Raw genomic sequence first — 72089 nt, 5'->3', positions numbered from 1 at the left:
TTTGGTAGGAAGGAATGAAGATCAGCAACTGTCCTTGATTCTGCTTCTCAGGAAGGCATTGTGATGTGGTGCCCAGGACTTTGGAGACACACACATGCTTGGTGCCCTCCGGCTCTGCCACTAAAGCAACACCTTCCAGAGGGCAGCTGCAGGCACTGGGTGGCGTCACACAGGGTCAGACCCGGGAGGCACTCAGCCATGTACCCCTTCCACCATCCTGCTGGGGTTAAAAAAATTACCTATATATATAAAAAAAAAAAGGACCAGAATAGTGGGAATGAATGAAAGATAAAAGTTTCCTATGTAGTAGTGGTAGTTCTCTTGTAGTACTTTTTCTCTCTCTCTCTCTCTCTCTCTTTTTTTTTTTTTTTCTTTCTTGGTTTGTTTTCTGGGGAAGGGGCCTGCCATGTGGGTTTTCAGTCAATGATGTTCCCTGACTTAAGACCTACCGCCCCCCTCAAGGGGCTGGGCTCTGAGGAAACTTTTTTTTTTTTCAGGCTTTTGTTCTCTGGCGGTTTTTTGTTTGTTCACGTTTTTTTTCTCACTTTGACTGCTTTTGATGGTTTTTGTAGTTTTAGAGGAAAACAAACTGCACCCTGAACTCCCTCTCAGAGAGAAGCCTCAGTCTGGCTGCAGAGCCCAAATAAGTTCCCCCTTGGCCGCTGGCAGAGCAGGTTCCAAGTCGCTGTCCCTGGGGATGGAGGATCTTTTGCTTGTACCCAAAAGCACGGCAGCAGCAGCTTTGGGCACCTCTAGACCGCTAGAGAGGTTCCAAGCAGCAATCGCACACTGAGATTTTCCCGCTGGCCCGGGCTGGGAGTGCCCGGTCTTTCTGGGTCTAAGAGCGCCCACCTTACATGCACCAATTTCAGGGAAGGCAGAGGTTCGCGCGCGGGTCTCAGGCTCTGAGAATGAGGCACAGGTCCGAGAGCACCAGGCTGGGCCTTCGCGCACCTCTCTGGGGCGAGAGTTTCATGCAGGCTCTGAAACAAGGGCGTTTATCAAAGGGCACCGGCTGGGCCTTTATACCTCTTTCAGGGGAGTATCTCAGGCTCTATAGCAGGACTCTTGCATTCTGCCGCCTGGTGTGGCTCCCATTCCCTCACAGGAAGCGGACCCCATGCATTCTCCTTGCACTGGCAGCTTAGGGACCAAGAGCTGGTTTCTCTGCCGCACTCTCTCTGACTCAGTGCCAAGGGAGGCTGTCCTGGGACCAGGGACTTAAGCCCTTGTCCCTAGCCGCCCCGATTCCCACAATTTCCCCAGAGATGCTTTGCTCTTTTGGAGTGCTTTCAACCAGTCTCCGAGTTAATGCTGGTCCCCAGACGCAGGGCACTCTCGCTTGTATTGGGGTATTACTTTCCAACTGTTTGCCTCTGGTAGCTCCCTCCCCCTTTTGTTTATCTTCTGATATCAGTTCACAGTTCCCACTCCGCTTTACCTGCCCACTGGCTTCTTCTCCCCCTGTAGAGATCCACACATGTATAATTTTGATCTCAGGCTGATTTCATGGGTGATTGGAGTTCATGGGTGATTGGTAGGTAATCAGCTCATTTTGTGGTACAAGTTGAAAAGACGCCTTCTAATTCCACGCCATTTTGTCCCCCCTCTTAACTTTTTTTTTTTTTTTTTTTGACAGCACAAGTAGAGGGAGAGGATGAAAGAGAAGCAGGATCTGCACTGAGCAGGGAGCCAGATGCAGGGCTGGATCCCAGGACCCTGGACAGATGCTGCACTGAGGGAGCCACCCAGACACCCTTTTAGACCTAGGATGCAGGTAGGAGAAGCAAGCCAGGGGTTTCTTGGCCCAACACTAATGACCATGGCTCAGACAAATCCATCTTCCACTTCAGGCTTCCAGATACTCTGCGAAGGAGACATTCCCCTTCCTGTCCCTGAATGCTCTGCCAGTTCAAGGCAGATCCATGTTTCTGAGGGTTCCTCTTTGGTCATTCTGTCAGGGACAGCCAAGAGGGCTCCAAGCCTGTGTGGACCCCAGGCCTGGGGATCCCAGCCCTGAACTCTTTGCTCTGCCCTTGATGACCCCAGAATAGATCAATTCAGCAACTGTCAATCCATGCCAGGCCAGGGAACAAACACAGCAGTACACAAGATCAACTCGCCTTGGTCCCAGGAGCCTGGATTCCCCAAGGAGGGCTTCACCTGGTCTCTGAAGGGGATTCCAGGGGTTCCAAGATGGCCATGGGTGGATCCCACCAGGTAGAGAGGCCCCTGGAGAGTGTCCACTGGCACTGAGCAGACGGAAGATCCCCTCAGGCCTTCCCTCGTGGCTCCACTGTGCCCTGGGGAGAGAAAAGGGCCAGCCACACCGCACCGGGGCCGCAGCTCGGCCACCCAGGAGCAGCAGCGGGCCTAGCCTGGAGCTCAAGCAGCGGCAGGGAGCGGCAGGGAAGCCAGGACTGGGCAGGGCCTGGGGTCCTGGAGTCAGCAGAAGAGCAGCGGGAAACAGCAGGGGGCGCAGCCAGCCCCCTCACCGGACAGGACAGAACAGGAGGCTGGGCGAGGGCGCGCGGGCCTGCAGAGAGGCCTGCACTGCTGTTTGCCGCCCCCCACCCGCCACAGCTCGCCCGCACCTGCCTGCCCCGCCCACCGCCTTCTGTGGGCCCAGCAAACTCACTGCGCAAGTAGCGCCTCCCGGGAAGGCAGGGGTTCTGGGCTGGCTGGGCAAGGCGCAGGGGAGTGCATCGGTGCCCCGCTGACTCAGGTACTGAGGGGCTGGGGAGGGGTAGGGGCGCTAGGCAGAGAGGGAGACTGGGGCCCTGCTGCCCGCTGCCACCTGCTGCTTCGTCCAAGGGAGCGGGAGGGGGGCCTGGCGGACAGGCTCCTGGCGGCCTGGTGCTCCTACGCCCCATAGCCCTTGCCCCACAGCCCTCGCTCCACTTCTCGGTATCCAGGGAACCCGTGGGGCCCTACTGACATCAAGGGGCCCAGCACCACTGGGCTCGTCTGGACCCCGGAGAGACGCCTGTGCTGACAGGCTTCTTTTCCAGAACTTGATGGAAAATTTTGTCCCTCAGAATCGCCGGGCTCCCCAGCCTGAGAGGCGCTGGCTCAGCCCGCGCAGCCTGGGCCCCACTGGGCCCCCTCCACCTCAAGTGCCTTTTACCCAGGAGCCCAGGATACCAGTTTTTTCTAGCCCATGGACCCCTTTCCCCCACCCCCACCCCCACACCTCTACTTTGGGCCTGCAACCACCCTGGGATCACTTCCATCTCCGGCCCCCTACCCCTTGTTGGTGGTCCTTGTCCACCTCCAGGCATGACCCCTGGCCCCTCTCACCTCTGGAGTTACTGAAACCCTTCCACTTGGGGGCCACTGGCATCTGTGATCCCAGACTCCCGGGACTCCCCTCCACCTTGGAGCTCCCTACCCTGTTTCTTCTAGGAACTGCTGTGCCTAGAGCACCGAAACCCCACATTCTCAAGCCAGCTGTCTTTGGGCCAAGGACTCAGGTATCCTCAGGGACCCTCCTTTCCAGGGCACATACTCCTCTCTGTGCAGGAGAGACCAGAGAGAGCAGGCTTGGGGATCCTTCACTCCAGCTGGATGGAGGGGCAGAAGCTGGGGTGTGTGTGAGGGGGTGCTCACAGGTGGCCTCCCTGGGTAAGGAGCTTCCAGGAGGAAACTTCAGAGTGAGGCTATGATGTGGAAGCCTCAGGAAGCACTGGCTGCACAGACTCCAGGCTCCTGGCTTGGGCAGTGGGCATTTAGTGGCCAGAGCCCTACAGGACCAACCCTGTCCAATCCCACCCCACCATGGCCGGCTTTTTTGTCTTTAATTTGCACAGCAACCTTTTCTCCAGTATGAAATTGAAAGCTTTGCTTTGGAAAGTTTTGTGTCCAGGAGGCTCCTGGGCATCCACTTACTTTATTTCCGGAGGCTAGTTGAGGAGGGTGGAGTCTTTGGGACCTTAACAGCAGGTCTCCTGATCCTTCCTGACTTCCTTTTTTTTTTTTTTTTTTTTTGATTTATTTATTTGAGAGAGAGAGATAAAGAGCACACCACAGAACACATGCAGGCACAGGTGAATGGGCCAGGTGAATGGACCTGTGCCAAAACAAAGAGTCAGATGCTCAACCAGCTGCAACCACCACCCCCCATCCACCTTTTACAGATGGGTTACATCTACACACTGTTAGGCGCTTTGCCTGGACCCGGCTAGTCTTACAGCAGTCCTAGGACACTGTCTCTTGCCCAGTGTCTCTGGTCAGTACCAACCCATGCCTCAAGTGTGGGAATGACTTCTTCCTGACTCCTTTTTTTTTTTTTAAGATTTTTTATTTTATTTTATTTATTTGACAGAGAGAGATCACAAGTAGGCAGAGAGGCAGGCGGAGAGAGAGAGAGGAGGAAGCAGGCTCGCTGCTGAGCAGAGAGCCTGATGCGGGACTCGATCCCAGGACCCTGAGATCATGACCTGAGCCGAAGGCAGCGGCTTAACCCACTGAGCCACCCAGGCGCCCTTCCTGACTCCTTCTTAACTCCCTGTCCAGCCTGGGTTGCCCACCCCCCTCCAGGCTGTCCTAGTTGTATATATTGGATCTCTGTAGATAGTGGGCACCATCAGATCCTCACCTGTCGTGGCCGGCGCAACAAATCAACCAGGAACATGAGGGTAAGAGGATGAAGAAAAGAACTCGAGAAGCAGAGAGATGGGGGACAGGAGGAGCACTGAGGAGGATGTCCAACAGTGCTAAGTTTATTCAAAGCCTTAAGGCCATATATATAGTGACATTACATCTGTGTTTAGTTAAGCAACTATTGTTCCTCATGACGCCAAATGGCTGATGCCAGTACAAATACAGCAAACCTGAAAGTAAATTATGGGTTGTACTAAGGCAGCAAGGACCAGCAACGAACTTTTTAGCCCAACCGAATTGTTCTCATTTGTTTAGTAAGCGTGTGGAAAGTCACGTAGGCGAGCGCACAACACATAGCACAGACTCTTGCCCAGTGCTACTGAACTTTTCCCGTCCTAAACCTTTTGTTAGGTTATTTGGACTTTAAAGGAGGCACAAGTCAGGGTCTGGTTTGGTTCTCGTCTCAAGCCTTATTGCGGCCTCCCACACTCACCGAAATGAGAACATGGCTCAGGGTTATGGAGTGAATATACCCTTTAGGAAACATTAAAGGACATAGCATAACTGGTCCGGGGTCACCCAGCCTGTGAGAGGCATGGGTGAGATTCAGACTGCACTGGGTGCCACAGCCATTTTCAGCTCACCTTAGTGTCCAACCTGGTCCCAGAAGGTTCCTGCTCAGGACTTTGCTTTGTGCTGAGCTGGGCTTGCTTCCTGCCTTTGAAGCCATTTTCACAGTGTATCCCCAGCCCACCTTCTCACATTGAGCATCAGTGCTGTCTTGGCTGGCCTCTGTTAATCGTGCCATTCCTCTCAATCCCTCTGTCACTCCTCCGGCCCACTGTCCTACTGCCCTCTGTCCGGTGGGCCAAGTTCTGAGTTTCTTACCTGCACTTCCTCTTAACTGTGCTCTGTTGAAATCCTCTCTAACAGGGAAGACCTGCTTATCAGAGCAGCTTGATTTGGAATCCATCTCCCCTGGAGGTCAGAGCTTCTGACCATCATGTCCCCAGCCTCAGCACTGGGGATGCCTGCCCAGCCTATTCTGGGTGCTCGTGGAGCTCTGGGATCTTGGAGAAGATTTGCCATGAAAATAAGCATTTATACATAACACGGAAGAGAAGATTTGAGGAAATTGAGTGAGTGTCATCTGGTAATGTTTGTGTTAGGATGGTTCTGAAATTTCTGGGCCCTGAGTTACCAAGAACCCTAGGTTGCCCAGCTGGAAGGACCTCAGATAGATCAGCTGGGCTCCTCACCTCATTTGACAGATGGGAAGTTGAGGCCCAGAGCTTAGTGCCACAGAGCAGGAGTGAGGAGAGATGTTAGTGACAGGAAGAAATCATAGGGTAAGCACAAAGTGGCTGAGCCTGGGCTTTGTTTATGCAAATGAGTTGCTAAAACAGTGGGCCTGAGGCTGCTGACTCTATCTAGTGGCCAGCAAGAAGTAACACTAGCCCACACCTTCTGAGGTTTAACTCATGCCAGGAATGATTCTCAATGTTTTATTTGTGGGCACCTGGGTGGCTCAGTTGTTCAGCTGAGGTTATGCTCCCAGGGTGCAGGGATCTAATCCTCACCAGGCTTCCTGCTCAGTGGGAAGCCTGCTTCTCCCTTTCACACTCCCCCTGTGTGTGTTCCCTCTCACCCTGTCTCTCTCTCTCTGTCAAATAAATAATAAAATCTTAAAACAAGAACAACAACACCAAAATGCTTTATTTGCCTTAGGAGATAGGGTCTGTTATGGCTACCATTTTAATGCATGGAAATATGGGCACAGGGGAGCTAAAGGAGTCCAAGGTCACACAGCTTGCAAGTGGAGGAGCCAAGATTTGAACCCTGGGCAGCCTGCCTCCAGAAACTGTATTATTTTTTCCCCTTGTGTATGTCATTTTTATAAACCTTTCCCTGAATTGTAACAGAGATGTGTAAACATTGTTAAGCATGCAGTTTATTGATTATCACAAAGCTTAGGTTCTGAAGCATTGCAGCAAGCTGGGGTGGGCTATGATGTCAGAACTGGTTGGAATCCAGTTTCTGGTGCTGCATGATCTTAGGTGACTTACTCAGCCTCAGTTTCTGCACTGAGTTTGGCAGCCTTGTGATGAGTAGAGCGTGTGACAGTGCCTAGCGGGTTTGGTGCCTGGCGAGTGTTTAATAAATGGTTTTCTCTTCTTAATCATGAAAATTCTAAGTTGTGTTGGTTTTGTTAAGCAGTCCGAATACCTTCCTCATCGGTCAGTTGCCGGTCAGTCACCTTGTAGGTACTTGTGATGAGTCACTTTGGTAAGTCACTATGTATAGCTGAAACATTTGGGGGTAGTTGGGGGACACCCCCCCCCCGCCCCCACTGCCCCTGCATTGAAAGTCTGTAATTTAAAATGTTCCACCTGTGCCTTTTTTTTTTTTTTTAACATAACCACTTTGGGACAGTGAAAGTTATATGTCTTCTCCTTAGGGTTGTGACGGAGCCTTTGGGGATCTGCAACAGCTTACTTCCAGTTTCTGTCTGGCATACTGATGGGCCAGAACTTATTTTAACAACATTCCATCACATTCCAGGCACCTGGTAGGAGGAATATGTTGAACTTCTCGGAAATTATTTTTTGGAACTGTTTTTATCCTGAGGAATAACCCATTTAAAAATTGAATGACCTTTATGGTTGACTTTTCCACTCTACATAATGCAAACTGAAAAACTCGTTGTTTTCAGCTGCTTCTGCAGCAGTGGGAAGAGCAAGCCTGTGGGAGTCCTCCCCCGGTTGGCCCCAGCACAGAGCTGCATCATTCTACACACCCCTCATGCCTTGTCTCCTTGTCTGTGAGGTGGTAATGATGGTGCAGGGAGCTCCAGGGGTTGTCGTGAAGGTTACAGAGATGGGGGGTGTAAACTTTGAAGAGTGTGCCCCACATAAAATGCAGATCTGGTGAGCAGAGACAGCTGCTCACATTAATTGTTGATGCCAAGGCACTGCAGTTCCACAACAGCCTATGCCTTTCTTTCCTGGGTCCTTTTTGTCTCAGCCACCACCTTAGAGAAAGTGACTCAGCAAGGCTGGTGCTTGTGGAGCCCTCTACAAATCCAGCTAATTCACACGGGCGATGCCCTGGAGATAAGGGGCTTTTCCTGGGTGGTAGGACCCCATTTCAGAGGCTTAACTAGCCGCTTTCTCCTAACTGGTCCTGTCCTCCAGGGTCAAGTTGAAGGCCTGCCAGGAGACTGGTGGTCTCACCAGAGTTTTCCACTGGAAGCATGAAGGACCCCATGGGGCCTCGTGCAGAATGACATGGGTGTTGGGGGGAGAACAGAGGAGACATCGCCTGTACCATCATGGGCAGGTCACTATATCTGGCTCACGCCGGCTTTCTTCCCATCTGGGAAATGGCAGAAGACCATGCTTTTTCACAGGAGGGATGAGGGTTTAGGGAGGTATTTGATGACTGTGTTGGGGCTGCATGAGTAACAGAGTTGACGGAGGGGCCTTGGAGTCACAGACTTGGGTTCAGGCCCCTGCTGCTGCCACATAAAAGTAGATCGCTTGGGTAAGCCATGGACCACAGTGTCCTCCTCTGCACTGTGGATAATACCTAGCATGTAGGTCTGTGAGGGGTACAAAATAGAAGGCCATATTAGGAGCTTAGAGCAGAGCCTGGTACTCACTAGATTGTAGTTTTATGGAGATACTCTGGCATCACTGGTGTTGCAGACCTGGTCCTACCCTCTGGAAACTTTGGCTGTGTGACAGATGGCTTATGAGGCCGTGGCTGACAGAAAGAAGTGGTGTCTGTCTTTTCTTAAGATTAAGGGTACAGAGGGGTGCCTGGTGGCTCCGTCGTTGAGGCATCCAACTCTTGGTTTCAGCTAAGGTCATGATCTCAGGGTGGTGGGATTGAGCCCTGAGGTGTGCTCTGCTCTCAGTGTAGAATCTGCTGGAGGTTCTATCTCCCTGTATTTGTGTGTGTGTGCTCTCTCTGTATCTCTCTCTCTCTGTCTATCTCTCCCTAAAATAAATGAAGCTGTAAAAATAAATAAATACATACATGCATAAGTTAATTAATTATGGGTACAGAAATCAGTGATGGAGCTGGGCTGATGGGACGCTTGGCAGCAAAGACAGGTGCACCCTGCTTGAAGGCTCGGGGGTAGCTGCGGTGTCAGCAGTGGTGATGGGGGTGTGAGGAAGTTGCCTCGTGCAGCGTCCAGAGAGGAACTTAGATGGGGGGGGGGGTTCCAGGGAGTAAATGCCCATGGGTAGGAAGCATCTTCAGATGAATGTCAGAGGGTGTCCTCATGGATGGGGAGGCACCCTTTCTCCCTGAAGCTGCCCACGAGTGGAGGTGTGCCTGCTGGGGACATAACTAAATCATTGGGGTTTAGCCTCCTAAGCTGTTAATTTATGAAGATGTGGCCAAGACCTTGTCTCACTGCTTTTTAAAGAGAAGTAAATTAAACTGTTGTTTGGGATGGTGTTGTCTTCCAAAGGCTCATTCAGAGTCAGTGGCAGAGCTGCTGTGGGCTTTCCAACTTGTCTTGAAAGCCTGGTCCAGGCAAGGGTGAGGGATATTCCCATCTCTTGGGGTCTCTTGCCCTCTCTGTTTATGGCAGAACGTGGTTTTGTGACTGGTAAATAAACAGGCATCCTGTGCAGATCCTTCAGCTCTTCGTGTGGCTGCAGTAGAGGAAATTCCCATTCACTGGGCGCAGACTGTGGCTGGACGGGCAGTGTGGCGGGGCTCTCACTGAGCATTCTCCTTTCACATAATCCCTGACCAGATATGAATTTTGTGGTGTTGCCACTTTCCTGCTGGCCAGGAGGGAAGTTGAGGCCCAGGAAACTTACACTTTCTCGCTGTGGTAAGCGGCAGAGCCATGTCAGCCGGTCCAGGCCTTGGCTTTCAGGTCTGTTTGCTGTGAGCATTTCCTCTTGTGTTTCCAGCTTTTGGCCTGTTTGACCTATCAAACTACTGATGGTGTATTGATAATTCTAATACTCTCGACATTGTGAAAGATTAGCTCTTCACTTTGTGCTAGAAATGTTTCTTGCTGTATTTTTCTTTTAATTAAAAAAAAAAAGTCAAAGTCCCACGTTTCTGCACATTTGAATCTCCCTGAGTCTCCCTGTTGAGAAGTGGTTGGGTTTGGGGATTTCTAGGGCAGGGGCCTAGTTGGTGGTGGCTTTGCCTGGAGGAGCCCAGGGCTCAGGACTTAGAGTGAGGACTGGAGCAGTGTGAACTGTGGCCTGAAAATGTGTTCATGTGTGCTGAGGTGGTGCCCAGATTCTTTTGGAGGATGAACTGAGGTTTTGATCAGTAGGTTAGAGAAACACTTGATGGAATAACACTGATAATTTTGTTTTTGTATTCAATCCTAATTTTGTGTTTTCGTTTTCGTGTAGTGCAGTGTGCTCTATGTTCTAAGAAAAAATTGGCAATCAATTCATACAGTATCATGATTTAATAATCCTTCCTCACTCACCGGGTCATATTTCAGGTTTTTATATGTAGTTTTTATATCTGTAGTTCTGTTTCTGAATTCTGCATTTTGATTCATTCCTTCATTTTTAAATTTCTTATTTTAAAGATTTTATTTATTTGAGAGAGAGAGAGAATGAGCTAGGAGCGGGGGCAGAGGGAGAAGGAAAGGGAGACTCCTCACTGAGCATGGAGCCTGATGTGGGTCTCAGATCCCAGGTCTCTGAGATCAGGACCTGACCCAAAGGCAGATGCTTAACAGACTGAGCTACCCAGGTGCAGCCACATTCCTTCATATTTTTATTTTTACTCCAGTGCTGCACTGTTTGGCTGGTTGCTTCAGTTTCTGGGAGGGAGGGAGATGACCCCCTCCCCTGTTCTTCTAACAAGTTTGCTTTTGCTGCGTTGACTGGAGAAGGGCCAGGCTTCCTGAAGATGAGTAGGATGATTCAGTGACACCCAAAAGGCAGTGGCTATCATTGTTCCCACTGTGCTTCAACAACTTCACCCACTGACTCTTTGATGATGGCAGCCACCAGCAAATCTTCTGCAGAGGACTGCTGCCTTGGGATGCTTTTCTTGTGGTGCTGGACTTCATTCCCCCTGGCAGCCAGTACAGCTAGGATTAGAACCTAGGAAAAGTCCCATTAGAACCCAAGAAAGTGGGGTGCCTGGGTGGCTTAATCGATTGTCTGCCTTTGGCTCAGTTCATGGTCTTAGGGTCCTGAGATCAAACCCTGCACTAGTGTCCGTGCTGGCTGTGGAACCTACTTAAAATCAAACAAACAGAAATCAGCCCAAGAAAGTACCATCCTTTGTGTTGTTCTATACTGTGGATCAGATTTTATTTTTCTTTTCTTTTTTTTCTTTCTTCTTTCTTTTTAAAGATTATTTATTTGTCAGTGAGAGAGCACAAGCAGGGGGAGCAACAGGCAGAGGGAGAGGCAGGCTTCTGGTTGGGTAAGGGGTCTGATGTCGGACTTGATCCCAGGACCCTGTGATCATGACCTGAGTCATGTTAGGCTGCTGCCTAACAGACTGAGCCAACCAGGCATCCCCCAGGATCAGACTTCAATAACCCTACCAGATTTCTTTAGCTTTGACATTTTAAAGGACAATGAAAGCTAGCTAAACCTACACCAGGATTCTGCATCTGCTGGGGCTGTGCTGTCCGGGCCTATGTGCCTCCTGTTCTTCTAACCCCATCAATTCCACCCATGTTTTAGCCAGAGAACTGTAGGCAGGTGTGGGTGTGTCACTGAAAGCTTTGACTCATCATTCATATCTTTATTGTAAGCTTATAATCTTTATTTTTTTCTTTTTTTGGGGTAAGATTTTATTGATTTGTTTGTTTATGAGAATGAATGGGGAGCAGAGGCAGAGGGAGAAGCAGACTCCCTGCTGAGCAGAAAGTCTGACATAGGGCAAGATCCCAGGATTATTTATGACCTGAGCCCAATGCAGATGCTTAACCGACTGAGCCACCCAGGCGCCTCTTTATTTTTCCTTTATTGATTATCTGCCTTTCTGAGGCAGCGTTCTACCTGGGTTTTCATAACTCCACACTAAGGTATTCTTCCACTAGTGTGGCCTGTTTTGAGGTAATTCCTATACATTCTGGCTATGCTGCTAAATGATGCTATGATCTTGGACTCTTTTTTTTTTTTTTAACCTCTCTGAGCCTTGGTTTCCTCTGTGCTAATGTGGATAATATACCCTCTCTTGCAGATGTGTGGAGGGCCATGGCTGACTTGGATGCAGTTGGAGTCATCTCACGGCACATGGAATACACAATTTATCTTGCTTCCTGTCTCGCTAATGACATCTTGGTTTTCATGCTGTCTTAGAACAAGTAGAACTTGACTTACATGTAAGTTGTGAATTCACGTACTTTTGACAGAGGTGTTATTTTAGTTTAGTTTAGTTTAGTTTAGTTTAGTTTAAAGCAGGCTCCACACCCAGTGCAGAGCCCAGTGTGGAACTCAAACTCACCACCGTGAGATCAAGATCCGAGCTGAGATCAAGAGTTGGCCGCTCAACCAGCCTAGTCACCCAGGCATCCCTTCTGTTTATCATTTTTCAAAAAATGTGACAAGTAACACTTTCTCTGCTTGGACCTGTCCTCACACCTGCTATGCTGGTCTGGGGGTCAGACGTGTAGCTGGTGTGGTGCTGGTGATGTTGAGCAAGACAGTTGTTAAGTCTTTTTACCCTAATTGCTGTTGTCCTATTATTTCCTTTTTTTTTTAAGATTTTATTTTATATCGTGGTGATATATGCTAAAACTGTTGCTTCTGGTCCTGCCTTAAAACTTGAATATGTAGGGCATTTTTTAAGGATTCATCCCTGGAGATACAGTATTTGTTTTTCTCTGTCTGACTTATTTTGCTTAGCACAATACCCTCTAGGTACATCCATACTGTTGTAAATATCAGGATCTCATCCTTTTTGATGGCTGAGTAATATACCATTGTGTGTATGTACCACTTTGTCTTCTGTTGCTGGACACTTGGGCTGCTTCCATATCTCGGCTATGGAAAAAAAAATGCTGCAGTAGGCTTAGGGGTGCCTCTGTGCTTTCAGAATGTTGAGTCTGATGTGTCAACTGCCACAACAGTCATGGCAACTCAGGAAGGGAGCCAGGTGCAGGAGGTAAGAGGAGGAGTGCAGCTTTAGGCAATCTGAGTTGAGGTGTCTGTTGGACGTGCAGGTGTAGGTTCTGGTTGGACAGTCAAAATGTAGGAATGGGTGCTTGGGGGAAGAGAGATGCAATCATGCTGTTGCCAAGGGATATATTCCTTGTAGAGAGAGTGACAGTTAAGGATTTAGGGTAATTCCTTCTTTTCTTGGGCAGATAAAGGGGAAGAATAAAGGAGTAGTGGATGGAAGGGGAGGGACATGGCTTTGATGCCAGGAAGGCATTTTTGCACAGATGTCTAGAGAAGAGAGATTTCAAGGAATGAAATGTCAGCAATGTTCGATGATGTGAAAAGTTGCAAAGCAGCTTGATTAGGGGGTGGGGGTAGATCGAGGAGGTTGTCACTGAGTACTGAAAGAAAATGGGAGGTGAGTAGTGGAGTCCTAAGCCAGACATAGAGATAGAGTGCCTGGGCGTGAGACCATGGAGGTCACACACAAGAATAGCCTTTTAGAAAGTTTGATGGTAAAGACACAGACGATCATAACTCCAGACATAGCTTGGACAAGGGTGGGTTTTACAGGCTGTGTTTACCTATTTGCAGGTTGACTGAAGGGAGATGACAGATGGTGCATGCTGCTGGATGTTGTGGGTTGAGATGGGATCAGGTATACAGAAAAGCACACAGAGAGGAGTGTATGGATGCCCTGACTGCTTCTGTAGAACACAAGGCCAACATTAGGCATGGAGGGAATGGAACGTGGCTCAAGGAGATGTGCAGTCTCAGATACAGACCACATGGCTCAGAGTCTTACAGGGCTCTCCTTGCCTCCGCGTGGCCCTTCTCACAGGGTTTAAGTTTTGAAGAGTCCTTTTGTTTCTCTGGGTTTGGGGTGTGACTGGAGAGACATAGCAGAGAGCAAGGGCTGAGGAAAGACCAAGAGGGCAGGAACTCACAGAGGGGAGTCTACTACCCTCTCTGCCTTTTCTGGTATGGGCTCTCTCCTGATCTGGATGGACGGATGACCTGCCATTACTTCTTTTAAAAATGCATTTGGCTTTACCCTGCCAGAATGCAACACATGTTTATTGAAGAATAGTGGGAAACCCCAGAGAAACTGAAGGAATAAAATAAGCACTCAGCTGAAGACAACCATTCAAAAGTTCTGGCCCTTTTCCTCCCAACTTTCACTGAAGTTGAACAGATAAATGTATATATATGAAGTGATTTCTGGGAAAGACCAAAAAAAAAAAAAAAAAAGATACCAACAACAAGAAAACAAAAAAGAGAACAAAGCAGAAGAAAACGGTGTTCATTTTCTTCCTGAGGCTGCCCTTCCTCGATACTGCTACTTGGTTTTACTACCTGCTTTTCTCCCTGGGCTTTCTTGACAAAACATGGTTCCACTACTTTTACCTTCTTCAAAGTGTTTGACAGAGTCGTTTGCTTTCAACATGGAGTTTGAGCAAAATGGACTATTGTTTTAAAATATTCTATCATGTGTGCTGTAATATCTCATCCTGGACATGATACAAATGCTATGATAAAAAGAAGAGATGCTTTTAAAGTGATCACCAGAGTTGTGAAATTCATTGGCATGATCCTTCTTTTTTTTTAAAAAAGATTTTATTTATTTATTTGACAGACAGAGATCACAAGTAGGCAGAGAGGCAGGCAGAGAGAGGAGAAAGCAGGCTCCCTGCAGAGCAGAAAGCCCGATGCGGGGCTCGATCCCAGGACCCTGGGATCATGACCTGAGCTGAGGGCAGAGGCTTAACCCACTGAGCCACCCAAGCGCCCCGACATGATCCTTCTTTTGAGGGTCATAATTCGTTTAATTTTTTTCTGCTCCAGCTTAACCTTCGCAGTCTTCAGTTGTTATGTGCATTAGACACAGTATTAGCAGTAGTGGCAGTAAAAATACTCCTGTCACCCTTTACAGGTACCATTTTACTAGCATCTCCTTACCACTGTAGCAGCTTTAAACCCTGTTTCCACCCTGTTCATTCCTTTAAATGCCTTTTCCTTAAAACCTTTTCTTAGTTTTTGGTGTTCTATAGCTTTACCACAAAATGTTTAATTGAAGATTTCTCATCTTGCTTGGTATCTGTGCATTTCCTGTATTTCTGGATTTATCATTTCTGTAATATCCTCAGCTGTTTTCTTCTGAAATTTTGACTCTGTCCTTCTGCTGTACTTCCCAGGATTCTTATTTAAACCTCCCGTCTGTTGTTCGTGTCTCTCAAGCTGGCGTTCATCCTCTTCTCCTGCCTCCTTGTGTTGCATTCTGGGGAATGTCTTCACTTCTTGGTGCAGTGTTGTGAAGTCCTTCATTCGGGGCTCATCTACTGCCCCACCATTCTGGTGTGTTTTCTGTTGTGTTTTACGTCTCAGTGATTTTTGGTCCCTGTTTAACTTCCTTCAGTTCCATGTTCACACTTGGCCTGTTGCTTTTGATAGGCTCTTGATCCTTCTTTATTTTTAAACCTCTTTTGTGTTCTTAAACAATTAACATGTAATATTTTCTATTCTGTATCTGATCATTCCAGTGTCTAAAGTCTTCATTTTCCCTCAGTCTTCTGTCTCTCACAGTGGCCTCATTTCTTGCATGCTCTGTGAAGGGATTTTGAGACCAGATTTTTTGGAACATAGATGTAATCTCTTTTAATTCTGTTTTTTGGTGGTTTTTTTTGTTTGTTTGTTTGTTTGTTTGTTTGTCTGTCTGTTTTTTCCTGGAGGGTTTGTCTTTCCTTTGCCAGGAGGCTGGGAGTGTTCTTGGTTGGGATCACTTTGGTTCCATTTGAGGGTCCTGGTTTATTAAGGAAATCTCAGGATCAGTTCCCCCAACTTACCGTGTGGTGGGAACGGGGTCTGGAGGGCACAGGCCTGTAGAGATCCTGCAGTGAAAATGGCATTTGTTCTCTGGCACCCTGATTTGTTTCTCTTGAGCTTGTTGCTTACAGATCAGGTTTTGGCTCACTTGTTTCTGCCACCTCCCTCTTCCTGCTTCCTTTCCTACCATTTTCTAAGTCCTTTGCTAGTTTTCCGATGTCTTCTAAAGCCCAGAAATGTTTTGTGAATTCCATTTGCCATCACTAATTGCAAGTCTCCTCCTGCAGCAGGAAGGCCAGAGCCAGACACTGTAATGCTCTGCCTCCCACAGAGGAGATTTTAATACCCTCTCCTCGTGTTCAGAAATTCTAGATTGGAGATGGAGTTATGGATACATTACCATCTACAGAGGATTAGTTGCCTATATAATAGAACAAGTATGCATTATTCTAATCTTCCTAAAACTTCCATTTTGCATAATAAATATGAATGAATAAGGAACCCGCATTACTTTAGTTTATGCAGATGTTCGCTTTCTGTCTCTGGCTTTAGATGGTAGGTTGTCATTTGTATGGTTCATTCTGAAAATTGGGTAACTTCATTCTTATTTTCTACATGTTGGTGCCATATAAAGTGATGATTTATGGAGATTCAGAGGTAAATATTTATCAACATCTAAATAATTGGGGAAGGCTTCCTTTACAAAAGGTAGAATTATTAAGACCTGTTTAATCACAGAAGGGATATCCTGTAAAGCTAGCCCATAAATAAAAAGTGGATCAGAAGAAAGCAGAGAGAGGAGAGAATTTGGAAGGAGCACGTGGAGGGACACCTACTGCCTATCCCTGTAAGTCAGGGGCAATCTGGAAGGGAAACCTTGTTAAAGGAGGCAGTAGTGTTTAGATGTAATGAGCTACTGGAAACCTCACAGTGTTCTGGTGAAGCAAGTGGTGTGCAATCAAGTCCGCAGCCCAGTTGAAGTTGTGGCTTCAGGCAGCAAGCGAGCAGGCCTTTCTGTCTGCCTTTATCTCCAGTGGGAGCGACTTGTCCTCCTTGAAGTCAGCCTCCAGACATCTTTTCCTGTCGCTACACATCTGTGCATCACTGAGAATTTCTGCGGTTGCTGCTTCATGGAGATGTTTGTCAGTTTTGGGTTTTGTTTGTTTTGTTTTGTTTTTTACCGAGGTTCACTTGCTAACTTTTCTCTTCTCTTAAAAAAAAAAATATTTAATCTAGGGGTGGCTGGGTGGCTCAGTGGGTTAAAGCCTCTGCCTTCGGCTCGGCTTGAAGGCATGATCCCAGGGTCCTGGGATTGAGCTCCACATCAGGCTCTCTGTTCAGCAGGGAGCCTGCTTCCCTTCCTCTCTCTCTGCCTGCCTCTCTGCCTATTTGTGATCTCTGTCTGCCAAATAAATAAATAAAATCTTTAAAAAATATATGTGTTTAATCTAGGGGCACCTGGGTGGCTAAGTGGGTGGGTTAAGCCTGTTTCTTCAGCTCAGGTTATGATATCAGGGTCCTGGGATTGAGTCCTGCATCAGCAGGGAGCCCTCTTCCTCCTCCTCTCTCTCTCTGCCTCTCTGCCTACTTTTGATCTCTCTCTGTCAAATAAATAAGTAAGTAAATAAATCTTTTAAAAATATATATATATAATCTCTTCCAGGAAGAGATTATGCTGAGTGAAAAAAGTCAAGCAGAGAGAGTCAATTATCATATGGTTTCACTTATTTGTGGAGCATTACAAATAGCATGGTGGACAAGGGAAGATGGAGAGAAGGGAGTTGAGGGAAACTGGAAGGGGAGGTGAACCATGACAGACTATGGACTCTGAAAAATAATCTGAGGGTTTTGAAGGGGTAGGGGGTGGGAGGATGGGGGAACCAGGTGGTGGGTATTAGAGAGGGCACGGATTGCATGGAGCACTGGGTGTGGTGCAAAAACAACGAATACTGTTACACTGAAAAATATATATATATATATTTCATCTCTTATTACCATGTATTTCAAATGGTAGTGAGGGATGATGGTGTGGGACCCCATGAAGTGAATTTACACTGCCATCTTGACCACAATATAAGTGTCGTACACAGCCGTCCTGTGTCCCCTTTCGTTCTGAAATGGATTCTCTCTTCCCAGCTGTTATCAATAGAAGACAGGGGTCTTTGTTCTTGTAGGTGACTTGTCCAAGATCGCACAACTTTCGAGGTTTAACCTTTGGTCTGATTGTAGGACCCATTTTCTTTAACTCAGTGCCATGCAACCTGCCATGTAGGACTCTCAATACTCTCCCGCTTTTGAAGCTGTACTCCACAGGCCACATCTACCAGTGCATATCTATTTTTGTCTAGTTCACTCATTTATTGCACACATTTACTGGATGCCAGCTATGTGTTTCAGGCACCTTTCTAGGTGCTGGAGATATGGCAGTGGGCAAGTCAAACACAACCCCCTGCCCTCATTGAGCATGTTCCATTTTCTACTACTGGAAGCATCCACCAGGAACAATGGACTTATGCCAGAAGTCCAGCAATGATATGAGTTCCAGAAATTTCTGAATGGTTCTTTGTGGAAGTGATGATTTGGCGGCAGCCCTCAAGGTAGCTACCTGCACAGGCAAAAAAAAAAAAAAAAAAAAAGGAGGGCTGGTGTAGAAATGCCTAATATATGGGCTTCAAGGTCAAATAACTGAGCCAGGTCTTTAAGGTCTTATTAAGCTCGGAGATTTTTCAAGAACTTTCCATGATACATAAGCATATTATAGAAAAAACACTATTCAAAGCACACTGTAAATTTGGAGGATGTCTTTGCATTATTTTTGTGATTAAATGACAGTTGATGATACAGGCACTGTTGTAAGTCACTTATCCCTGTGCAAACACTTTGTGGTAAATTCTTTTATCATCCTTATTTTTCAGAGGTAGAGACTGATGCAAAGGGAGAAGTTTGGTGGTTCTCCACTGGCCACAGCTAAGCAAGCAAAAAGCAAAAAGCAGAGCCTGCATTGGAACCAGGCACTGTGGCTCCAGACCCCAACTCTTCACCCTTGGGCTTCTTGCAGCACGCCTGATTTCTTGTCACTAAGAACTTGGTGCAGGAGTTTAACGGTACCTTTAACTTCTAGTTTTTCTTTCTCAGAACTGAATCTGCATTGCAGTGCATCTCTGCATAAACATGTGTTTAATTTTTTCACCTTTAATTTTGTTTTTAGGTAAGATCTGAAGGAGTCAATCTGTTTCTTCTGTGGCTTCAAGCACTTCAGACAAACTTTGCAGAAGAGCAGGTGCTGATTTTTGCTTGCCTCGTGCCTGGTTTCCCAGCGATCATGTCATCCTTAGGGACCTGCATGGTGGAGACACTCATCAGTCCTAGCCCTGGTGTGGCGGATGGTGAGGAACATTTTAGCCAGCCTTACAGGTTGAAATGACTCTGGAAGTTCTCTTGAGGGATTCCTCAGCTTGTCATGATCCTGAATAGAACCCTTTATTTCGTAGATGGGTTTGGAAGAGGAATTATCCCCTGCTCTTGTTCACAGTAATGTCTTACAGACATTAGAATAGAAAGAATCAGAGCCTTTTTTATATGCAATGAGGATGGGAGACATTTACTGAAGTGGTGGAAACAGGAATGGAAGGGAGGACTCAGATGTTGGGAACAACAGGAAGTGGAGACACATCATGTATCTGGAGTGTTTTCTTGGCTGTGAATGAAATTTAAATCTGCCATCCAAAACTACTGTTTATTGTCCTCAGCATGATTGTTTCACGAGTGGACATTCATCTGCTCACCCAGCCCTGTATTTTCATGCCGCATTCATGGAAAGACAGTAGCTGCTTCCTGGGAAAGTCATGGCAACCATCTGTGTCCCATGAGTTTTTAAGGAACTTGCCAGTTAGGGCCAATGATTGATTAATGCACATCACTTTATTGCCCAAAGACAGGTATTTGATCCTTAGGCTGACCGAAGCAGAATTTGGCAGAGAGAAGAATAGTTTAGAGGGAGAGGTGGCTTCATGGGAGTTTGTACCGTATTTCCAACCCCTTGATGCTCGCTGGCCTGGAGTGTAGCGTGAGCAGGTTCCAAAAAAGGGGCAGATGTATTTTAATGAAGGCCATTTTTTAAAAACCCTTTGAACGTTGGTGAAAGAACTCCTTTTTTTCCCCACTCTGGAGCAAAGATATATCCACAAGAATCACTCCACTCTTGCCGGCCATATCAGGGGAAAGGATCGCTGAGGACCAAACATGCTTTTTCCTTCAAGTACTATTGAACTGTATGGTTATTCAGGTAAAAGCAAAATCTTGGATAATTCAGGAATGGTCTTTCTCTTGATAGGAAAGAGAAACATTGCTTATTTTCTCCCAGCTCATCCATATTTTGTATGTTTGCTTGTTTGTTTGTTTGTTTGTTTGTTTTTTGAGTTGACTCTTTATGATATTTCACTAGAACTTGAATATGTGCTATATCACATCAGCAAAGACCTGGCATACATAATATTTTGTGTGACAGTGTATGTCAAGCAAACATTTCAGTTCTCCCATCGGCTTTTATATTACCATATTCACACAGAACACTTTACTTCTAACACTGTGGCTGAGGCTGTGGATTTTTCCCTCACCAGGCAACTCTGCAACACCAGCTGGGTGTCCTGTAGTTTTACTCAGCTTTGACACTGTCTGCCTTGATATGGCATCTGATCCCACAGGTTAGGGCTCAGTCCCGTGAGACTGTTCCATCACATTCAGGTGCCAGTCATAAGTAGGAGGAGCCCAGGTTACCCACAACTTCTCTACAACTTGGCTACAAATCAGAGGTTCCTTCAACTCCTCCTCTGGTTCAACTGAGTGGCTCGCAGAACTCTGGGAAACATTTGTTTTCATTTGCAATTTATGAAAGATATGATAAAGGATACAGATGAACAGTCAGATGCAGAGACACAAAGGGCACAGTCTGGGAGGGTCCCAAGCACAGGAATGTCTATTCCTGTGGAGCTGGGTTTTATCCCCCTCCTGGTACCTGGATATGTTGACTTACCTGGAAGTTTCCTGAAACCCCTGCTATGAGGATTTTTTTAAAAAGATTTTATTTATTTATCAAAGAGAGAGAGGGGGAGAGAGTGAGCACAGGCAGACAGAATGGCAGGCAGAGGCAGAGGGAGAAGCAGGCTCCCTGCTGAGCAAGGAGCCCGATGTGGGACTCGATCCCAGGACGCTGGGATCATGACCTGAGCCGAAGGCAGCTGCTTAACCAACTAAGCCACCCAGGCGTCCCTGCTATGAGGATTTTTATGGAGGATTCCTTACATAGATGTGCTCTGCTTTTAGCCCCCTCCCCTCTCTGGGGGAATGTAGGGGTTGGGGTGGGGGTGCCGAAGATTCTAAATTCTAATCATGGTGTGGTCTTCCTGGTGATGTGTCCCCACTGAGGAGCCATCTCGGAGCCCACCCAGAGTTGTGTTATTAGAACAAAATATTAAACTCAAAATGGATGGAAGACCTCAATGTAAGATAGGAATTCTTGCCAGTTTTCTTAAGGTGATTCTTTCTCTCTGCTATCCCTCAAGATTCTATCCTTGCCTCCCTTCCTGACTGCACTGTCCTATTGGGCAATCTTGCCTATTGGGCAGGTGGAATGGACCAGTAGGGTCAAAATGCACAGCTTCTAGAAGGCAAAGGGATACTCCAGTCTGCTCTCAGGACTTTGGAGTCTTTGTGTTTTTGGTGCTGGTGAAAGGAAATGAGAGAGGAGAGCAGACAAGAAAGAATGCTAAGTCATTAGAGAGAACTGGTAGGATAAAATACAGGCATGATGAGTAGAATGAGTTTAAAAACATGATACCATTGGGTGATTTTTTTAATACTCAGTAAGAATATTTTTAACAAAGTGAACCATTTAGTTTTGAAATATTCATTCTTAGCATAATTTGAGTTTTAAGATAGGATTACATTACATGATTGTCAACATTATTTGTCACCATGACTTTTTTTTTAATTTCGGATAGGAATTTTAATAAGATAGCATTTTATTTCAGTAGACATTTAAGTTAAAATTTAAATGTATATATGTTCTTTCCCACATATTATCCAAAGGCTACAAATTAGAGTGGAAGAATAAGGAGAATCAAGATACTTGTTTTAAAGTTCTTTTTACACTGTTTTGAAAATATTGTCTTCCTCCTTTATTTCCATCATTTACCATGTTAGCAAAATCTACAAACTTGTACTTGGTAAGTACTGATTGGGCTGGGTATAGAGGATGTCCACAGGGAAGCTGCCATTCTCTTTCAAAGTGACCTTTGTTTATTTTTAAGCAAAATAGTCACTTTATTCTTATATTTAATGGTAACTTTATTGTAAGAGGTTTAAAGTTTCCTAATAAATGATTTTACCTATTTGTACAAACTATTTATTTGTACCTCAGGAAGACTGTGGCTCCTAAAATAATTCAACATGTGTCATGATTCTTCTTGGTATAATTATATTTAAAATTAAGTTTTAAAATTTTAATTTTTAATTGAAACTGTTTATTGAAGGCAGTGTTTATTTTCTCATGCAAAGATGTTGAAATAAACATTCTCGTTGAAGTCTTCTCTTAACGGTGTTGAGGTACGGTGACCCCAGGCCCCAGACCTTGCCCAGTGGTGAGGCAGACCATCCCAGGCCATGCAACTGCCCAGAGTAGCCCTTCCTTATATCCTGGATCTTTCATCCACTACGTGCTACTTACAGCTTCTTATGGAGGGGCCAATATTTGGGCAACTGTGCAACCTAAGGGCAGTAAGCTCCAGAAAGGAAGGAAACATGAGGGAATTTCTAGTTTCACTGCTCAGGGTTTTTTGGGTTTTTGTTTGTTTGTTTGTTTGTTTTCCCCTATGAAAAATGAAGGCTCACAGGACATAAGTATCCCTTTGATTGGTGCTGGGGTGGGGAAGCAAATTTTCTTCTCCCTATTATTGGAAAGCAGGCAAAATTAGTTAAAGTGAATAATCAGAAACAATTTGGGAGGGAAAGAGATCACAACAGGCATTAATCCATGTGGTGAATGTGGACTACTAATTCAGTTGTCTTTGGGTGTTTACTTACATACACACAAATGTGCATGCTTGGATCAGGGGAAAGCAGCAAAAACTTGATGCCTTTTGAAATATGTAGAAGTACTAACCTTTAGAGGTACCGGGCTGTGTATTTGTTAGCTATCTGTATATGGGTATTTTTTTCAGAACTTGATTCTGATTTGATAAATAGTCTATATTCACTGTGGAAAACATAGTATACTTTAATATATTGAATTAAAGTTCTTTATTGAGAACTTGTCTGCCTCATGCAAGTGCCTCCAGGTATATAAAAGGTGGGAGGTCGGGGTACCAGGTGGTGGGTAATATAGAGGGCATGGATTGCATGGAGCACTGGGTGTGGTACAAAAACAATGAATACTGTTATGCTGAAAATAAAAAAAAAAAGTAAGTAAGAGAGCTGGACATACAGCAAGTAGTAGCTCAAGTCCAATACCATGTAACTTTTTGTATTGATTATAAAATTTAAAAGAGAAAGGGACTTTTTTTTATTATTCTATTTCTTTTCAGTGTTCCAGAATTCATTGTTTATGCACCACACCCAGTGCTTCATGCAATATGTGCCCTCCATAATACCCATCACCAGGCTCACCCAACCCCCTACCTGCCTCCCTTCTAAAGCCCTCAGTTTGCTTCTCAGAGTCCACAGTCTCTCATGGTTTGTCTCCCCCACCAATTTCCCTCAACTCACTTCTCCCCTCCATCTCCCAATGTCGTCTGTGTTATTCCTTATGCTCCAGAAGTAAGAAACCATATGATAATTGACTCTGCTTGACTTATTTCACTCAGCATAATCTCTTCCAGACCAGTTCATGTTGATACAAAAGTTGGGTATTCATTCTTTCTGATGGAGGCATAATAATCCATATTGTATATGGACCACATCTTTATCCATTCATCCATTGAAGGGCATCTTGGTTATTTCCACACTTTAGTGACTTTGGCCATTGCTGCTATGAACATTGGTGTACAGATGGCCCTTCTTTTCACTACATCTGTATCTTCTTGGTATATACCGAGTGCAGTTGCAGGGTCATAGGGCAGCTCCATTTTAATTTTTTTGAGGAATTTCCACACTGTTTCCCAATGTGGCTGCACCAAGAAAGGGACTTGTTATTAATTCTGTGGAGCTGGTCAAGTCAAAATTCAAAGATGAATTTTTTCAGACATAAAGTAGTTTATACTGATTCTATTCTTCAGATTCATCGACAAGGAAAAGGCTATAAAACTAAAGTCCCATGGATTGGATTAGGGTAGTATTGGATGTTAAAGTACCTGAAATGATGAAGAATGTCTGTACATTCTTCTAGATTTGTTTCAGTCCTAAAATATTAAATTAGTTATAATGTATGTGAAAATATCCTTACTATTAGAATTGCTTATCCTTTCTCAAATTTTCTAGTGGCTTAGTACTTAGTACTTCCACCGCTGTATGCCATAGCTATAATAAGCAAGCAGTAACAGGAGTCACCATCCCACCTTTGTCAGGTCACAAGGCAGAATCAGAAACAAGTCTACCGGGCGCCTGGGTGGCTCAGTGGGTTAAGCCGCTGCCTTCGGCTCAGGTCATGATCTCAGAGTCCTGGGATCGAGTCCCGCATCGGGCTCTCTTCTCAGCGGAGAGCCTGCTTCCCTCTCTCTCTCTGCCTGCCTCTCCATCTACTTGTGATTTCTCTCTGTCAAATAAATAAATAAAATCTTTAAAAAAAAAAAAGAAAGAAAAAGAAACAAGTCTACCAAAAAATGTCATCCCTAATAATTTCTGGTACTTTAATTTTAAAGTTTTAGTTGATATTCATCCAATCAAATATAGAGCTGACGTATATGTTTGTGAGAAATTGAACTGTTTAGGGTGGTGGCTTACACTCACTCCCCTAATCATGTATTCTGTTTCCTTCCAGACATCCCCCATTTGAGACCAGCGCCAGTGTATGTACATTACTACAACTCAAGACAATGAAAACATTTATAGTATAAAAATTCCATACATGGCAATTCACATTGTTTTTATTAAATGGATTATAAATTTCTTTTTGGAAAAAAGTATCTAGCTATAATCCAAAACACTCAAAATCGAGTTGCTGTACTGCCCCAAATCATACAGGTATGTCATTCCTCTTTTTCTTATATTTTACATAGGTAAAAATACACTAACACATACCAAAGTAATTGACTCATAGGGGTTTTGGTTCCTAAAGGATGCTGGTTCTAGGGATTATGTTTATGGGTGGGCTCTCTCTCTGTTGCTGAGGCGTCAGAGGGACTTCTGAGATAGCACTTGCCATGCCCTGCTGACATTGCCATGACAAGGTGATCTTGGGGGCCAGGGAGATGTTCTGAAAACATGATGTTGTGTGCAGTCTCCTGGACCCTCTCATTTTCCTTCCTTTGCTCAAGAGCCAGTGACATCAGAGCATAAGACCAGGGGCCTGTGTTGCCTTCACCCATCCCCAGCACCAGGCAGGCCCTCAATAATCATGTAGGTGGGCTGTGGGAAGGACCTATTTGACTGCCAAGTGCCTCTTGGCATCTCAGAGGGAGCAGTGGAAGAGATCTCAGGATTTTGAGGTGCCATGATAGAATGCCTGGAAGAAAAGGCAGACTCTCTTTAGAAGGCTTTCAGTGGAGACCTCTTTCTGTGTGGGGCCCATGGTATACCTTCCCTCTCTTGTGGTCCTTGGTCATAGAGAAATGGGCTTTCCCAGCAGGTTGAGTTTCTTAGAGACTTTGTGCTGTGTAAGGAAGGACAACTTGGGGAGGTTTGAGAGGGGCTGCTTCATGGCAGGGGCCTGCTTTTATGCACAAAGCATGGTCCCCTTAGAGTAGCTTCGCTGATGCCCCAGAGTTCCCCAAAGTGTGACTAGGCCTGAGCTGCAAGAGTTCACACACCTGAGTGGCAGGTAGCATCTTGGTGGAGGAGCACCAAACTGAGGTCCAGAGCCCGTGTCCTCATTGATTAAGAACTGACTACAGAGCTAGACAAACTTATTGTCAAGAAGTCTGAGGGGGATACAGTTACAGTAAAGAGCAGCAAAATACTTACTGAAGATTTTGAAAGGGAGCTTTGGGGTGCGTGGATGGCTCAGTTGGTTAAATGTCTGCCAGAGATCAAACCCTGTGGTGGGGGGTGGGGAGTCCCTGCTAAGTGAGGAGTCTGCTTCTCCCTCTCCCTTTCCCTCTGCCACTCTCCCTGTCTGTGCTCACTTTCTCTCTGTCTCTCTGTGTCAAATAAATTTTATAAATCTTTTAAAACATAAAAATACAAGAAAGATTTGAAACTTAAATTCACTAGTTGTAACATGTAATAGGAACCCTGTAAACAATAATGATCACTGCTGAGAACAAAATTGATTTTTTTAAAGATTTTATTTATTTGGCAGAGAGAGATCCCAAGTAGGCAGAAAGGCAAGCAGAGAGAGAGGAGGAAGCAGGCTTCCCACCGAGCAGTGAGCCCAATGCAGGACTCGATCCCAGGACCCTGAGATCATGACCTGAGCTGAAGGCAGTGGCTTAACCCACTGAGCCACCCAGGTGCCCCACAAAATTGATTTTCCAAAGGAATATCCCAGAACACTGAGGAAAATTTCAAAGAGATGGAAATGAGAAACGAATAAGTAAGATCTGAGGTCAGGTCCAAATCTACCTTGCAAGTACCCTGAGGACAAAAGGAGAAAATAACAGAAGTTATAACTGAACTAATGCAGCATTTACTTGAGCTGAAAAACAGTCATGCCTTCAGTTCATAAAGCCTTCAAGTCCCAGGGAGAATTAGCTGAACAGACTCAAACCAAAACAGACGTAAACCTATTTGACTTTCAGGGACTAAGAAAAAAATTGTCAGAGTTCCAAACAGAAACCACCAGTTCCTTCTAGAAAATGAGACAGAGTATCATTGAATATTGACTTTAAGCTCTATCCCTCAGAGCTGAAAGAACTCTCTTTCTTAGAACTCTTGCTTCCTATCACATATGTAAGGAGATTTCAGGTTGATTAACCTTGTAAATTGGTTTAAGTTCTAACTCTACAAACAAAATGATAAAGAATTTGGAGACAATCTAGGGGCATGTAAAAATTTGGGAAGTGGTAGACTACCTTAGGTAGAGATAAGACCCACAGACCATAGAAGAAATGACATGCCTCTTTATTTTAAAAATTTGAAAAAGATTTGTATATCAAAAAAGAGTAAAGCTGCATGTGGGCAACAGGCTGTGAAAAGCATCTGTAACATCAGCTGTTCAAGGAGTTCATGTCTCTGACGTGCCTACAAATTGAGAAGAAGACAAACAGTCCTATTGAAAAACAGACCAAATGAGAGGAAGGAGAAGTTCATGGAAAAGGAAACAGAAATGACCCTGGATTTCATAGTGAGCCAGGGAACACCATTAGTTCTGGACCATGCTGAGACACCTTTATTCACTCACCCTGTAGACAAAAACTAAAAATCATCAGGTAGACAAAAATTTGCATGAAATCATATATAAGAAACTCAGCCCCACTCTTTGATAAATTTTACAGTCTATTTTGTGTGATTGTTAAGTCAATTCAAAACAATCTGTTTAGAGACTCTGACTGTTCCCTACTTGGTTACAAATTTTCAGGGAACCATCACTGTATTTATTGAGAATAATTTCCTCATTCTTGAAAAATACATTTGAGTGATGAAAAATAGCAAGAATAATGGAATAGCCACAAATTCAAGGTTCTAGTTTTCCCCCCGCCCTTAGTGGGAAAGGAAACTTTTCACACATGTGAGTCATCTACTTTTATTATCTGGATTTCTTAGTTTCCGTAAAGTCTGACCTCCTGAATCAGTTTGGATGGTTGTCTCATCCTAACTCAAACTGTCTTAAAGATTAAAAAAAAAAAAAAAAAAAACCTTGAATCTCATGAAGAAGCAGCTCATGGCAGTGCTTGCAGAGAATGTGTTTTATTCACACTGTCTCCATGATTTTCTCCATTTTTCCCTACTGTGCCCTTTCCCTCTGGCCAGTTTGTCTTCCACCCCCTGCTGACTGTGTGATGGCTGCCCGCAGTGGGGGCACTGCTTTTCTTGTTCACATTCAGAGACAACCCAGATATTTCTGTAAAGCCCTTCCCGTTTGTGTGTGTGGGACAACCTAGGTTACTGTCTCTCATAGAACAGTAACAAGGCACTGACTGTCGTGCAGCTGGCTGTGTGAATGGCCCAGGAGGAACATGACTGGCTTCCATGACAGACCCCTTCCCTGTAGTGTGGATGGGGCCAGCTTCCTGTGAGTCACCTGGGCTGCAGTGGAGGAGGCACACAGTGCACTGGGGTTCAGGGAGGGGGAGGGAGGAAGGATGCTGGCAGTCAACTCTCCAGATCCAGTACTACCACACCCTGAAGATAGTCCTACCTAGAAATGGTCCCTGCCATTGTACAGACTCAATATGTCTCAGTGAGTTCTTCTAGTAGTTTTTAGTGCCACTGTAGCAAATGACAAATTCTCAGTGGCTTGAAACAACACAAATTGATTATCTTGCAGTTCTGGAGGTCAGAAGTTCAAAAATCAGTCTCAGTGTGGTAAAATCGGGGTGTTAGCAGCCTGTGTTCCTTCTGGAGGCTCTAGAGGAGAATCCACTTTCTTGCCTTGTCCTGCTTCTAAAGCTGCCTGCATTCCCTGACTTGTGGCCCTTCATTGCACCACCTTTTATCCCTCTGTTTCCAACTTCACATTGCCTTCTGATTCTGATCCTCCTGTCTCCTTATGGATCCTCATGATTACATTGGGACCACCGAGGTAATCCAGGATAATCTCTCCCCCCTCACACCTTAATTTAATCATGCTTGCTAAATCCCATTTGCCAGGTAAGGTAAAGTACTCAGAGCTTCTTGGGCTCAGGATATGGTCATCTTTGGGGCAGTCGCTATTCAGCTGGTCAGTTGCCTCCTGTGCTCCCTTTTATGCCTCACACCTCATCTCACATGTATCTGCTGTGTTCCTCTCTTCATCTGCATTGCAAATGAGAAATGCAGCAATTTAAACCATTGAATATTAGATTTTGGAGATAGTTGCAGGAATAAAAGCACATATAATTTTATTTGTGTCCTAAAAGTTTTTGTTTGGAATTTTAAATTTTATCTAATTGTCCCTAGGTAAATTAAATATGATTCAATCAGTTGATCTGAAAAATCTTTTCAAAGAGTATACCGCTGTTGTAAAGGCCCTTCAAAACAGCATTTTGAGTGCTGTTTCCAAATGAAGTTTACACTTTCACCCTTATCACTGTATTAAAGGTCATGTTGGAGGGTTTTGTGTGTGTGTGCTTTTTTCCAAAGTGAACTTGCTTCTCTATCTAAAACTAATACCTCTAACAGTATTTTTCACCAGGGAGGAGAGGAACTAGTGTATCTTCTAGACTAAGTTTTCTTTCCACGTGAAGAATCTGTTAGGACTAATATTCATGGGAGAAGGAAAAGACAGTAGCTCTTACACCCCATATACTATGTTGACAACAACAGTATAAGCCTGACCAAAGCTGTACATCTTGGTGCATCATTTCAGCTAAAACGTGTTCAGTGAAGTATGATTTATTCCTTAGTAATTCATTTTTGTGTGAGATAAAAGTACATCAACAGAAATTAGGGAAAGCAGAGTGGTAATTTTAAAATTTCATCATTGACTGTTTTTTTTTTACCAGTTCTATAAGCACATTAATTGATATTAAAACCCATAAAAGCTCATTTGGGAATGAAAAAGAAAGTTTGAGGTGGTATTGATTTTTTAATGATATTTGTATTTATTTGTATGATTACGCTTAGTTACACTTTGATTGAGTCCGAATGTGCCCTTCAACAATAATCCATGGGCTCTGGGTTTCCTGAAGTTGTATGTCATGGGGTGAACAGTTAGAAAAAGTGAATCCCACCAATTGACAACCCTATGGGGGTTTATATATTACACAAACACATTTGTTTGTTGACTGCCACTCCAGTACTTTCTGTGTCCTCGAGCTCCACCCACGTGGTGCAGGCTGCCCCCATCTGTGCTGGAGAATCATGACGGGGCATTCAGTGGCCTTAGGCATCCCCAGAGAGCTGCAGTTGCATCCTCTCATTTCCCACCTAGTTTGTGGGCATCCCCCTTTAGCTTGACCCTGACAGTGGACAGGTCTCAGTATGAGCTGTCTGTGGGAAGAAACAAGATGTTGGGGGGGCAGCGGTAGTTGTTGATGGGAAGTTTTAAGTGTCAGGTTGTATCTTGCAATTTTCTGAACCCTGGCAGTGCAGGCCTGGGCCAACCTGGTATGTCTGTTTCACCAACCAAATCTTCCTCATGTGCCCAAGAAGTGAAACCATATTTGCATTTGCCATCAGAATCAACTAATACTAAATAATAGTTGAGAATTCCAGCTTGATTATAGTGAATGGAAAATGGACCTCTCTCTGGTTAATTCTTACACTATGATTTTACTGTTCATCTTCATAAAAGGGATAAGAAATGAGGAAACGTGGATTATCAGTTTGTTTTCACTCTCATCACTCACTGCAGTTATAATTTTCAAAATACCAAGATGTTTTTCAAAAGTAGTTGTTTTTTTGTTTTTTGTTTTTTTGTTTTGTTTTGTTTTGTTTTTGTGGAGGGAGTAGGGACTAAGACTAAGGAAAGCATTGTTCTATCAAGAGAAGTCGTTTTCAATTTATGGTATGATGGGAAATCCATCTCGTATGTCCTATTTGGATAACAGAGCTCACTTTTAATTTTTTTAAACTTCCTTTGATTTTTAATTGAATTATAGCTGACCCACAATGTTGCATTCGTTTCAGATATAAAACAACAAGATTTGACAAGTCTGTATGTTGTGCTGTGCTCACCGTACTGTACCACCAACCATATTCCCTATGCTGTGCCTTTCGTCCTGCAACTTATTAATTTTGTAACTGGAAGCCTGTTATCTCCCACTGTATTTCACGCATTTTGCCTGTCCACCCGCTGCCTCCTCTTTGGAAACGATCAATTTGTTCTCTGTAGTTATGGGTCTCTTTCTGTTTTTCTGTGTGTTCAGAGAACTTTTTAAGATAACTTGGTGCCTTTAAACATATTCCTTGATTTCCATTAGTTTGGATACGTATTTGCCATGTTACCCAATTAGTTATGTAATGACTTCAAAATTTGGGGGCTTAAAACAACCCTTTTGTCATATTACATATGTTTTGGGGGTCAGAAATTGGGGCAGGATCTCATGGGGCAATTTTTATGCTTAATAGGGCATTAACTAAGGTCAGTGGGTGGTGGCCTTCAGCAGGCGGCTGCTTGGTCTAGAGGATTCAGGATAACTTTATGCACATGCCTGTCACTTTGATGGGTACAGTTGGGAGATGAGGCTCAGATGGCCCTCCACTTCCGTGCAGTCTTTGTAACAAGGTTGTTAGACTTATTTCCTGTCCACTCAGTGCTCCAATAGCAAATGTTCCAAGAGAGGGGTTCCTTTTGGACTTGGGCCTGAAACTGACACGTTTATTTCACTGTTTAACACAGTCACATAGCCCATGTGAATCAAAGGGAAATGGGAGTCATAGGATTTGTGATCATTTTTTAACGTGCTACATATGTTCATATGTGCATTTTTTCCCATTTCTCTGACCTGTGGGAAAATGGAAGTTATTGATCAAAGAGTCACAGGTTATCAAGCTCTATGAGAGACTTCAGACTTAATCCAACCTCCATACTTTATAGATTATAGAATATATACGTAGGTGCACATGTACATCTCCATATCAGTTATTATATATACACTTGTATATCACTAAAAATGGTATCTGTGGATTAGCCAATTCTTCTATCTTCATAGGAATGAAAAGGACTCGTCATTCCCCGGCAAATCTGAAGAAAGAAGCCAGAGCAAGAGTAAGGGAGAAAGAGAGTGAGAGGAGCATCTGATGGGATAGGATTTCTTACAAAAGGACTCCTGAAGTGACCAGAGAAAACAGACCAACAGAAAAGGGCAGACTTTGACCAAGCGGTGCTCAACGACGTGAATATCCACATGGAACAGAAGAGGTTTTAACGCTATTCCCTACTGATGTAGCCTACATACTAAAGAGGACATCAGAAGTTTTCTGGAAGATACCATAGAAAACCATTTTGAGGACCTGGGGGCGGTGGCAGAGATGAGTGGAACAGAACACCAAAAACAGGAAGCCCAAGAAAGCTTGGGTGCCGCTTCCAGATGGCGACGAGAGAAGAATTAGGCACGAACCAGTCAGCTGGAAAAGACTGGGAGCAGGGGACAACAGTCGAAAAGGACGTCTGCCAAGAGCAACTCGACAGTCTCACTTTTATTGGATAGAAAACAATAGCCAATAGAAGGATTGAGGAAGGTCAAATGTTAATCCCATCTTGCTGACAAGCAAGAAGGAGGATAAAGTTTATAGTTAAACAAGCACATTGAAAGAACTCTTCTAACTAGCAACAGGCACTTCTGGGAAGAGAAAGGCTCTATGGCGGATAAGGGAGGCAGGCGGTTTTCATTCCACCCTGAGCTAACCTGTCGTTCCCGGGTGCTCCGCTTTCCTGAAGCAGGCGGCATTCCGCCCTGGGCCGGCCGGGCTTCCAGCCAGCGAAGCTTCTGTGAGGGGGCTGCATTCCGCCATGAGCAAGCGAGGTATCCCCTGCTGCCCAGCTTCTGTGAAGGGGCGGTGTTCCGCCCCGAGCAAGCTGAGCATCCCCAACTATAAGTGCTACCATTTTACTTAAAACTGTGAAATTGGGTCAGATTTAAATTTCAATTTATGTTAAAACATTCTGTAAACTGTGTTTGGGACGCCTGGGTGGCTCAGTTGGTTGAGCGGCTGCCTTCGGCTCAGGTCATGATCCCAGCGTCCTGGGATCGGGTCCCACATCCGGCTCCTTGCTCCGCGGGGAGCCTGCTTCTCCCTCTGACTCGTCCTTCCACTCTGTCTGCCTGTGCTCGCTCTCATTCACTCTCTCTCTGACAAATAAATAAATAAAAAATCTTTAAAAAAAAATAAAAAATAAAACATTCTGTAAACTGTGTTAAACTTTGACATTTGTTCCCTCTGTTCAGTGAATAACACTATATCATATTCTGAAAAATACGCTAATTTTCATTTTGAAAAATATCCCTTTTTCCTCTTATGGTAATTATTAATATGAATTAATAGTAGAATTTGATATGGTTCCATATGCCCATAAATACTTTATTGTATATTATAAAATTTAATAATGAATATAATGTACTTCTTTGGACAATTTTTAAAGACCAGTCTACTCTTAAAACAAAAAAATGGAGACACTTCTTTAGTTCACACAAATTTCATTTTATTATATATAACCTCAGATAAATTTCAACAAATCATAATTTATTAAAATTATGTCTACTTAAAAATCTCATAGAAGAGTAAAACCATCAAAAATAATAATAAACACACACAACACACACACATCACCCATGTATTGGCAAATGACAATTGCTGTAACAATACATTAGGCATTCCACTGTTAAGGGCTATCAAAATTTCCATCAGTGACAAAAAGATTTGTATCCAAATGGACTGATTTTCCAGAATCCAAGAAAAAGTCTCCTAGGGTTTATTTAAAGATAAATATTTGAACAAATACTTCTTAAATTTAGGAAATTCAGAACATACGATTAAAGAATATTTGCAGTGCAGACTATATTCAATCCTTCCTTCAAAATGTGCCTTTGAGTACATAATTCTGTTTTCTCTATCTAAATTGAGCTGTCCTCCAAGGAAGTTTTCTAAAATGTGTGTCTCTGTGTGATAAATGTTCTAAGACCTAACATGCTTCATTGTATTTTTACTGTACTCTCAAATTTAATCAATAATTTGGCTTGATGTATAATATCTAGTTTCAAATATCTTTTCCATCTATACAAACCCCCAGCTGTCTCCTTTATATGCTATTACTATTGAGAATTCTGCTGTCAGTATTATTCTTGTACATTTTAGGTGATCTGTTCTTCTCTTGGGCATCATTTATGCTCTTCTATGTTTTTGATATTCTTAAAACTCACCATAATGTATATGAGTGGTTTTGTGTGTGTGTGGATTTTGTTTTGTTTTGTTTCTGATTTCTCATGTTTGGCATCATTTTAAGTCTGGTAATTTTTATCTTTCTTTAATTCTCCAAAATTTATCTCAGTACTTATTTAAATATTTTCTTTATTTTTTTTTTCTTTTCTGCTGCATTTGGGCAGAAGTCATTAATTTGTTTGTTTGTTTGTTTGTTTTTCCCAACTCATTTATTTATTTTACACCTATATTCATCTTAGTCTCCATTTATTGTATTCTTTATTTCAACAATTTTCACTTAATTTATATTCACAGTATAGTATCTTTTCTTTGTATATGTATATCATTATTTTATCATATACTTTTAAGTTATTTTAAAAAATATTTTACTTATTTATTTGACAGTGAGAGATCACAAGTAGGCAGAGAGGCAAGCAGAGAGAGAGGAAGGGAAGCAGGCTACCTGCTGAGCAGAAAGCCCGATGTGGGGCTTGATTCCAGGACCCTGAGATCATGACCTGAACCGAAGCTAGCGGCTTAACCCACTGAGCCACCCAGGCGCCCCTTTTAAGCTATTTTTTAAAAGTACAGTCATTCAATTTTTTTTAAGATTTTCTTTCTTTATTTATTTGACAGAGAGAGATCACAAGTAGATGGAGGGCAGGCAGAGAGGGAGAGAGAGAGAGAGAGAGAGAGAAGCTGACTCCCTGCTGAGCAGAGAGCCTGATGCAGGACTTCATCCCAGGACCCTGAGATCATGACCTGAGCTGAAGGCAGTGGCTTAATCCACTGCGCCACCTAGGCGCCCCTAAGCTATTTTTTAAATTCCTGTTCCAATAACACTTGGATTGCCATATAAAGTTAACCACATCATCTTTTTTAGGTAAGTAATTGTACTTTTTATATGCATAGTTATTTTGGTCCATGAGTTCAGCTCCTCTTCGGATCATCAAATCTCTGTAAAGTCTGGGTATGCTAGGATTTTCTAAACAACAATAAAATACATTGAAACCTGGTAGCTTAATTATAATAATGTTTTCTTTCTCAATCATTCACAATAGTATTACATTCTGAGTAGCTTCCTTCTATTTTGCAGCTATAGTGTTTGGAAAAACTTGAATTGTGATATCACTGTGATAATGTGAATTAGTCAGGGTTTTTCAGAGAATCAGGAAGAGAAAAAAAGGAAGATATTCTCCAGGGCCAACTTTAGAAGTGACTATTAAAACATCTGTCCAAATTCAATTGAACAAAACTCAGAAATGCCATCTCCAGCGAAATACAAAGAAGATTATATATAGTTCTGGGCACACACATCTCATTTGACCCAATGATGTACATCAATGAAAGACTGAAGGCCAATCACCACTCCATGGGAGAATTTAAAAATAAATTTACTAATGAGGCCAAGAATTCAGAATCACAAATACTTCAAAACTAATAATAACTGCCTTCACTTGATGTTATTCTATAAGATAAATCCTACGATCAAGTTTCAATTTTAAATTCTTACAATTTTAAATTCTTAAATCCTTATGAAGAAGCATCATTTGGAGGGAGCAGTTTTCATAATTTATCATCCATCAGCCTTTTTTTTAAAGATTTTATTTATTGGACACAGAGAGAGATAAAGAGAGAGAGAGAGATCACAAGTAAGCAGAGAGGCAGGCAAGCAGGGAGGGAAGCAGGCTTCCTTTTGAGCAGAGCCCGATGTGGGGCTGGATCCCAGGACCCAGAGACCATGACTTGAGATGAAGGCAGAGGCTTAACCCACCACCCACGTGATGAGAGAGCCACTCAGGTGCCCCTCATCCATCAGTCTTAATTGATTGGAGAAAAATGTGTGTAGGAATAATGCCTTAGGGAGCTAATCTCTCTAAAGAATTTTCAAGTCTTTACCCCTTCAAGGTTTTTGTACAGTTCTGATAGCCTCTAAACATCCAGCTGATTTCTACAGTGACAGGCCTGTTAAAACCTGTCTTCAAACCAGGAATAGAGCTTGAAACATACCAGTCAAGAGCAACTTTGAGTCTTTTAAGGAATTTATCATCATTTCTTTGTTTTTGGTTAATATCTGAAATAGTTCCATATTACACTTGCATAATTTCTCCAGAGCTGACTTTGAAGGAGGCATTCAGTTCCAGCTAGTTCCATATTTTGGCAAGAACTATAATTCTATATATATATATTAAAAAAAAAAAAAAACATATTTTAGGGCGCCTGGGTGGCTCACTGGGTTAAAATCTCTGCCTTCGGCTCAGGTCATGATTCCAGGTTCCTGGGATTGAGTCCCACAGTGGGCTCTCTTCTCAGCAGGGAGCCTGCTTCCATTCCTCTCTCTCTGGCTGCCTCTCTGCCTTCCTGGGATCTCTATCAAGTAAATAAATAAAATTTTTTAAAAAACATATTTTATATCAGTTATTCATGTTTATTAACTAAGATATCACAATACAAATAATACAAACAGTTGCTCTTTATTAATACCTTCAACCAAGATCAAAAAATATGTCATATTTTCTCCAAAAATTTTATATCATCTGATAGGTCAGATATATATAAAATTACATTTAAAGTTTTAAAAATATCATCAAATATTTTCATTTAAATGCAAATTTGAAAAAAAATCTACTTTCCCAAACACGACTTTTTATCCTAATTTTTTTTTTTGAATTTTGTCGACAACTGATAAAATGTTTAGCGAGACTATAAATGTTAGATCGAAAAAAATGATTAATACATGTAGGTTCAAATTATTATGTTCCATTAAAAATGATTTAGTCTTTGATGAAAATCTGTTTGTTAATATGTTGTATCCAGATATAGTAAATTAATAATATATATAAAATTATAGGGAAATGACACCTTCCGTTCCATTATGAGTAGAGCTTTTAAAATGCTATTTGTCACAACCTGTCATCTTGTCATTATGTAGCATTATGTAGCATTTAAAAAATGTATACTCTTCACTTCGAAGTCTTTTAGAAATCTAAAACATGACTTTCTATGGTTTGTGTTTCCATATTCCTTTATTGCCAGTTTGAACAAATCCACATGCTTGGATTCAAAAGTAATAAATTCCTCTTATTTGGAAAAATGATGTTTATTTTTGTTCTCTCCCCCTTCGCAGGTGGTTTCATTTTAGCACACTTCAGAGTTATAATTTCATGCTTATTAAAAACATTTATGATGATCTACATAGATGAATGAAACTTTTATTTTATTAAATTATTTTGACAAAAAATCTGTTATTTTTAAAAATGTATTTCCTTTGAAGGGTTAATTTAGAACGTTCAGAGAGGATCTAGGAGTGTGGTATTATGCAGTTTTTAAGTAGGTATGAAATGGTTATTTATATGATTGTTTCTTTAAGGCTTATGTATATTGTCCATTATATGCTATAAAATATTTTGAAAGTAAATTTAAGGTATGTTTTACATAGTTTATATTTTGGAAAAAATTATTGAAATGACTTATGAAATTCAGTATACTCTCAACATTAATTTTTCTGAAATTTACCAATTGTCTATTGAACCTATTATATGGCAGATATTACTTCAGACTACACTGGTAAATGAAATACTTGGCTTTGTAGAACTTTTATTTTCATGGGTGAGACAATTAAAAGCTATAAACCTTAATAAAAATTGCATAGTGCATTCAAAATTGATGAGTATAATGAGGAAAAAGAAAAATTCGATCAGGGTGAGAAAAATCAAGGTTGCTAGGCAGGGGATGGGGAGTTAAAATTTTTAATAGGAAGATCAGGGTAGTTACAATGAAGCTGACAATTGAACAAAGGTATGGAAAGGTGATGAATTTGCCCAGAACTATCAGCAATAAGGTCACTCCAGACAAAGGAATTGGCTATCTTGAAGGCCATAAGGTTGGATCATGCCTGGCATATCTGAGGAATAGCAAGGAGGCCACTGTGAGTGACTGAAGAGTAGCAGGAAAAGAGGTCACAGAGGTTAAATGAGTGGCTAGATCATGTAAAAGCTTAGAAGTCATTGTAAAACTCTGGCTTTTATATTTGGAAACTTACTGTGTGATAGAATTTCTGCTAATAACTGAGAGTTCAAATGTCCATAAAATTTCAAGGATTCTTATTCTAGTAAGAGAATAAAGAAAAAGAGTTCATATTTTCACATGGTGTAACAAATGCTCGGAGATCCAAGTGTAGGAAGCTATGGGAGCACAGAAAAAGGCACTAAAATCTCGCCAATATATTTGGTAACTGTGACTATATATAAATTTGTATTTTCTAGATTTTTTTATAGTCATGGAATCACACAGTATATACTATTCATTGCCTGGCTTTTCTTTTCTCAGCATCATTATTTTGAGAATCTCCAACTGTAAATAGTTCATTTTGATGTTGAATAGTAATCTCTTTAATGAATAGATCATAATTTGTCTTTGCTCTATTGATGGACATTGATGAACATTTCCATTGTTTTCAATTCTTAAAAATAAAGCTGCTATGAAATTCATATACAAGTCCTTGTATGAACATAGGGTTTGTTTCTCTTGGTTAAATGCCTAGAAGTAAAATGGCTATTTGTGTAACTGCAACATATTTTGCATTTAAAAAAATGTTCAGACTATTTCCCAAAGTGGTTGTATCATGATATATGCCAACAACAGTTTAGATTTTTTGTTGCTTCTCCATCTAGCTCAGACGAAGTACAATTAGCCTTTATAATTTTAGCCATTCTAATAGATATGTAAGCATGTCTCATTATGATTTTAATTTGTATTTCTTTAATGCCTAAATGTTGAGAAATTTGTCATGTGCTTATAAGCCATCCATATCCTTTTGGTGACATGTCTCTTCCATTATTTCCTTCACATGTAAAATTGGATACTCTGTTTGGTTATTAGTAAGGTTTTTTATTTTTATTCATTTTTTAATATTCAGAGTAGATGTCCATTATCAGATATATAATTTGCAAATCCCTTCTCCATCTTTACGGTTTCTCAATGGAGCTTTGATAGCTGTGTCTTTCAAGAAATATGCTACTTCTTTCCTGGTACACGGAGGTATGACTAGAACATTATCAATGTTGACCTTTGCAAAGAAAATCATGGCTTAAGATATATGTAGTCCAGGCCTCTTCCTGAAGAGTTAGCTCTGATCAGAACGTCACTTTCCTCGAAGACTTTGCAAAGTTAAGGGAAAACCAGGTAGACAGAGCCCTAATCCCTTAACCTTGTGTTTCAGAACTCTAGGAGATGAGGACAAAGGCAGTATCATATATCCATGCCCTCACCTTTTTCCTCAAAAAGGGACTTTCTGTCCGTTAGTCATCACTGACCCGTTGGGAAAAGACACTGACAATGGACTTGCTCACCCACAGGATGACAAACCCCATGGAGAGCTGTTGGTACCCAAGATGCCTCACTGTTTCTTGAGATCTAGAAATTGTAGTGGAAATAGGACACCTTGCTGTCTCTGGAGAATTGTTGGCCTAAAGGAAGGTATAATGAACATCATTTTTTCCTATTTATCTAGAAAGGGGAAATGGGACATTAACCCACAAGACAACCTGAGTTCCTGATCAGGCTCAGAGGACTCTTGTTCTATCCTTCCCGGGGCTTCCTACCTAAAGCCATAGGATACCAAGGTCATGGGAGAGGGACAGCTGCTTCAGTGAAGCCAGCATCTGTGATGTCACAACGCTTTGAGGTCATAGCAACCAATCCTCATAAACCCATGCCTGATCACTACACTTGGTTGGAGTATTCATGGGTGTGCCAATAGGACCCCTAGCCATCCTAAACCGCTGGAGCCGCCTGGGTCTCTCACCAAGGCAATTTGTGAAGCGAGTCGGTATCACCATCTCCATGGCCCGATTCGTAGTGTTTGGTCCTGACTGTCAGCACCAGCCCTCTGGATTTCGGAGAAAGGCAAGAATCCACCATTCCATCTTAGCCAGGAAAGGTCAAGTAACAATCAGGCCTCAAGCAAACCTCAGGGGAGGGAATCTGAGCCCTGCACAAGGGTTAGGCCCTCCCACCCATTCACCAATCTTCTGAACAGGAGAAGGGCCACCCAAGGAAAGCTCAAAGGGAACACCCCCTATCATGACATAGACATGTCTGGAGTCTTCCACAGTGCAGACACAAGTGTTAGGGTTTTTAATCAAAGGAGCAAGACTGATACAAAGCGAAGGTCAAGCAAAGCTTAATTTCATTCCAAACATCGAGAATCATACTGACTGGTCAGGGCCTTCTCTTTCAAATTCGACCCCCTCCAGCATCACAGACTAACATGTATAGATGTAGTTTAGCTGGGCTATACACAGGTGGCCTTGAGATTGCAATACACAGAGAAAACTGCACAGTGGTGCTAGGTCTGCCAGACATAGAAAAAAACTGCTAGTAACACACGGATGGACAATTGAATCTCAATTTACCTAGTAGATATAAACTCCCCACTGACTGGATATCTTCATCTGCCCTGACCTGCCCTTATATCTAGGCTTTGAGAGTAAATACCTTTGGAAGGGGCAGTATCAATCTAAATTTACTGCATGAGGTCAATCTATGTATACTGCATAAACACAAAATGATTCCCTCTGGCCACCCAGGCTCTTACATTCCTCCCTATTCTTTGGAGATTAGTCCAATCCTTGACTTTTCATCCAGTTCTACATTCTCTGGTTATAAAGGGTTTATTGAGCATGTAATTCTAACATTTTTATCGCTCTCATTTTCTTTTGTACATGACACTAGTGTACAGTCGGCTGTATATTTACACTAGTGTAAATGACACTAGTGCAACAGTCGGCTGATGACTTACCCATTTACCGCTTCATAGAACCCTTTCCATTTTTTTTTCTAATTTCCTTTATCTAATTAACTACCTATACTTTACATAAACAGGTAAAAATAGGAGCAACAACAAACTCATAGTCTTTTCAGTCTTAGATTTAGTCCACAGTGAACGGGATCTTTGGCTGTGGCTTCCACCTTTTGGGGTCATCTTCATCCTTGGCTCGTTTGATGTGACATGCGTGAATCCAGGCCCTGATGCATTCTACTTTTACTGCTGTGGTGTGGTCAGGGTAACAGTAAAAGGTCCCATCCAGCGAGGCTCCAAGCTCCCCAATTGAACAAAGGTATGGAAAGGTGATGGGTTGGAAAGGAACCAAGTGATTGGGTTGGAAAGGAAGTGGTTCCACCTCCGTCTCCATACCAGTGTGGGCAGTCTGGATCCCTGCATTTTTTTTTTAATACAGACTGTAATGCCTGCAGTGACTGGAGTACAGACTGATCAGTCATTTTACCTAGGGCAACCTTTTGTAGCTGAAAACAGAGCGGGAGTAGGGGTTCTCCCAAACATTTCAAATGGGGTCACCCTGTTTAAATAGTGTGTACATCTTGCCCTGAGTAGGGTGAAAGGAAGCAGATCCACCCATCCACTGCCCGTCTCCAGGGTTAGTTTTGTCAAGGTCTCTTTAAGAGTCCAGTTCATTCTCTCTACATGCCCAGAACTCTAGGTCTGATAGGCACAATGTAGTTTCCAATTTGTGCCCAGGGCCTAGGCCAATTCCTGTGTGACTGAACTCAAAATGCAAGGCCATTGTCTGACTCAACCGTGAGAGGCAGCCCAGACCTAGGAATTATTTTTCTTGTAGCTTTCTGGCTATCACTCCTGCCGTCTCATGTTTCTCGGAAAAAGCCTCAACCTGGCCTGAAATGGTATCTACAAAAACTAACATATACTTGTCCCCATATTTTCTGGGTTTTATTTCTGTAATATCTATTTTCCAATAAATTCCTGGTACCCTACCTCTTTCTCTTTTCCCTCTTCCAATTCTAGTTCCTCCCACATTAACTGCCTGGCACTGAGCACATCTATCAACTATATCCTGAACCATACATTGTAATTTAGAAGCCTGGAAGTTCCTTGAGTTTGAGTGACCCCAGGTGAGTACCCTGATGTATCTGGTCTACTAATTTCTTACCTAGTCTTCGAAGAAGAATTAAATTTCCTCTTTTAGTCTTAGCCCAGTCTCCTTTATAATATAATTTAGCCATTTTTGTAAATACTTTAAATCTTCCTCTGAATACTCCAGTTTATCTGGTAGGGATAGATCCAGGTGTGTAACCAGCTCTTGCATTGTTTCTCAGGCTGCTTGCTTTAAATCTCGATCTGATAATTGGTTTCCTTTTGAAATCAGATCAGTCCCCTTTTGGTGTCGCAAGACATGCATAACAGCCACCTCTTTTGGGTCCCAATATTTCTCTTCTGTTTTAATTCCTTTTCCTTCTGCTGTTAATAGGCTCCTTACTTTGTAAGTAGCTCCATGTATATGGAGAGTAGCAAAGACATTCCTGTGGTCCGTATTGATGTTGGTGGTTTTACCTTTAGCCATCTGCAGTGCCTTAGTGATTTCAATCAGTTCTGCTTGTTGTGCCGAAGTTCCATGTGGCAGGGTGCTGCCCAGAATTCCTGCTCAGGATAAACTACCACAGCCCTCACATACCTCACATACCTCTTTCCATGAACAGAGTTATGTCTGCATCTGGGAAGAGCATGTCTCTGATATCCAGTCTTATTCCTGTGACTTGGTTTAGGACCTCCGCACAGTTGTGTGGATGTTCAGCCAGCTCCTTTGGGAGCAGTGTGGCTGGATTTAGCACCACTTGTGGCTGTGAGATCACTCTTGGTTTGTTGAGGAGGAGGGCCTGATACCCTGTCACTCGGGTGTTCACCATCCATCAGTCAGTTGGAGTCTACGAAGGTCCGCGATAGCGTGTGTGGTGGTCAAGATGAGATTTTGACCTAATGGTCTAGCATTATATCTCATTTGGTTAAGACCTACATGTCCAACGAATTTAATTCCATTTGTCATTCAAGCAACCCTTCACAGTTTCAAGTTACCAAAGACTTTGGAAGCCACTTTAACAATTACCCATTAAAACCTTGAGACAGACAAATAACTATCTCCACTTCAGATGCCATGCTCTCCCGCCAACAAGGGGGAGGGGCTAGGCAGTCCACATCAGGCCAGAGAAGGCAAATAATTCCCCAAAACAAAGGGGGTTTTGGCAGCTGCTGGGGAATATTTTTTAAAGTCTTTGGCTCAAGGTCGGTTCATCCCACAGTGCCAGTTCTGCTTACCAATAGTGGTCCATTAGGCACTCATATTCCATGCTCAGCTCCAATGAGCCTCAGCATGGGCACCTTAACTCACTCTTAGACTAACCCCAGTTGGCTACAGTCATAGCCCTTAACACACGAAATAAGTGAGTGAGAAGCCTCACATCTATTATGAAGAACAGAGAGATGAAAGTCAGAGTCCCTTTACTCTCTGCTTGCCCCATTCCTTCAATCATAACAAACAATACAACAGACAACAAAAGGACCAGGCAAAGACAACCATAGGCCCAACGATTCTTACCCATAACCTGCCACTGGTGGGGGCTTTCTTTATCCCCTGATCGCCTAGGAGGACTCGAACCCCCAAACCACCCAGGGGGACTTGAACCCCCTGAATGTCTAGGGGTACTCGAACCCCCCTGACTATCCAGGGGGACGAACCCCCTGGAGTTCACCTAGGGGTATTTGAACCCCCTCTAACCGCAAAGGGGAACTCGAGCCCCCTGACCATCTAGGGGGACTCGAACCCCCTGACCACCCAGGGGGAATTGAACCCCCATACGATCTACCAGCAGAGGATGGGGCATCTCCGCATCCACACCAGCTCTGGGGAGCATGGCTGCTGCCAACTTCTACCAGTGGGCCATAGCCTGCAGCTCCATGCAGGATCCCATGATCTTACCTCCAGAGGCTTTTCCAAAAATTCCAATGCTGTTTCAGTTCTCATCATTTGAATTCGGGTGGCCCTCCAAAGATAGGGTCCTTATTCAAAGGAGCGAGACTGATACAAAGTGAAGTTCAAGCAAACGTTAATTTTGCACAAAGCATCGAGAATCATATTGACCGGTCAGGGCCTTCTCTTGCAAAGAGGCAACCACTCCCAGCCTCACAGACTAACATTTATAGCGGTAGTTTAGCCAGGCTATACAGAGTTGGCCAATGAGATAACAATACAGAAAAAACTGCACAGTCGTGCTAAGTCTGCTACACCACAAAAACAAAAATGCTAGGTAACACATGGGTGGACAATTGGATCTCAATTTACCCTAGTAGATATATGCGTGCCCCTCTAATGGGATGTCTTCTCCTGGCCTGATTCACCCTTGTATCTAGGCTTTGAGAGTAAGCTCCTCTGGGAGGAGTAGGGTCAATTTAGTTTACTGCATGGGTTCAATATAAGTTTACTGCTGAAACACAAAATGACTCCCTCTGGCCTAGCGGCCCTTATAACGAGTACTTGTAGCGTCTCTAGAAATCGAGCCAAAATGACTTCCAAATCTTCAAAACTGACGATGTACCAAAGGCAGATTCTACATCCTAGAACCTTAGGTCCAGAATGGACTCATGTACTTGGAGTCCACAGGAGCAAGCATGGAGCATGTTGGAAAAGACCCATAGCCCAAGAAGCCATCTGAAAGACGTCCGTACCCATTTCAGGAAGACAACTTGTATCTTCAAAAGGACGCATTGAAGAGGATTCAAATGTCAAAGAACCTGGAGCATTCCCACAGGGTCCTGCAGATACCCTCTGGAGAAGTACATGTAGATGTGACAGCACAAGGCTGCCTTCACCCTCTCATGAACATCCCCCAAATGGTTTCATGGGATAAGCGAACAATGCCTCTTGTGGAAGATGGGCGTGTTCTAATGGAGGCAGCAGAAGATGAACAGTGGGACAACAAAGGGCCATTAGAGAGCCACAGACAGCGTATGCTACAGGTTGGTGAGGATATTCAGGAAGACAAGGAACTGGAGAATGAACATTGGAGCTCTGAGCGAAGGTCTGGCATTTGAGGATGGTGGGAGGTTCTCTGAACCTGGCTGCCTTCCATAGAGATCTAGGTCCAAATTAAAGAAAACATCCCCTGGCCACAGTCAATCCTTGTACCCCGGTTATGTTTTTGTCTTTTTGTCAAACAATGCACATGCACATATTTGACAGAGAGACAGAGAGATCACAATCAGGGTGTAGAGCTGGAGAGGGAAAAGCTGACTTACCCCTGAGCAGGGAACCTGAGAACAGAGTCGATGCCAAGACCCTGGGATCATGAGTTGAGCTGAAGGCCGCCTCTGAACTGATAGGCACAATCCATGACACAATCTTTGACTTCTGAATACGTCCTAGTTCTAGACGTGAACCACTGCTCTGTCATTGTTCACAAATGCAGGGGAAATGGATTTTGGCTTGGGCTGGTGTTGCTTGAGCTATCTGGCCTGCTTCGAGAGCTGGTATAGTTTGTCCTCTTGAGGTAAGTGACTTGGCTATGTACAAACTACACTCCCACGTATATTTAGGTAAAGAGAATTCCTCCATTGATAGCTTTTGCAGAGGGAATGAAACTATGTCTTGTTGTTCTATGCTTCTGTGGATGGTGATGTGAGTCCTCCTTGCCTCTGAATCTGGATCTCTGTTTCTGCTCCCAGATGAGGGACAGTTTTAGCTCTGAATTCTCAAATCCATGTTCAGCCCTCTTTTTTTTTCTCTCACTCCTACTTCTCCTACAATAAGCACCTCTTTCTATTCCTTGGAGTCAATGACTTTCCTAAGCTCATTGTCATGTTTCATCATTCTTCCTTCTTTCTTTGGATTTGTTTCCTTATTTACCAATCCTTTTCTGCCAGGTCAAAAATTTGGTCCTTTGCTTCTGCCAGCTTCTTGGACTTTTCCTTCAGTCTGCTACCAATCTTTTAATGATGATTCTAAATGTTATTTAGAGAGACATTCTGTTCTTAATATATTTCAAATATTCTACACAAGGCAAAGTGGATCCAAGTAATCTGTAGGCAAAATAAGATTTTAGAGAAGTATATATTTCCAACAGTATTTATAAAATATTACCTTTATGTAAGGCATCATCCTGGACTTTGTGGAAAACACACAAAGGAGTAAGAAGTGGCCCTTCAAGAAACATATACAATATCAAGGTTTAACATGAAGCAGCATGTCTTCTCTAAGTAAAAAAACATTGTACCAACTGACTTTACTGAAACTTTATATTTATTGCTCTCATTTTAGGTCATAGTGGCCTTGTGCATGCAGGCTGCTATAACGGACATGATATAGACTGAATAGCTTATAAAGAACAGGAATTTATTTCTCACAGTTCTAGAACTGAGAAGTTCAAGACTAAGGAATGGGCAGATCCAGGGAGAGCCCACTTCCTCATAGATGGCTATCTTCTCACTGTAAACGTACATGATGAATGAATCAAGAGAACTCTCTGGGGTCTCCTTTAAAAGGACTGTAATCCCACTTATAACCTAATCACCTCCCAAAGGCCCCTATGTTTTAATACTATCACTTCCAGAGTTAGATTTTGTAATATGATTTTGGGAGACATAAACATTCACACCATAGTATATATAAACAAAAGAGACACAAAAACAACAAACAACAAAAATTATTTTAACTACCTATTATTTTCAACTACATAAAATTTTAATTTGTTTCTATATAATATTAAATAACTCATTTGAGTGATTCACTTATATCCAATGCATCTGAGTGCAATTAAATTTGCTTACCCAACATATCCAGCAGCATATTTCTTCAGACTATCCCATTCCCCACCTTACAGGATTTACCACAATTAGAAGACAGGGGATAGAGGATAGATAGATAGATGTATACATAAACACACTTGTACATACACATATGCATATTTTTTCCTGTTAATGATACTCATGCAAATAAAATTTAAGCTCAAGGAAACCTGTCTTGTGTGTTACTTAATATCCAGTTTTTAGTCATCATCCAAAAACAAATAATCCAATAAAAACATGGATAGAGGACATGAACAAGTGTTTCCACAAAGAACACATTCAAATGTTCAGTAGATACATGAAAAGATGTCCATCATCATGTATCATCAGGAAATTGCAAAGCAAAACTAGAAAGAGATACCACCTCACACCTGTCAGAATGGCTAACATCAACACTACAAGAAACAAAAGGGGTTGGAGAGGATGTGAAAAAGTAACACTTGTGGGGGCTGCCTGGGTGGCTCAGTGGGTTAAGCCTCTGCCTTCAGCTCAGGTCATGATCTCAGGGTCCTGGGATCAAGTCCCACATTGGGCTCTCTGCCAGGCATGGAGCCTGCTCCCTCCTCTCTCTCTCTACTTGTGATCTCTCTCTGTCAAATGAATAAAATCTTAAAAAAAAGAAAAAGTAACAATTGTGAACTGTTGGTGGTGATGCAAACTGATACAGCCATATTTGAAAACAGTATGGAATGTCCATAAAATTTAAAAATAGAAGTCCTTTGTGATCCAACAATCCTGTTGGTGTGTATTTACCCAATGAATTTAAGAAAACTTATTCAAAGGGATGCTAGCACCCCTATGTTTATAGCAGCATTATTTGTAAAGCTAAGATATGGAAAGAACCCAAGTATCCATCAATTGATGAATAAATAAAGAATAAGTGGTATGTATATACAATGGAATATTATTCTGCCATAAAAAAGACTGAAATCTTGCCATTTGCAATAACATGGCTGGAACTAGACAGTATAATGCTAAAAGTGAAATAAGTCAGAGAAAGACAAATACCTTTACTCATATATGGAATAAAAGTAACAAAACAAACAAGCAAAGGGGAAAATAATAACACATAGAAAGAGAAACAAAGCTAGAAACAGACATTTCATAACGGAGAACAAACTGATGGTTACTTGAGAGGATCTGAAAGGAGTGATGGATTAAATAAGTGATGGGGGTTAATTAGAGCACTTGTCATGATGAGCACCGAGTGCTATATGTTATATTGTACACATGAAACTAATACAACCATATATGTGAACTAACTGGATTTCAAATGAAAATTTTTTAAAATCCCAGTTTTTAGCTCACATTCTGGCTTACAAAAGGGATTTAGTCAGGAATTTGGAGATTAGTTAATGAACAAATAAGGGGTGAACAGGCAGTTGTTAGATAAAATTACTATCCTTTCTGGCATGACTTATACCTTTTATCTAGAATTAATTTTAGCACTTTAGACTCTTCCTATTTTATTTTGAGTCATTAAACAAAAATTTCCTCAAAGGACCTTAGACTCCATCCAATTTGAGCAACAGTGTGAGAGAGGAAATGGTGTCCAGGAGGAAAAAAAAAAAAGATAAAACTACTTTTGTTTACTAGTGAATGCATAGTTCTTCCACAGAAGAAGCTCTAAATGGTCATGGCTCCAGCTTTATATGTGTTCAGTCATATGTTCAGAAGTAGGTAACACTATCAAAAAATATAAAGCATCTGAGATTATTTTCCCTTATTTGAAAGCTGGTGTATGAGTCTGCCGTGGTTTCTTGGGTGTTGATAGAAGACGCAGACTCATGGTTCAGAAATAATATAGTTTATTATTCACAGCATTAGAGGTAGCCAGAATATTAACAGTATTTGTGTGTGTGTGTGTTTCTGTGTGTGTGTGTGTGTGTGTGTAGGGGTGGGAGTTATATATCAGTTCTGAGCCTCAGTTCCCACAAGAAGAATCAAAACAGAGGCAGATAATATTTGCAAACACAACAGGTTAAGTTAAAAAAAAAGATACTATTTCTGTCCTCCAAGTCTATTCAATACAACCATCTTCAAAGGACGGTCTAGAACAAATAATAAATGCAGAAATGTAAGCAACCAATTGAAAAGTGTCTCCCAAGAAACACACTTTGAGAGTCTTCCTTTGACAAAAATACTATAGGATATTACATGAATCAGGTGCATTGAACTCTGGAAGGTTAAAATTACAAGGGACCAAATATTTTTAAGCAGACTGGCATCCAGTAGAGTTCAAATAGGTTTTATAAGATTGAGGAAAGAAGCCATCAAAATCTGGGCCCAGGGGCGCCTGGGTAGCTCAGTGGGTTAAGCCTCTGCCTTTGGCTCAGGCCATGATCTCAGGGTCCTGGGATCGAGCTCTGCATCAGGCTCTCTGTTCAGCAGGGAGCCTGCTTCCCCCTCTCTCTCTGCCTCTCTGCCTACTTGTGGTCTCTGTCTGTCAAATAAATAAATAAAATCTTAAAACAAAACAAAAAACCTGGGCCCAATTTTCCCAAAAGTATGATTCTGATTCTAGTCTCTATGATGTTATCCCTTGAAGACAATGTCTCTAATTGAGTTGAATTAGTTTACTAAAGAGCATACCCCCATTTGTTGTAGGAGATGAACAATATGCAAGAGGCAAAATGCCACATGGAAGCCACCTGGTCTTCAGTGGAATATAGAATCAGTTCCTTTGGGATGAATTTGTTCCACATTTGACTTCCCACTTAAGGGAAAATAAGAGTGCCTTCCAATAGATTTTAAATAGGAAATGACAACGGAAGCTTATACAAGATTATAAAATGGGAAATTTCATTTAGATAAGCAATAATTTCAAAGTCATCTTCTTAATATTACAGACTCTTCACATAATCATAATTTTATTTTGGTATTATATGGTAATTTCAAATATAGTAAATATAAAGAATTTACCTCTGTAATTATAGCGATTCTGGTCGTAGTTTAATGGCAACAAAACTTCAAGTTAGAAGTATGGTCTACCAATTATGAATACATTTGGTAATGGTGTGTCATCTTCACTCCACTTGTCTCACTAAAACAGTGAGCCAAAAAAAGTAGGTCCAAGCTGTTTACTATGGTCAAAATGAGTTGCTTTTTCACTTGGTAAAGAAGCAGTCATATTTTGGAAAAAGAAACGGAGGCTATTAATATTTTCAACTTATTTTCAGAAAAGGAAAGAAAGGATAATCTAAGCTAAAGCCAAAATCTTACACAAGGTGGCAGGAGAATGGTCTTTTCCCAGATAAAGGGTTTTTCAACTTAGCCATGTTAGGAGGAAGAAGAGATGAGACATTGTGGACTTGACTAACGTTTGTACACTGTTCAAAAAGTTTTCAAAATAATGTGTATTATTTTTCTTCTTTTAGTTGAGACAAAAACAAACAAACAAACAAAAAACCACTAATGAGCTTACTCTTAAAAGGAGGTAAACAAGAAACTAGCAAAGATTGAGTGTTAGGTATTGTCCCCCTCCTTTTTTTTAAAATTATGTTATGTTAGTTACCATACAATACATCATTAGTTTTTGAAGTAGTGTTCCATGATTCATTGTTTGTGTAAAACACCCAGTGCCCCATGCAATATGTGCCCTCCTTAATACCCATCACCAGGCTCACACATCCCCACATCCTTCTCATCTTTAAAACCCTCAGTTTGTTTCTTGGAGTCCATAGTTTTTCATGTTTCATTTCCCCCTCCAATGCCCCCACTTCATTTTTCCTTTCCTTCTCCTAATGTCCTCCATGCTATTCCTTAGGTTCCACAAATAAGTGAAACCATATGATGATTGACTTTCTCTGCTTGACTTATTTCACTTAACATAATGTCCTCCAGTCCCATCCATGTTGATGCAAAAGTTGGGTATTCATCCTTTCTGATGGCTGAGTGATATTCCATTGTATCCATAGATCACATCTTCTTTATCCGTTTGTCTGTTGAAGGGGATCTTGGCTCTTTCAACAGAATGGCTATTGTGGACATTGCTGCTATGAACACTGGGGTGCATATGGCCCTTCTTTCCAGTAAAATAGAGCTAGCCTATGACCCAGCGATTGCACTACTGAGTATTGACCTCAAAGATACAGATGTAGTGAAAAGAATTAGGTATTGTTAAAGCACAAATGCAGGGGATAGAAGTTATGGTACAGAAGAGGGAAGGGCAACCATATGGCAGAGTAGAATAAAGTAGCTCAGGAAGAAATTAGTCATATCCAGATATTGTAAGGCATGTGGGGTTGGCAGGGAGAGCATGAGAAATCATGAGAGAAGAGAGAGAAAATGGACCAGGCAGGAGGGTTTATAACATTTTAACATCTAAGATAAGCATATGCAAAGCAGAATAGGGAAAGAAATAAAAGTTTTTATAAGACTCAATACATAAGGAATAACGTGGAGGACACTGGGAGATGGAGAGAAGTGTGCTGGGGGAAATCGGAGGGAGAGACAAACCATGAGAGACTGTGGACTCTGAGAAACAAACTGAGGGTTTTGAAGAGGAGGGTGGCAGGTGGTTGGGTGAGCCCAGTGGTGGGTATTAAGGAGGGAATTTATTACATGAAGCACTGGGTGTGGTGCATAAACAATGAATTTTGGATCACTGAAAATAAATTAAAAGAAAAAAAAAGACTGACTACAGACATGGACCTCAGTGTAACACAGATATGGAACTCACTGGAATACCAGCCACTTCCCACCGACACACACAGACTATGATAATAATAAATAATAATTCAATTAAGAAAATTGCCTGCCAAATAATTTTTCCTCTTTTTATTTTTATGATTATTATTTTTATTTTATTTTTAAAGTTTTTATTTAAATTCCAGTTAGTTAAAATAAGGTTAATATTAGTTTCAGGTGTACAATATAGTGATCAACACTGCCATACAACGGCTTAAATATAAAAATGAAAAAAAAATTTTTTTAAAGATTTTATTTTTAAAAACCTCTACACCCAAGGTGGATTTCAAACGTACAACCCCAAGATCAAGAGTTACATATTTTACTGACTGATCCAGCCAGGCACCCCAACAAATAAAAATTTTATAAAATTGTTGAGTTTGTGGGAGTCTCATTTGCTCAGTCAGTTAAGTGTCTGCCTTTGGCTCAGATCATGATCTCAAGAGTCCTGGGATCGAGCCCCATATTGCTCATGCGCTCTCTCTCTCTCTCTCTCTCTCTCTCTCTGGCTTTTGCTCTTAAATAAATAAATAAAATATTTTTTAAAAAAATTGTTGAGTTTGTTTAACTAGTTTTAAACTAGTAGACAGAGATGAAGATAAAGTATGATCTCATGGCAGGGAAAAATACAACTTACACGTTTTAAAAATAAAATGTGCAATGCAAGTTACATCACTTCTTTTATCACCACACAGGGACTTTCCCTACTGAGTTGTTGTAATGTAAGGACCTATTTTATATTTTTATATTTTAGCAAGAGGCTTCCATTGAGGTTAACCCTGAAACTGTCCTTGCTCCCCTTCCCCCAGGGGATTCACTTAAAAACAAGACCTGGAAATCAGCTCCAGGTAACAAAGCCCATATACAAGGGTGGGTCAGGCCAGGTGGAGACATCAATCAGCGGGAGGGGGGGGCGGTGTTTGCATATTGTCTCCCTAGATACTAAGGAGTATGCCCCACTCCTCTGCCCTTTGGGAACCGTTTTGGCACCAATCCTAATCAAGGTGTAATAGGCTGGGTCAAATGTCTATACTAGGGTAAATTGAACCTCAATTGGTCACCTAGCCTCACTGTGGAGTTTCCTGTGTGTGTTAAAATCTCATTGGTCACCTGTGCGTGGCCAGGCCTGACTTCATGGCCTTTGCCCTTAAAAGCTAGACTGTGAAACAGTGAAGGGTTGCCTTCTCTCATAAGAGGTGTGGCTCTGAACGTTCGGTTAGATTCTTGATGCTTGGCATGAAATAAGGCTTTGCTTGACCTTCGCTTTACATCAGTCTCGCTCCTTTAATCATAGACCCATTATTGGGGCATAACAGTATTAATCTTATAGTTATAAGCCCACAATGCATCCATCATCCATTCTACCCCTTAACATTCCCCTTTGGACAGACCCATGATCTAGAACAAGCCTTATTTTATAGTGCCTTGTAGGAGATTTTTGCTGCTGCCTAAATTGCCTACTTTCCTCTCACCATTACCACAGAAATTGGGTCCACTGAAACAAAGGGGTAGTGTAAGAAATTAACAACTTTCATAAATCTCTTTAAATCATAAAGTATAAGATAGTGATACCTTTTTTTCTGCCACATAACCAATTCTTGCAAGAATAAGGTCATATAAGAGAATTTACAACACATGCTAGCATTATCCTACTGGACCCAGATCATTTGTATGTTTCTCTGTCTCTGAGAAATGTAGTTATTTACATGACTGAAACCTACAAATTGTTTGATATGACTACTAATATCACCTACAGTATTTTAAAGCCTGTTTAAGGCTTCTGAAATACATAGGTTTTGTAAACACTTATTAAGCATCTTGTATATATCAAACACTTTAAAAATCTCTGCTTTAAAAACAGAACAAAAAAACTCTACCTCAATGGAACTTTGAGTCTGAAAAAGATACAGGCAATATACAAGGCAACAGATAGAATAATTACATATTTGATTATATACTCCGAGGATGTCACATTAAATTGATATGAAAATGATGAGAAGGATCTGGATTTCTTGTCAAAATTTTTTGCCTTAAAAAGAAATTGATATTTAGGGAAAGTTGTTACTGAAAGAGGTCCTGTGTCAACCAAAAATGTTAAACCATGATCTGAATAAATTTTCCAGTTGTGATCATTGCTTTGTTTAGCTGTCTTATATTAAGACTGAATTTAGTAATTCAGTCTCAGATTTCAGTAAGTCTTTTTTTTAATGATTTTTTTTATTTATTAGAGAGAGAGAGGGAGGGGCAGAGGGAGAGGAAGAACCAGACTCCTTGCTGAGCAGGCAGCTGATGCAGGACTGGATCCTAGTACCCTGGCATCATGGCCTAAGCTGAAGGAAGACACTTAACCAACTGAGCCACCCAGGCACTCTAGACTGTAAACTTCTTAAAGGTAAAAAAGTTTATTCTTCTAGAAGTTCCACAGACATTTCTAACATCCATAAGAAAGCATGTACTGATGTAAAATGCCAGCAAATCAAATTATTTAGAAAAGAAAGAAAGAAAGAAAGAAAGAAAAGATATATCTGGATAAAGAGAAAAACAGAAAATCTAATAATACATTGAATTATTAGAGCAAAGAGTGGAGGAAGAGAAAATAAATATGAAATAGAGATTTCCACTAAAAGAAAAAAATTGAATAAGGCAGGAGATTTAGAAAATTATTATGACAGACTTGAGAAAAAATAAAATAGGAATTTTTAGAAAATAGCAATGAATGAAAAGGTAAATTGTTCCTACCTCTATAATATTAGCTGTTTGTTATTGTTGTTGTTGCTAATTTACCTATTTAAGCTAATAAACAAAGAAAGGTTTCATTTAGGGATAAGGTTTCTATATATATATATATTTTTTTCCATTTAGGGATAAGGTATATATATATATATATATATATATATATATATATATATATTTTCATTGTTAGAAAATGTGTCACAGAAAGTGTTTAAACTTTAAGATACAGATGCAACATGTAAAAAACTACATTGTTTGAACGTCTAATTTGTAAATGCTGTTAGAGGAAACTTGGTGGAAATGTCCTTATGTGGTTGTGTTTCTGGAACTAAGTATATTTATTAATAAGGAATAGTTTAAAATTATGAAATGACCAGGAGTGGACAATTTTCCTAATCCTATCAGCTCTTTGCAGCTCTTTTATTAGCCCCCTTCAGGAATACCAGCTTTATTTATCTAATTAAATTTTATATTAATATGCTTTTGACTTTTGGCCTTTCTCTTCATTCTGTTCTTTTTTTTTCCCGTAAATTACATGTTTCTGCTTAACAGCTACTATCAATTCTTTGATATGAATTCTCAGCATCAATTTACTAACTCCAGAGATGAAGCAGCATCAATATTTAGAAGCGAAGAATACAAAGCCTTGGGCATCTGGATGGCTCAGTCAGTTAAGCATCTGCCTTTGACTCAGGTGGTGATCCCACGGTCGTGGGATGGAACCCCAGTTTGAACTTTCTGCTCAGCTGGGAGCCTACTTCTCCCTCTCCCTCTGCCTGCAGCTCCCTTTGCTTGCGTTCTCCCTCTCTTTGTCAACTAAATAAAATAAAGTAAAATAAAATAATGTAAATAATACATTTATTTATTTATTTATTAAAATGCAATTATTACACAATACATAATGTATTGCATAATTATAATAATGATTAAATAATTTATTAAATATTTATATTAAATATATCGATTTAATTAAATAACTATTTTTTAGAATTTAAAATATTTCAAATTTAGATTGTTAAATATTAAATCATTAATTTAATAAATAAATATCTAAACATAATTAAATAAAATAATTTATTTATTAAAATAAATAAAATAATGTTGTCATTATCTGAGCATGTATTTTTAAATAGTCTAAAAACAACCATCTAATAAAGTCTAAATACATTGAGATCAGATATTTATACAAGTTAACCCAGACACTCAACCCACAGACAGTTTCAAAACATTTGTTTTTTTTAAAGATTTTATTTTTTTATTTGACAGAGAGAGATCACAAGTAGGCAGAGAGGCAAGCAGAGAGAGAGAGGAGGAAGCAGGCTCCCTGTGGAGCAGAGAGCCTGATGTGGGACTCGATCCCAGGACCCTGAGATCATGACCTGAGCCGAAGGCAGTGGCTTAACCCACTGAGCCACCCAGGCGCCCCTCAAAACATTTGTTTTTATCTACTACTCAAAATACGATTGTAATGTATTTATTTATAACTTTGATGTAGCAAGGAAACTTGGAGGAAAACGAGACATTTGGTTTTAATATTTGAAAATTATTTTGTTGATTAAAAAAAAATAAAAACCTTAACACATGAGCATTTCTTCTTAAATAACACTGTGAAGTTTCTGAGTCGCATTCTATTAAAAGTGCTGATAAAATGGCCTCAGTTACTCATTTAAATTATCAGCTGAATGGGTAACAAATGAAGTAGAGAGCTTTTTAATTATTTATGAATGTATTGCTTGTGGATGGAGTGCCACATAGAGTCAACTCTCTTTTTGGCTTTGTTTTGTGAGCAGCAGTGGAATCTATGAATGAGATTAAACATAAGGACATTCACAGAAATTCTTAATGAACTTCTGGGGAAGGGCAATAAGTGCAAGGAAAAACTGCAGCAAGACTAATTACAAATTTCAAGTGGTCATTGCTTAATTATAGAAGCTTTTAAGTTCAAGTAATATATCTTTTTTATGAGCCTATCATATTGTATTAATTACCACAAACTGCACTCATGAACACTTATCTTTTCACATATTTCTTATTCTTAGTACTTAAAAGTACCCTTATGATTGATAAGTAAATGGATTTTACTGACAATGCATTTATTTACATAAATAAATAATGCTGTTTATATATATAAAAACAATTGAATATGTGTATGTGTTCAATGAAATTTTTTTTTCAAATTAACATCTTAATTCTACCACATTGGTTACAAATAGATATAGACTTTATAGATTCATCAAATATTTTATTCTCAAATTTATATCTCCTTTGTGAAGTAAATGAAACTGTATATATTAAATATAATCCTATCACATGTAACAGTTACTAGTGCATCCCAGGACATACATAGGTCAGGTCCTACTCAAGGCATCACGGATAACTGGATTTAACTTTCTATCCTGGGAGTCTTCTGTATATTTCTGTGGCTTTTATACTACAATCAGGAGGAAGAATTCTTTTGCTAAAAGCTTCCAAATCGGGCGCCTGGGTGGCTCAGTGGGTTAAGCCACTGCCTTCGGCTCAGGTCATGATCTCAGGGTCCTGGGATCGAGTCCCGCATCGGGCTCTCTGCTCCACAGGGAGCCTGCTTTCTCCTCTCTCTCTCTGCCTGCCTCTCTGCCTACTTGTGATCTCTCTCTCTGTCAAATAAATAAATAAATAAAATCTAAAAAAAAATAATAAAAAAAATAAAAGCTTCCAAATCACTATGTGAGTAGATTATTTGTAGACTAGTGATATAATATTATAGTTTAATATGTAAAGCATGATAAAATAAAATGCTATTGCCATATTTAATTTATTCAGAAAAGCATTCATTTAGTTATCAAGCATTCATTTGCTTTTTTTAAAGATTTTATTTATTTATTTGACAGCACAAGTAGACAGAGAGACAGGCAGAGAGAAAGGAAGGGAAGCAGGGTCCCTGCTGAGCAGAGAGCCTGATGTGGGGCTCTATCCCAGGACTCTGGGATCATGACCTGAGCAGAAGGCAGAGGCTTTAACGCACTGAGCCACCCAAGAGCCCCAAGCATTCATTTTCTTTATACAGAAGAGATAGAACAATATTATATAGTAGAAAATACAGTAAATAATCTAGAAACCTTGATCATTGTGTTTTGGCAATTTTAGAACATAAAATTAGCTAAAGCTCAAGTGCAAGTTATATTTGTATCCTAGGAGGAAAAGTTAATTAAAAGTTTGTTTATTACCATAGTTTAACACTTCAACAAAATGATAATGAGTCAAAAATTAATGAATATATGAAGTATACAATAAAAACAATAATCTTGAGTGTATGTGACTCACTGTAGGTATTGATAGGCTAGAAATCAAAGGGAAAGTATCTATAGGGTTTGTTCAGTTCCATGCTCATCAGATTAATAGGCTTTCTCATATTGCTTCCTTCATCACATTAATTTGTCTAATGAAGTTTTCAAGAGTTAAAGACAGTGATAGGTTCATGACTGGAGAGAAGGTACAGAATCTAAGATAGTTCAGAAGTGCTTATTATTTAAGAGAAAGACAGCATGGGAGGTGAGGGGTGGAAGGAAAGGGATAAGAAGAGAGAATCTTAAGCAACCTCCTTGCCCAGCACAGAGCCTAAAGGGGCTTCATCTCATCGCCCTGAGATAACAACCTGAGCTGAAATCAAGAGTCAGATGCTTATCTAATTGAGTCACCCAAGTGCCCCATTTTTTTCCCTGTATCTTTATTTTCATCTCTTTCTGTAACTGAGTTTCCCTTCAAAATCAGGACTTGCATACACAACCTAAATAATTATTTTGGGATTTGATCACGTGGAAGAGGAGAGAATGAGAAGAGCTAAGTGGTCCAGGAGAAACATATATGAGTTCAGACTGAGTGGATTATGATTGTGGACAACTGAGCATCAATCCTAATGCACAGAATACATCTCAGAATTATTTTCCTGAAACAAGAAAGAATCTGTTTAACCCACTGGCTTCTGCATCCTATCCACAGTGGTTAAAATTCATCCCAGAAGTAATTAATGTTCCTGACTTTTCTATTAATGGGCATGAGAGAGGAGCTGAGTGGGCTTGGTCAGTGTCCCACCTAATGAAAGGCAGAGCAGATTCAGGCAAAAAAAAAATATATATTAGTTCTTTCCAAATTAGATTTAATGGGATTCTGTTTTTCATTCATGAATTCATTTTACATTTTATATTTTATCGATTTTTCTAAGCTTTGGCCAATATTCACTACATTTTTGAATAGCTTTTATCTATTATTGTAAATCATTTTTCTGCTACATTTGTTTAGTCATGGTTATCCATTTCTTCTTCCAAGTTTTTCAGATATGTGATATCAATTTCCAAATAAATTATTTAAAATGTTTATTTTTTATACTAAACTTCTATGAAAAACATTGATATATGTATTATGGCATATTGTTCCCCTTTCAACTTATTTTTTAAAATGTGAATGTGCCTTGGCAAATATATATTGTTTCATTTTATGTTTATGTAGATTCTTCATAATTTTTCCAAGTTCATTGGCTTATGGTTTATATTTTTTTAATAATTTTCCTACTGCCAATTAATAGATTTTTTTCCATTACCTTGTCTAAGTTGCTATTGCCATTATAAGTAAAAAGCATCTGGAAATCTATATCCCTGTCCAGTTTCCTCAAATCACTCATTATTTTCAGGATCTAGTTGGATTTTCTTACAGGTTCCAGGTGGACAAGCTTTTGAACTGGTGCTAATTATTATTTGTTTGTTTCTGGCTTCCTGCATTTACCAGCTTAGGGATCATTTTTAACAATTATGATGAAATGAGGCATCATATTCTTATTCTCAACTTCATTAATAATGATATTAGTGTAACATGTCCTACAAGATAATAATAGATACATGTAAAATAATTTCATTGACCAAAAAAGTGGTGGAAAATGTAAATAAAACACAGTGGCAGCCAACTAGTCATTTCAAGTTGAGCTATTTTTCCCCCTTTATCTCCCTGTCTCTTTAATTTCCTGTAGCACATTCCTACAAAGTATTTTAAGGTGTTTTATATGCACATACATAGAGATCATCATGGAGTCTAAATCTAATAATTCCTTGTCAGTTTTAAATATTTTAAGTATTGTTCATTCCTATGTCAGTTGTCTATTAACTTTTTCTCCACACTGCACTTAATTGCAAGGAAATATTTAATTTTAATATAAATTAATTAATCACTTTAATAAATATTTTTACCTTATGGATTAATCTTTGATGCTTATTTCTTAATTTTTTTTAACTTTTAAAATTTTATTTATTGAGAGAGAGAGTGAGAGAGAGAGAGAGAACAAACACAAGCAGGGGAAGCTGCAGAGGGAGAGGGAAAAGAAAAAGCAGGTTTCCCACCAAGCAGGGAGTCAAGCTCAGTCTCAGGGCCTTGGGATCATGATCTGAGGTGAAGGCAGAGGCTTAGCTGACTGAGCCACTGAGTCTAATTGTTATCTTGATATTCAAGGAAATACTTTATCATCTCTAATTGATCCCCTATGTCACAAATACAGTTTTCTCTATGGTGCTATTAATTTTATTGTCTTCAAATGAGACTCTTTTTCTAGAAGCATTTTTAATCAGTCTCTTAGGTCTATAATTTAGTTTTTATACATTTCATTTAGTATTTTATTTTATCTTCATCATCTCTGAGTATTCCTGACCAGTACTCATTGGTCAAATCTTTCTTATTAATCTATTCCAAAAATTTGCTTGTTTCTATAATATTTTGTTATGACTGCTGTCGTTCTTAGGTTTTGCCTTTATATTCTTTTTGTTTTGTTTTGTTGTTTTATGCTTTGGTGTTTTTGTTGTATTGTTTTGTTTTTCTTTTGAATTAATACAATTAAACCTTTAGATTTCTTTCATACCTTTAATTATTGTCACTTATTTTCACAAATGATATTACCGTAGTACAGTAATTCTAAATATTTCTGAATTAGCTGTATTTCTTTTTAGGTATAAAGTTAACTTCCAGTTACATGGACTTAATATTTTGGTCATTCTATTCTAGTTTTATTGCTTTATCATTGGAAAATATAGCCTGATACTTAACTCTAGGGAATGATGTGGGAGAGCTAGGTTCTTGTCTCTTGGAGTCAAAGAAGGAATCTCGTGGGCAATGGAGAGTGAGGAAGTGACAGAAGTTTATCAAGTGAATATATAGAAAAAGCTCTCACAACTAAGAGGGGTCCCCACACAGTTAACAATGAGTGCCTTCAGGGTTTATTTTTTATAAAAAGGTAACCAGGCAACTTTAATCCTTTTAACATCTCTATCAATAACTCCTGCAATGGCTTACCTCCTTTTGAGGGTCTGATTATTCTTTTTTGGTTACAGGTGTTTATCATAGAGACACCCACCCCACATGACCCACTCCATACACCTAGGGCAGGGTGGTCCTCCATCCCACATGCCTAGATCAGGGTGCTCTTCCCTGGGATAGGGTGGTCCAATTTATCTCTTTACTCTGGTTTTCCCACACCACATTTTGGGGATTTCTGAGAGCCTGTTCACAAAGTTCCCTATGGATCTCTTCCTCCCTAGCCCCACCTGTCCGTTACTCATTTTGAGAGTTGATAATACCAAAGTACTGTAATTCTAAAAATTTCTGAATTAGCTGTATTATTTCTTTTTAGGTATGAAGTTAACTTTCAATTATATGAATTTAATATTTTGGTCATTGTTTTCTAATTTTATTGCCTTATTCTTGGAAAATATAGCCTGATATTTAACTCTAGGAATTTATTGGCATATACTTCTGGCCTAAATAATGGCCTGTTTGTGTAAATGTTCAACTTATGCTTATATACTTACTGAAGACTATTGTTTTGGGATGGCTACATCCCAGGATGGCTACATTTATTAATAGATCAGGACTATTAGATTCTCTAAATTTTGATGTCTCTTAATTTAATCTAATTAAATTATCAGTTAATGAAAGAAGTTAAATTTTTTATGTACTACTGCATCTAAACTTATCAAAGTCTTTTGCTATTATTAGACAAGTATGTCATCCTGTTTTTATACCAAGTCTTACATTAAAAAAAAATCATACTATATGAAATATTACTTATTATTATTATTATTATTTTTAAAGATTGTATTCATTGGGGTACCTGAGTGGCTCAGTCATTTAAGTGTCTACCTATAGCTCAGGTCATAATACCCGGGTCCTGGGATAGAGCCCCGCAGGGGGTTCCCTGCTCAGTGGGGTGCTTCTCCCTCTCCCTCTGTTATTCCCCCTCCTGTGTGCATGTTTTTCTTTTCTCACTCTCTCTCAAATAAATAAGTAAAATTTAAAGATTATCTCTCTCAAATAAATAAGTCAAATTATTTTTCTCAATGGGAGGGAGAAGCAGACTCCCAGGACCCTGGGATCATCACCTGAGCTGAAGGCAGACAACTTGAACCGACTAAGTCACCCAGGCACTCCAGTTGTTTATTTATTTATTTATTTTTATTATGCATATGTTTTATCTCTCTTTTCTTCAAGTCTTTTTTTCGATCGTTTTACTTTTTTACTTTTTTCATAAAACTGAATTATTTCAAGATGACTTGGTCATCCTCTTTTACCCCACCCCATAGGTCATAGAGTACATTTTAACTGTTAAAATATTAGTATTTAAGTGCTGCCTACACAAATTAAGGCAAATTATCTGTGGTCTGTATTCCTGAAAATATTTTTTTTTTATTATGCCTTCCTATTCCAATGACATTTTATAAGGATCTAAATGTTTACATTTGTGATTATTTTTTTCAAAATAATAAAGCTATTACTTCATTCTTTTTTATATCTGATGTTATTTAAAAAATTTCTGTCAGTCGGATTCTTGTTTCTTTATTAATAAATTATTTTTTTTCTCTCTAACACTTATGATTTTTTTTTGTCTTTGGTATGTATGCCCTAGTTTGGGATTCATAGAGTCAACTATAGTTATGAATATTTTCTTTCTTTTTTTGTATGTAAGTTTTAATCCAGTGTCTTGACTATTTTATGCTTGAGAAATAGATGTACATTAATATTCAAATATTTCTTTCCTTTTTCTTCTTTCATTAAAAAAAAGTCATTTATTTTATTTTATTTAAAAAAATATTTATTCATTTATTTGGAGTAGAGAGAGAGGGTCATGAAGAGTGGCTGATTATATACTTTCAATTTGGGAGGAGGTTAGGGATAGCACAAGCCTCCAAGGTATTTTATAAACAAGGTTTCCAGGACCTTGAGGGGGCTAGCTATTGTTAGGGAAAGGTCATTCATTACTATTTAGTAAAAACTCAGGGAAGAGACTCTTCTGATGTGTATCAGTGGGTATATGCTTGGGAGATGATTGCCAATGTATATCTTGAGGGCAGGGGTGGGGAATAGAGATAAAGAAGTTTCCAAAGTAATTTTTACATGTGAAAGTAGATTTTCAGTATCCTGGGGGGGGGTGGACTAAGAATGCTTTGTGCCCTGAGTAGATGTGTCCACATGGAAGCAGCTGAGTCCCCAGAGGAACTTCAAGGACTTGTCAACAGGCTATGAGTAGTAAGGAAATCTAATTTTTTCTCTAGCTTTTGTTCCACACGTATCACCTACATCTTACACCTCTTTTATATTGATAATTTTAATGCTTTGCTGGTATCCAGATGACTATGTCCTTAAGTGACTTCTTATCTCTATTGAATCCATTACGTATTCTATCCATTGTATTCTTAATTCAACTAGATTACATATATTTAATCTATTAGTACCACTAGGTTCTTATTCTTGTTATTATTTCAAAATCTTTCCTTAATTCCTTACATTATTTATTGGGTATATTTTAAATCCCTGATATACTCACTTATTATATATAAGCTGTCAACCTTATTCTTATTTTGAGGTAGCTATATCTTTTTGGGTTTTAGGATGAAAGAACCGCGGATCCCCTTACCCAAGAATCCAACACTGCCACTGGATGCAAACAGCAAGAGGTTTATTGTCACGCAGGTACCGGCGGGTGGTCGGCAGCTCCAGCTAACCGAGCACACCGACCGGAGTGAAGCGGGGTCTTTTATAGGAAGGTACAAACAAGTTTTGGGTGGGGCGCAACTGATTGGTGGACAGTTCGAACTTTTGAAAAAGGCATACTTGGTGTTAGTGGATTGGCCCTGGAAGACACCCCTCGCGGGAAGAGAAAAGCGGGAAGGGGAAACAAAGAGGGGAAGTTTGACCTTATTACTGGGCAGAAAGGCATCCTGTCTACGTGACCTATGTGACCATGCAGCCCCCTTGCCTACGTGACCTACGGGCTGCCCCGGCTATTAGGAGAGGGTATCTTGTTCAAACAGGAGTCAAGTGTCATGCCCTAAAAGCCAAGCGGTTACAGAAAGGCAAAAGAGCAGTTACATTGAATTCAACCCTGGGGGAAGGGTCTTTTCATTGCAAGGGGAGGAGGGGTACTTTTACACAACAAAAGAGCAGTTAATTACTTAACGACGGGGGGGGGGGTCTTTCAAGGACATCATACCAACAATGCCAAATAATTTTCAGACAACAGCAGGATATCCAAGAATTCAACTAAATTCTGACACTATCTACCTGAACATAGCGTAAGATTTCATCAGTTAAGGGATCAGTCCTCCAAGACTATCTCCAACCCCATCTCAGATGCCAGTCTCACTGTAGGCCCCAGGTTATTACCTGTGCTTGTGACTGAGCAACTACAGGTTGGAGGTCCCAATGGCCTACTTCTTACGTTCTTTTAATTTGCTACAGGGGCTCACAAAACTCAGAAAAATACTTACTTTATGTTTGCCAGCTTATTAAAAGATATAATAGAAGATTTAAATCAATAGATAGATAAAGAAGTGCACAGGGCAAGGTATGGAGAATGGCCACAGAGCTTCTATTACCTTCTGTAAGACTGCCACTCTTCCTGCCTTTTTATACATTTAACAAACTAAAAGCTTTCTGAACCCAGTCCTTTCAGGTTTTCTGTGGAGGCTTCATGACATAGTCATGACTGACTAAATCATTGTCATTTGCTGATCTAATCTCCAGCTCCTCTTCCCTCCCCAAATAATCCTGAATTGGGAGGAAGGGGAGGCATGTTGGGCAAAAAGTTATGAAGGCTTTCACCAAGTGGTTGGTCCTTCAGGCAAACAGCCCTTGCCTTGAGTGAGGTCTGAAGGTCACTTCATTAACATAACAAAACACACCTCTCTCACCCTTATCACAGGAAATTCCAAGAGTTTTAGGAGCTGTGAGTCAGTAGCCATGGTTGAAAACCAAATATTCAGATGACCAAAATATATTTCTTGTAAACCACTATATTACCCTACATGCTTAAGTATTTAATTAGGTGATCTTTTAAACTAATATTTTTCTAAGAGTCTAAACTGTTCTGTCAGTAATCTGGATTGGGGAGTGATGTGTTGCCAAATTTCTGTCGTTTCAGTCCAGGAAGTCAAAGAGAAACAACAGGAGAGCCCCTTAGGGCAGAAAGTTCAAAGTAACAATGTTGACTACTACTCCCTTTTCTTGATCTTTTTTAAAACAAGCAAAGCATCTCTTCAGAGTTGCAGTTTAAAGCCAAGAACATGCGGAATTGGGAGAAAAAAATAGTTAAATTTGGAGACTTGCAGAGGTAGAATCAGAGTAGTGAAAGCCATTACAGTAACGGAACTAACTGAGGTCAGTCTTTGGTGAATCACAGAAACAGGTGGAGTTGTCAAACAAAGGAATCTTTGTTTACAACATACAAGGAGATCACAGGGAATAAGTTCCAAAGCCTTGACTGTTTGAACAGGAGAGAGATTTTTATTTAGTATTTAAGATGAATACTCAGAAGGGAGAGTTTTATTATCCCGTGTATGGTTGGTCATAAGGTTGTGGATGCATGCACATCCACATATGTATTTGTGCAATATGTATTGCATGTTCACCTGAATGAAGCTTGTATTCCACCGAGGGCAGAAACTTCAACGTTAGAATAAAGCAGAGGTAACTGTTGGACAAGGGAAAGGGACTCTGCAGGCTTCAAGAGCAGATATAAACTAGATGGGGTCTTGGACTCATTTTCTGGGACAAGGAATGCAAGGCCTTGATTACTTTTGAAATAGCACTAGGAGTTTTACCACTGATTTATTGTCTCAATAGCTTAGGCTATTTCCTGGTCTGGTGGTGACTGTTAGTTTTCCCATTGCCTTGTTCCCTCAAAATCCTTAACTAGTGAGGTTTTTGCATTTCTTTGTAAGAGCCTCCCAGGAAATTTTGGAAGAAGTGTGCTTGGGCAAGTACACAGGTGGGGTATAGATCATTGAAAATAGCTGGGGACAAAAAATGACTTTTCTTATGTCAGGAAAACTATATCTCATCTTTAATTTTCTGGGAACCTCTAACTCTTTCTGCTGATGTTACCAGCAGGCATCTGAGATATTACTGATTGTTCTCTTGAACCTAAGGAAAAGGAAATGTAGAAAGCAAATGACAAAACTTTAAAATCTATCCTGCAACTCATAATTCACTGCAGCCACCTCTCTGTCTTTCCCTTTCTCTTTTTCTCTCTTTCTATTTCTCTCTCACTTTCTCTCTCACATACGCACAACACACGCAAATCAACTTAAAACAATTTTTAGTTTTCCCTATTCCATTTTAATATACTTGAGGCATGATCATTTTCTTAGTAAATACAAGAAAAAAAATCTAGGATTCCATCATTCTGTGTGATTAAAGTATTGAGGAATTTACTTCCAATAGCACTTATAAAAACATATTTTATTTAAGAAATATTATATAATCAGGTGCCTGCATTTTTCTTATTCTCCAACTAGTGTTATTTGGCAATTAATATTTTGTCAATCAATATTCCCCTATATCTGAATGTGTGGGCAGTGAGAGATGAGTTAGAGGCAAGGATGGTGAACACTCCCAACAACCGCAGACTACATATATCTTAAGCCATGATTTTCTTTGCAAAGGTCAACATTGATAATGTTCTAGTCATACCTCCGTGTACCAGGAAAGAAGTAGCATATTTCTTGAAAGACACAGCTATCAAAGCTCCATTGAGAAACCGTAAAGATGGAGAAGGGATTTGCAAATTATATATCTGATAATGGACATCTATTCTGATTATTAAAAAATGAATAAAAATAAAAAACCTTACTAATAACCAAACTGAGTATCCAATTTTACATGTGAAGGAAATAATGGAAGAGACATGTCACCAAAAGGATATGGATGGCTTATAAGCACATGACAAATTTCTCAACATTTAGACATTAAAGAAATACAAATTAAAATCATAATGAGACATGCTTACATATCTATTAGAATGGCTAAAATTATAAAGGCTAATTGTACTTCGTCTGAGCTAGATTGAGAAGCAACAAAAAATCTAAACTGTTGTTGGCATATATCATGATACAACCACTTTGGAAAATAGTCTGAACATTTTTTTAAATGCAAAATATGTTGCAGTTACACAAATAGCCATTTTACTTCTAGGCATTTAACCAAGAGAAACAAACCCTATGTTCATACAAGGACTTGTATATGAATTACATAGCAGCTTTATTTTTAAGAATTGAAAACAATGGAAATGTTTATCAATGTCCATCAATAGAGCAAAGACAAATTATTATCTATTCATTAAAGAGATTACTATTCGGGGCGCCTGGGTGGCTCAGTTGGTTAAGCTGCTGCCTTAGGCTCAGGTCATGATCTCAGGGTCCTGGGATTGAGTCCCGCATCGGACTCTCTGCTCAGCAGGGAGCCTGCTTCCTCCTCTCTCTCTCTCTGCCTGCCTCTCTGCCTACTTGTGATCTCTCTCTGTCAAATAAATAAATAAAATCTTTAAAAAAAAAAGAGAGATTACTATTCAACATCAAAATGAACTATTTACAGTTGGAGATTCTCAAAATAATGATGCTGAGAAAAGAAAAGCCAGGCAACGAATAATATATACTGTGTGATTCCATGACTATAAAAAATCTAGAAAATACAAATTTATATATAGTCACAGTCACCAAATATATTGGTGAGATTTTAGTGCCTTCTTCTGTGCTCCCATAGCTTCCTACACTTGGATCTACGAGCATTTGTTACACCATGTGAAAATATGAACTCTTTTTCTTTATTCTGTCTTACTACAATAAGAATCCTTGAAATTTTATGGACATTTGAACTCTCAGTTATTAGCAGAAATTCTATCACACAGTAAGTTTCCAAATATAAAAGCCAGAGTTTTACAATGACTTCTAAGCTTTTACATGATCTAGCCACTCATTTAACCTCTGTGACCTCTTTCCCTGCTACTCTTCAGTCACTCACAGTGGCCTCCTTGCTATTCCTCAGATATGCCAGGCATGATCCAACCTTATGGCCTTCAAGATAGCCAATTCCTTTGTCTGGAGTGACCTTATTGCTGATAGTTCTGGGCAAATTCATCACCTTTCCATACCTTTGTTCAATTGTCAGCTTCATTGTAACTACCCTGATCTTCCTATTAAAAATTTTAACTCCCCATCCCCTGCCTAGCAACCTTGATTTTTCTCACCCTGATCGAATTTTTCTTTTTCCCCATTATACTCATCAATTTTGAATGCACTATGCAATTTTTATTAAGGTTTATAGCTTTTAATTGTCTCACCCATGAAAATAAAAGTTCTACAAAGCCAAGTATTTCATTTACCAGTGTAGTCTGAAGTAATATCTGCCATATAATAGGTTCAATAGACAATTGGTAAATTTCAGAATAAATTAATGATGAGAGTATACTGAATTTCATAAGTCATTTCAATAATTTTTTTCCAAAATATAAACTATGTAAAACATACCTTAAATTTACTTTCAAAATATTTTATAGCATATAATGGACAATATACATAAGCCTTAAAGAAACAATCATATAAATAACCATTTCATACCTACTTAAAAACTGCATAATACCGCACTCCTAGATCCTCTCTGAACGTTCTAAATTAACCCTTCAAAGGAAATACATTTTTAAAAATAACAGATTTTTTGTCAAATAATTTAATAAAATAAAAGTTTCATTCATCTATGTAGATCATAATAAATGTTTTTAATAAGCATGAAATTATAACTCTGAAGTGTGCTAAAATGAAACCACCTGTGAAGGGTGAGAGAACAAAAATAAACATCATTTTTCCAAATAAGAGGAATTTATTACTTTTGAATCCAAGCATGTGGATTTGTTCAAACTGGCAATAAATGAATATGGAAACACAAACCATGGAAAGTCATATTTTAGATTTCTAAAAGACTTCGAAGTGAAGAGTATACATTTTTTAAATGCTACATAATGCTACATAATGACAAGATGACAGGTTGTGACAAATAGCATTTTAAAAGCTCTACTCATAATGGAACGGAAGGTGTCATTTCCCTATAATTTTATATATATATCATTAATTTACTATATCTGGATACAACATATTAACAAACAGATGTTCATCAAAGACTAAATCATTTTTAATGGAACATAATAATTTGAACCTACATGTATTAATCATTTTTTTCGATCTAACATTTATAGTCTCGCTAAACATTTTATCAGTTGTCGACAAAATTAAAAAAAAATAGGATAAAAAGTCGTGTTTGGAAAAGTAGATTTTTTTTCAAATTTGCATTTAAATGAAAATATTTGCTGATATTTTTAAAACTTTAAATGTAATTTTATATATATCTGACCTATCAGATGATATAAAATTTTTGGAGAAAATATGACATATTTTTTGATCTTGGTTGAAGGTATTAATAAAGAGCAACTGTTTGTATTATTTGTATTGTGATATCTTAGTTAATAAACATGAATAACTGGTATAAAATATGTTTTTTAAAAAATTTTATTTATTTACTTGACAGTGATCACAGGAAGGCGGAGAGGCAGCCAGAGAGAGAGGAATGGAAGCAGGCTCCCTGCTGAGAAGAGAGCCCACTGTGGCACTCAATCCCAGGAACCTGGAATCATGACCTGAGCCGAAGGCAGAGATTTTATCCCACTGAGCCACCCAGGCGCCCTAAAATATGTTTTTTTTTATATATATAGAATTATAGTTCTTGCCAAAATATGGAACTAGCTGGAACTGAATGCCTCCTTCAAAGTCAGCTCTGGAGAAATTATGCAAGTGTAATATGGAACTATTTCAGATATTAACCAAAAACAAAGAAATGATGATAAATTCCTTAAAAGACTCAAAGTTGCTCTTGACTGGTATGTTTCAAGCTCTATTCCTGGTTTGAAGACAGGTTTTAACAGGCCTGTCACTGTAGAAATCAGCTGGATGTTTAGAGGCTATCAGAACTGTACAAAAACCTTGAAGGGGTAAAGACTTGAAAATTCTTTAGAGAGATTAGCTCCCTAAGGCATTATTCCTCCACACGTTTTCCTCCAATCAATTAAGACTGATGGATGAGGGGCACCTGAGTGGCTCTCTCATCACGTGGGTGGTGGGTTAAGCCTCTGCCTTCATCTCAAGTCATGGTCTCTGGGTCCTGGGATCCAGCCCCACATCGGGCTCTGCTCAAAAGGAAGCCTGCTTCCCTCCCTGCTTGCCTGCCTCTCTGCTTACTTGTGATCTCTCTCTCTCTTTATCTCTCTCTGTGTCCAATAAATAAATAAAATCTTTAAAAAAAAGGCTGATGGATGATAAATTATGAAAACTGCTCCCTCCAAATGATGCTTTTTCATAAGGATTTAAGAATTTAAAATTGTAAGAATTTTTTTTTTTTAAGATTTTATTTATGTATTGACAGAGAGAAATCACAAGTAGGCAGAGAGGCAGGCAGAGAGAGAGAGGAAGGGAAGCAGGCCCCCCGCTGAGCAGAGAACCCGATGCGGGACTCGATCCCAGGACCCTGGAATCATGACCTGAGCTGAAGGCAGCGGCTTAACCCACTGAGCCACCCAGGCGTCCCTAAAATTGTAAGAATTTAAAATTGAAACTTGATCGTAGGATTTATCTTATAGAATAACATCAAGTGAAGGCAGTTATTATTAGTTTTGAAGTATTTGTGATTCTGAATTCTTGGCCTCATTAGTAAATTTATTTTTAAATTCTCCCATGGAGTGGTGATTGGCCTTCAGTCTTTCATTGATGTACATCATTGGGTCAAATGAGATGTGTGTGCCCAGAACTATATATAATCTTCTTTGTATTTCGCTGGAGATGGCATTTCTGAGTTTTGTTCAATTGAATTTGGACAGATGTTTTAATAGTCACTTCTAGAGTTGGCCCTGGAGAATATCCTCCTTTTTTTCTCTTCCCGATTCTCTGAAAAACCCTGACTAATTCACATTATCACAGTGATATCACAATTCAAGTTTTTCCAAACACTATAGCTGCAAAATAGAAGGAAGCTACTCAGAATGTAATACTATTGTTAATGATTGAGAAAGAAAACATTATTATAATTAAGCTACCAGGTTTCAATGTATTTTATTGTTGCTTAGAAAATCCTAGCATACCCAGACTTTACAGAGATTTGATGATCCGAAGAGGAGCTGAACTCATGGACCAAAATAACTATGCATATAAAAAGTACAATTACTTACCTAAAAAAGATGATGTGGTTAACTTTATATGGCAATCCAAGTGTTATTGGAACAGGAATTAAAAAAATAGCTTAGGGGCGCCTAGGTGGCGCAGTGGATTAAGCCGCTGCCTTCTGTTCAGGTCATGATCTCAGGGTTTTGGAATCAAGCCCCACATCGAGCTTTCTGCTCAGCAGGTAGCCTGCTTCCCTTCCTCTCTCTCTGCTCGCCTCTCTGCCTACTTGTGATCTCTCACTGTCAAATAAATAAGTAAAATATTTTTAAAAATAGCTTAAAAGTATATAATAAAATAATGATATACATATACAAAGAAAAGATACTATACTGTGAATATAAATTAAGTGAAAATTGTTGAAGTAAAGAATACAATAAATGGAGCCTAAGATGAATATAGCTCTAAAATGAATAAATGAGTTGGGAAAAACAAACAAACAAACAAACAAACAAATTAATGACTTCTGCCCAAATGCAGCAGAAAAGAAAAAAATAAAGAAAATATTTAAATAAGTACTGAGATAAATTTTGGAGAATTAAAGAAAGATAAAAATTACCAGACTTAAAATGATGCCAAACATGAGAAATCAGAAACAAAACAAAATACACACACACACACCAAACCACTCATATACATTATGATGAGTTTTACGAATATCAAAAACATAGAAGAGCATAAATGATGCCCAAGAGAAGAACAGATCACCTAAAATGTACAAGAATAATACTGACAGCAGAATTCTCAATAGTAATAGCATATAAAGGAGACAGCTGGGGGTTTGTATAGATGGAAAAGATATTTGAAACTAGATATTATACATCAAGCCAAATTATTGATTAAATTTGAGAGTACAGTAAAAATACAATGAAGCATGTTAGGTCTTAGAACATTTATCACACAGAGACACACATTTTAGAAAACTTCCTTGGAGGACAGCTCAATTTAGATAGAGAAAACAAAATTATGTACTCAAAGGCACATTTTGAAGGAAGGATTGAATATAGTCTGCACTGCAATATTCTTTAATCGTATGTTCTGAATTTCCTAAATTTAAGAAGTATTTGTTCAAATATTTATCTTTAAATAAACCCTAGGAGACTTTTTCTTGGATTCTGGAAAATCAGTCCATTTGGATACAAATCTTTTTGTCACTGATGGAAATTTTGATATTTCTTAACAGTGGAATGCCTAATGTATTGTTACAGCAATTGTAATTTGTCAATACATGGGTGATGTGTGTGTGTTGTGTGTGTTTATTATTATTTTTGATGGTTTTACTCTTCTATGAGATTTTTAAGTAGACATAATTTTAATAAATTATGATTTGTTGAAATTTATCTGAGGTTATATATAATAAAATGAAATTTGTGTGAACTAAAGAAGTGCGTCTCCATTTTTTTGTTTTAAGAGTAGACTGGTCTTTAAAAATTGTCCAAAGAAGTACATTATATTCATTATTAAATTTGATAATATACAATAAAGTATTTATGGGCATATGGAACCATATCAAATTCTACTATTAATTCATATTAATAATTACCATAAAAGGAAAAAGGGATATTTTTCAAAATGAAAATTAGCGTATTTTTCAGAATATGATATAGTGTTATTCACTGAACAGAGGGAACAAATGTCAAAGTTTAACACAGTTTACAGAATGTTTTATTTTTTATTTTTTTTTTAAAGATTTTTTATTTATTTATTTGTCAGAGAGAGAGTGAATGAGAGCGAGCACAGGCAGACAGAGTGGAAGGACGAGTCAGAGGGAGAAGCAGGCTCCCCGCGGAGCAAGGAGCCGGATTGGGACTCGATCCCAGGACGCTGGGATCA

Source organism: Mustela nivalis (genome assembly GCF_964662115.1).
Source record: "Mustela nivalis genome assembly, chromosome: 9".
Taxonomy (NCBI): Eukaryota; Metazoa; Chordata; class Mammalia; order Carnivora; family Mustelidae; genus Mustela; species Mustela nivalis.
This window is presented reverse-complemented; position numbering follows the sequence as displayed.